At 45.6% G+C, this 70,205-nt stretch overlaps 1 protein-coding gene across 1 annotated transcript; it reads left to right on the top strand.

The window, feature by feature from the left end:
* Positions 1-9,488: 9,488 nt before the first annotated feature.
* On the top strand, positions 9,489-55,460 carry LOC140905756 (uncharacterized). Its single transcript, XM_073329172.1, has 4 exons — positions 9,489-9,590; positions 11,694-11,818; positions 23,739-25,784; positions 51,679-55,460. The coding sequence occupies exons 2-4, from the start codon at positions 11,719-11,721 to the stop codon at positions 52,641-52,643; spliced, it is 3,111 nt and encodes a 1,036-aa protein (XP_073185273.1). The 5' UTR covers positions 9,489-9,590; positions 11,694-11,718; the 3' UTR covers positions 52,644-55,460.
* Positions 55,461-70,205: the final 14,745 nt, after the last annotated feature.

Here is a 70,205-nt window from a genome sequence, read left to right as displayed (position 1 = left end):
AATGTGTTGCACTGTAGGAAAACTCTGCAACCCACCCTGTATCCTCACTGTGATGGTGCTGTTCATGGGACTCAGGCGGCCCACAAAGAGCACATTGGTGGCACAATTAGCTCCTTTGGTGACCGTCTCTAGACTGCCTAGAGTTGGAGAAGCTGAACTACCATCTAATCTGAGAACTGGACTCTCCAGCTCTAGGCTGTGTCGTGTTGGCAGGAAAATACCCATGTGCACCTCTTCTGAGGACAAATCAGCCTCCAGGGCTGGCAAACTATTAAAACAAAACTTTGTAATTCTTAATTAGTTAAATGGACTGTTCAAAGAAGGTGTTTTTATTCATTTTTGTCTGTTCGTTTTGAAGTTTGGCATGAAAAGTGGGTTTCAGAGGGAAAGTGTGCACACACACTCCAGCGTTGGTGCTGCTGGCTACAGAGAGGTAAGGCTTGGGGTGCACTCCCGGGGATCCCTGATCCCTGCTTGGGGTCCCTGATCCCTCCTGGGAGGCTGTGGGGAACTTTGGGAGCTGGCTTCTACTCCCCACCCTCTCAGTGCATGCTGCCTGGGCACCACTGCACACACAGCCCCAGGGAGGGTGGGCAGGAGCAAGGGACAGAAAGCTGAACAGGACCAAGAGACTGCCCTGCAGGGTGGGGAAGCAGCAGAGCTCCTGGCTGGGGGAGGGATGACCCCCAAACATCCTGGCAGCCGGGAGATGCCTCTCGTTTGTCAACTTTGGTCCTTGCTCCCAGCAAACTTTGCACAGCAGCGAGGAGGTGCCTCAGCTGCCACCACTGGATGCTGCAGGGAGGTTTGGGGGCTGGCTCCCGCTCTCTGCACTCAAAGTGCCTGGTGCCCAGGCACTTCTGCACACACAGCCCCAAGGAGGGCAGGGGGGGATGCACAGAGAAAAGTGGGGACCAAGCACATGCAGGGCTGGATTAACCTGTTGTGGGCCCAGCGCCAAACATATTTGTGGGCCCCCATGGGGGCAAAGGAGCATGGCATGGGGAGGTTGGTCCCCGGATCAAGGGGCCAGCCAGGGGCAATAGGGCATAGCCTGGTGGGGCCAGCCCCACTCCACCCAGCTCAATGCAAGGGTACTGCATACAAACCAGCAGTAGCCAGATGCACACTGGCCCACCCAGTCCTGAGCTGCCAGCCTGCCCCTTCCCCTTGGGGGTGGGCCCGTGCCATGCCACACAGCCCCCGACTCCCTATGCCCAGCATCCCCTGGAACTGCTATGCCCAGCAGCCCCCCACACAGACCCTCCACCACAAATGCACAGTGGCCTGCGCACCCCCACCCCTGCCCAGCACCTGCCCCATAGCTGCACCACTACTGTCCAATGCACTTTCCCACAGCCCAGTACCATAACTACACAGCACCCCACTCAGACCCCGCACTGCCCAGCATCCCAACACACAGACATCCCCCACCGCCGCCCAAGAGACCCTCCACTGGTCAGCAGCCCCCCACACGCACCTCCAGAGACCCACTCCCTCACACCCTGCCCCCAGCCACACTCACTGGCCCTGCTGGAAGGTGACGGAGTCTGCCAGGCTGAGCTGGCAGCATGGCCAGGGCCGGTCCAGTGCCAGGGCAGGGAATCATGCCCACCTTTTAGGAGTGGCGTGATTAGCCAGGTCAGGGTCTGCCAACACCCTGGCCGGACTCCCTCAGGACCCACTTGCCTGAAAATAGGATGACCACACGTCCCCATTTGGCTGGGACAGTTCCCTTTTTAAGCTCTGTTCCCGCCATCCTGACTTCTTTGACAAAAACAGGCATTTATCCCTGTCAAGGTTCCTTCCCCACTGTGAACTCTGGGGTACAGATGTGGGGACCTGCATGAAAGACCCCCTAAGCTTATTCTTACCAGCTTAGGTTAAAAACTTCCCCAAGATACAAACTTTGCCTTGTCCTTGAACCCTATGGTGCCACCACCAAGCGTGTTAAACAAAGAACAGGGGAAGAGCCCACTTGGAGATGTCTTCCCCCAAAATGTCCCCCCAGGCCCTACACCCCCTTTCCTGGGGAAGGCTTGATAAAACTCCTCACCAATTGGTACAGGTGAACACAGACCCAAACTCTTGGATCTTAAGAACAATGAAAACGCACTCAGGTTCTTAAAAGAAGAATATTAATTAAAGAAAAAGTAAAAGAATCCCCTCTGTAAAAATCAGGATGGTAAATACCTTACAGGGTAATCAGATTCAAAACATAGATATAAAGGGAAGGGTAACCAACTTTCTTTCCACAGTGCTATAAAATCCCTCTTGGCCAGAGGCAAAATCCTTTCACCTCTAAAGGGTTAAGAAGCTAGGATAACCCCGCTGGCACCTGACCAAAATGACCAATGAGGAGACAAGATACTTTCAAAGCTGGAGTGGGGACGGACAAAGGGTCTGTCTGTCTGGGTGATGCTTTTGCCGGGAACAGATCAGGAATGCAGCTCAGAACTCCTGTAAAAAGTTAGTAAGTAATCTAGCTAGAAATGTGTTAGATTTCTTTTGTTTAATGGCTGGTAAAATAGCTGTGCTGGATGGAATGTATATTCCTGTTTTTGTGTCTTTTTGTAACTTAAGGTTTTGCCTAGAGGGATTCTCTATGTTCTCTATGTTTTGAATCTATAGTAGACTCCCACCACGACATCACCCTTGTTGCTCACACTTCTAAACTTAATCCAGAGACTCTCAGGTTTTTCTGCAGTTTCATACCAGAGCTCTGAGCAGTCATACTGCTACCTTACATACAGTGCTACTCCCCCACCTTTTCTGCCCTGCCTGTCCTTCCTGAAAACTTTATATCCATCCATGACAGTACTCCAGTCATGTGAGTTATCCCACCAAGTCTCTGTTATTCCAATCACATCATAATTCCTTGACTGTGCCAGGACTTCCAGTTCTCCCTGCTTGTTTCCCAGGCTTCTTGCATTTGTGTATAGGCACTTAAGATAACTTGCTGATCGTCCTGCTTTCTCAGTATGAGGCAGGAGCCCTCCCCTCTTGTGCTCTCCTGCTCGTGCTTCCTCCCGGTATCCCACTTCCCCACTTACCTCAGGGCTTTGTTCTCCTTCCCCCGGTGAACCTAGTTTAAAGCCCTCCTCAGTGGGTTAGCCAGCCTGCTTGTGAAGATGCTCTTTGTTAGGTGGAGACCATCTCAGCCTAGCACTCCTTCTTCTTGGAACACCATCCTATGGTCAAAGAATCCAAAGCCTTCTCTCCGACACCACCTGCATAGTCATTCGTTGACTTTCATGATTCGACGGTCTCTACCTGGGCCTTTTCCTGCCACAGGGAGGATGGGCGAGAACACCACTTGCATTTCAAACTCATTTATTGGAGCCACATGGCCTGCAGTGATATGCTGCAGTGATATTGCTACAGTTTCAATCGATTCCCTGGTACTTCAGTTAGTCTTAATAGCCTGTAATTGCCAGGATCACCTCTGGATCCTTTTTTAAAAAAATGATGTCACATTAGCTATCTTCCAGTCATCTGGTATACAGGCTCATTTAAATGATAGGCTACATACCACTGTTAATAATTCTGCAATTTCACATTTGAGTTCTTTCAAAACTCTAGAGCGAGAACCATCTGGTCTGGTGACTTATTGTTTAATTTATCAATTTCTTCCAAAACCTCCTCTATTGACACCTCAATCTGGGACAGTTCCTCAGATTTCTCAAAAGAATGGCTCAGGTGTGGGAATCTCCCTCACATCCTCTGCAGTGAAGACCAATGCCAAAGAATTCATTTAGCTTCTCCACTTAGCATCTTGATCATCCAGTGGTCCAAATGATTGCTTCCTGCTTCTGATATACATAAAAGAAATGTTGCTGTTAGTTTGTGTTGTGCTAGTTGCTCTTCAAATTCTTTTTTGGCCTGCCTAATTATACTTTTACACATGACTTGTTAGAGTTTATGCTTCTACTGTATTTTGCTCAGCAGGATATGACTTCCAATTTTTAAAGGATGCCTTTTTGCCACTAACTACTTTTTACCTTGTTGTTTAGCCACCATGGCACTTTTTTTGTCTTCATTATGTTTTTTTTTAATTTGGGGTATACATTGAATTTGAGCCTCTATTATGGTGTTCCAAAGAGGATGGATCTAGACCGGGGTCGGCAAACTATGGCCCGCAGGCCACATCCAGCCCACAGGCCCGTCCTGTCCGGCCCCTGAGCTCCTGACTGGGGAGGCTCCTCCCACTTAATCATAGAATCATAGAATATCAGGCTTGGAAGGGACCTCAGGAGGTCATCTAGTCCAACCCCCTGCTCAAAGCAGGACCAATCCCCAATTAAATCATCCCAGCCAGGGCTTTGTCAAGCCTGACCTTAAAAACTTCTAAGGAAGGAGATTCTACCACTTCCCTAGGTAACGCATTCCAGTGTTTCACCACCCTCTTAGTGAAAAAGTTTTTCCTAATATCCAACCTAAATCTCCCCCACTGCAACTTGAGACCATTACTCCTTGTCCTGTCCTCTTCTACCACTGAGAATAGTCTAGAACCATCCTCTTTGGAACCCCCTTTCAGGTAGTTGAAAGCAGCTATCAAATCCCCCCTCATTCTTCTCTTCTGCAGACTAAACAATCCCAGTTCCCTCAGCCTCTCCTCATAAGTCATGTGTTCCAGACCCCTAATCATTTTTGTTGCCCTTCGCTGTACTCTCTCCAATTTTTCCACATCCTTCTTGTAGTGTGGGGCCCAAAACTGGACACAGTACTCCAGATGAGGCCTCACCAATGTCGAATAGAGGGGAATGATCACATCCCTCGATCTGCTGGCTATGCCCCTACTTGTACAACCCAAAAAGCCATTGGCTTTCTTGGCAACAAGGGCACACTGTTGACTCATATCCAGCTTCTCGTCCACTGTCACCCCTAGGTCCTTTTCCGCAGAACTGTTGCTTAGCCATTCGGTCCCTAGTCTGTAGCGGTGCATTGGGTTCTTCCGTCCTAAGTGCAGGACCCTGCACTTAACCTTGTTGAACCTCATCAGATTTCTTTTGGCCCAATCCTCCAATTTGTCTAGGTCCCTCTGTATCCTATCCCTCCCCTCCAGCGTATCTACCACTCCTCCTAGTTTAGTATCATCCGCAAATTTGCTGAGAGTGCAATCCACACCATCCTCCAGATCATTTATGAAGATATTGAACAAAACCAGCCCCAGGACCGACCCTTGGGGCACTCCACTTGATACCAGCTGCCAACTAGACATGGAGCCATTGATCACTACCCGTTGAGCCCGACAATCTAGCCAACTTTCAACCCACCTTATAGTGCATTCATCCAGCCCATACTTCTTTAACTTGCTGACAAGAATACTGTAGGAGACCGTGTCAAAAGCTTTGCTAAAGTCAAGAAACAATACATCCACTGCTTTCCCTTCATCCACAGAACCAGTAATCTCATCATAAAAGGCGATTAGATTAGTCAGGCATGACCTTCCCTTGGTGAATCCATGCTGGCTGTTCCTGATCACTTTCCTCTCATGTAAGTGCTTCAGGATTGATTCCTTGAGGACCTGCTCCATGATTTTTCCAGGGACTGAGGTGAGGCTGACTGGTCTGTAGTTCCCAGGATCCTCCTTCTTCCCTTTTCTAAAGATTGGCACTACATTAGTCTTTTTCCAGTCATCTGGGACTTCCCCCGTTCGCCACGAGTTTTCAAAGATAATGGCCAATGGCTCTGCAATCACAGCCGCCAATTCCTTTAGCACTCTCGGATGCAACGCGTCCGGCCCCATGGACTTGTGCACGTCCAGCTTTTCTAAATAGTCCCTAACCACCTCTTTCTCCACAGAGGGCTGGCCACCTACTCCCCATGCTGTGATGCCCAGCGCAGCAGTCTGGGAGCTGACCTTGTTAGTGAAGACAGAGGCAAAAAAAGCATTGAGTACATTAGCTTTTTCCACATCCTGTGTCACTAGGTTGCCTCCCTCATTCAGTAAGGGGCCCACACTTTCCTTGGCTTTCTTCTTGTTGCCAACATACCTGAAGAAACCCTTCTTGTTACTCTTAATATCTCTTGCTAGCTGCAGCTCCAGGTACGATTTGGCCCTCCTGATTTCATTCCTACATGCCCGAGCAATAATATTATACTCTTCCCTGGTCATTTGTCCAATCTTCCACTTCTTGTAAGCTTCTTTTTTATGTTTAAGATCCGCAAAGATTTCACCATTAAGCCAAGCTGGTCACCTGCCATATTTACTATTCTTTCGACACATCGGGATGGTTCGTCCCTGTCACCTCAATAGGGATTCCTTGAAATACATCCAGCTCTCCTGGACTCCTTTCCCCTTCATGTTAGTTCCCCAGGGGATCCTACCCATCCGTTCCCTGAGGGAGTCAAACCTTACCTTTCTTCCCTGTGTCAGGATCCTGAACTCAGACAACTCATGGTCACTGCCTCCCAGATTCCCATCCACTTTTGCTTCCCCCACTAATTCTTCCCGGTTTGTGAGCAGCAGGTCAAGAAAAGCTCCCCCCCTAGTTGGCTCCTCTAGCACTTGCGCAAGGAAATTGTCCCCTACGCTTTCCAAAAACTTCCTGGATTGTCTGTGCACCGCTGTATTGCTCTCCCAGCAGATATCAGGAAGATTAAAGTCGCCCATGAGAACCAGGGTGTGCAATCTAGTAGCTTCTGGGAGTTGCCGGAAGAAAGCCTCATCCACCTCATCCCCCTGGTCCGGTCGTCTATAGCAGACTCCCACCACGACATCACCCTTGTTGCTCACACTTCTAAACTTAATCCAGAGACACTCAGGTTTTTCTGCAGTTTCATACCGGAGCTCTGAGCAGTCATACTGCTCCCCACGGTAAACATCTGATGAAGTGAGCTGTAGCTCACGAAAGCTCATGCTCAAATAAATTGGTTAGTCTCTAAGGTGCCACAAGTACTCCTTTTCTTTTTGCGAATACAGACTAACACGGCTGTTCCTCTGAAACCTTACATACAGTGCTACTCCCCCACCTTTTCTGCCCTGCCTGTCCTTCCTGAACAGTTTATATCCATCCATGACAGTACTCCAGTCATGCGAGTTATCCCACCAAGTCTCTGTTGTTCCGATCACCTCATAATTCCTTGACTGTGCCAGGACCTCCGGTTCTCTCTGCTTGTTTCCAAGGCTTTGTGCATTTGTGTATAGGCACTTGAGATAACCTGCTGATCGCCCCTCATTCTCAGTATGAGGCAGGAGCCCTCCCCTCACAGACGTTCCTGCCTGTGCTTCCTCCCGGTATCCCACTTCCCCACTTACCTCAGGGCTTTGGTCTTGTTCCCCCGGTGAACCTAGTTTAAAGCCCTCCTCACTAGGTTAGCCAGCCTGCTCGCAAAGATGCTCTTCCGTCTTTTCGTTAGGTGGAGCCTGTCTCTGCCCAGCACTCCTCCTTCATGGAACACCATCCCATGGTCAAAGAATCCAAAGCCTTCTCTCCGATACTACCTGCATAGCCATTCGTTGACTTCCACGATTCGATGGTCCCTACCCAGGCCTTTTCCTTCCACGGGGAGGATGGACGAGAACACCACTTGTGCCTCAAACTCCTTTATCCTTCTTCCCAGAGCCACGTAGTCTGCAGTGATCCACTCAAGGTCATTCTTGGCAGTATCATTGGTGCCCACGAGGAGAAGCAGGAAGGGGTAGCGACCCGAGGGCTTGATGAGTCTCGGCAGTCTGTCCATCCATCCCCCGCTGTCCCCCACAGCCCCAGCGTGCCGCGCTGCCAGTGCCCTGGGAGGTGGGGCTGCGTGCTCTGGAAGATCAGCGCGGCAGCCTGTCTGGCTCCACACAGACACTCTTCTCTGAGTGGCATGGTAAGGGGGCCGGGGCCAGGGGGTTGGGTAAGGGGCAGAGGGTCTTGGGGGGCGATCAGCGGAGGGGGAACGGGGGCGTTGGAGTCCCAGGGGGCCTGTCAGGGGGTGGGGGTGTGGCTTGGGGTTGGGGCAGTCAGGGGACAAGGAGCAGGAGGCTTAGATAGGGGTGGGGTATTGGGGGGTTGGTTGGGGCAGGGGGTCTCTTGTGGGGGTAGTCAGGGGACAAGGAGCAGGGGGGTTGGATTGGTCAGGCGTTCTGAGGGGGGCAGTCAGGGGGCTGGAAGTGGGAGGGGTCAGATAGGGGGCAGGTCCAGGCTGTTTGGGGAGGCACAGCGTTCCCTAGCCAGCCCTCCATGCAATTTTGAACCCCAATGTGGCCCTCAAGCCAAAAAGTTTGCCCACCCCTGATCTAGGCTGTTCTCAGTGGTAGCAGATGACAGAAAGAGGAGTAATGGTCTCAAGTTGCAGTGGGGGAGGTTTAGGTTGGATATTAGGAAACACTATCTCACTAGGAGGGTGGTGAAGCACTGGAACGGGTTCCCTAGGGAGGTGGTAGAATCTCCTTCCTTAGAGGTTTTTAAGGCCCAGCTTGACAAAGCCCTGGCTGGGATGATTTAATTGGGGATTGGTCCTGCTTTGAGCAGGGGGTTGGACTAGATGACCTCCTGAGGTCCCTTCCAACCCTGATATTCTATGATTCTGTGAATACGTTTGTTAAGCTTGAAAGTTATATTGGCATAGCTATGTTGGTCAGAGGTGTAAAAAAACCTACACCTCTGAGTGACATATCTACATCAACATTACATTTTATTTTAAGGCAAACAAATCAAAAACCTTGCAGACTCTGTCCTCCCGGTCTGTGCAAGCCCTAAGTCCCTTTCCCAAGTCTTTCCCTCACACCAGTAACTACAGAAACCAAAGTTCCCTGGCTTTTATCGCAGAGTCTTAGCCGTAAAGGACCTTACACACACACCTTATGACCACTTGGTTTCTGGAGCCATTCCGATGTTTGGTGGCTCCAGCAGTAGTCCATTGAGAGCAATAACTCCTCGTGCATCCATGTTCTGAGGAATGGTGCACCCCCACCCCCTCCGTGTCCAGCTACCCTCTTTTATAAAAGTGAGCTAATTCAAGTCCAGCTCTTTCTCAGGTGCAGTGGACAGGGCTAATCAGTCAGCCAGCTAGCTGTGGCTGACCCTTATACCTTCACAAAGCCTCGTTTACTACCCAGGCTCATATCTGTGCTATACAGGCAGTTAAATAATTTCTTCTCTCTCTGCCTCTTGACAGCGGACACACCTTTGTGCTGAAGCTCTTCCCACACTCCAGTGTCAGTCAGGGTTCAATTAGAAGATTGTCTTTTTGATCTCTGCCAACATTGTTCAGTGAATCTCCTCTTTCTGCTGGGAAGCTGGATGTGTAACCCTACTAGTTTATGTGTAAGATGGTGATTTGGGGTTTGTACCTAGGCACATTCTACAGTGTGACCCTCTTCAAACAGGATTTTTGTCTCTAGATTTGCTCTTATCTCACTAGAGTCTGTGTCTCTGCAAAAGTGTCTGGTTTACGGTAGATGGGCCTCTGGTCTCTGGGATGGGAGTGGTCTATTGCTGACTGCATTTAAGAAATGCAGCATTCAGAGCTGATTTCACTTTCAGGTTTCATCTCATTCTCCGAGGAGATTCTGTGTGAAGCTGTTGGATAAAGTGGTGACATTTTGTGAACTCTCCTGTTTAATTTATGTTATTAGAGCCCGGGAATCCACCCTCCAGGTAAGGATTTAAGCAAATCTCTTTGTCAGAATGGAACGATATTGGCCTGTACAAACTTCAGAATTCTTTATTTGTTCTTTTTCTGGTGACACTTTTGTCTCCAGGGCTGTGTCTGAGCCTGTCAGCCTTGGAGATGAGCTGTTAAATGTAGTCTCAAGGGCTAGAGGGCAAGCAACTGGGGTTTGAATTTTGAATAGAAATCTACAGGGTAAGTGTCAGGTGCTGCCAAAGTGCTTTTTTTCTCAGTTGTAAAAATGATATTATTTAACTGAACCGGAGGGCGTGTATTGAGTGCTGGATGGGATACATTCTGGAAGCTTCTCTGTGTGGGGAGGGTCGGGATTCCTATGGGAGCAGTATTATTTATATAGCCCATTAAAATCCCATTTATTGTGTGTGTGTGGTTCATCCTGATGCCCTTTGTGTGTTAGGCTGAGCTCTGTGAGGGGGTGTTTAATCCTTGCACCAGGCAAGAAGTGGTCAATGAGCTGCTCTGGGATGGAGCAAACCCACCCCCAGCGCACCCACGAGCCATGTCAAGAGCGGAGTGGGAGTTCAAGATGGGGGTAGCCAAGCTCAGCGGTGAGCAGTTCTAGGAGGAGAGCTGGGTGCTGAGCTCTAAGCAAGAGACCTGGTGGAGAGCAGAGCCTATGCCCGGGCCTGAAGGTAGGGCTAAGTCTCCTGATGTGATGGGGATTGTACCATATTCCTCTGCTGGTGAAACAGCAGACACTGAGCTGGACTGCAGCCCATCCAAGGCCCTTCTGGAAAAGAGGCCAGTGGCCCAGCTGGGAGTGTCTGGATATTACCTTTTCTTTTGTTCGTTTTCCTGCTGCTAACTTGTCTGTATCCTGGGAACCTGCACAGGGTGAGCACCCAGAGGGCGGGAGGGCTGAGACTCTGTCCCCTTTGCAGTGCTACAGTTTTTCCCCACTAGAGAGGCCAGTTCCAGAATGGGTTTACAACCCCATCAACACACCAAGGGGCACTCTCAAGAGACCAGCACCCTCCCAAGCCCATTGTATTACTTTGACTGTCTCCAGATTCAATAAAGCAAGTCATATGTCTGCGTCTGCTCCTCTGCCATAAGAATATGGTTTACTCCAGCTCATTTGCTTTGATATGTCTTCAGTTAAGTGTTTAGTTTGTTTAGTTTTTCCCTGGTTGGTTTCTCTTTGTACGTGACGAGTCCTCTGTCTCTGCTGTGTTTTTGGTCAGAAATCCCTTTGTGCAGCTATTAAAGTAACTTGCCCTCTAGATACAGCTTTAGGAAATGGTTGATAGTTCATATGGGGTTATTTAATGCAGTGTTGTCAGCAATTTTACTCTACCCCCACTTCTGTATCTTAGCAGGATTTTATTGCACCATCCCTTGGTACCAGATACATTAAATTATTTTCAGTTGTGTACAGTATAGAAGGGGTCTGCATAGAGTCAGCTGTAGATCACCTAGGCCATTACAGACCAATCATACATTTTTATGGGGTGGTGACTATTCATACCATATTTAAGGTTATAACATGGTTACTGTTGAAATCCGAATTGTCACTCCTCCCTTCGGTCAACAGACATAGGTTTGAAAAACTGCTGTGCCAGTTCTGGGCCCAGCAGAGTCTGTGGGGCAAACTTGAAGTCACTTGCCCAGGGAGAAGCACTGACCCGTGGAGTGCTCTCATTACAGTTCCCCAGCTCTGCTTCCTCCCTTCGTTGAGGAAGGGCGAGAGGAGCACAAAGCACTGCTCTGCAAGAACTGTGGCTCCAGCTTACTTTCAAACCCTCAACATTTTTCACAGAACAGTTGTTGTTTTCTGGCCAGCCCTACTCAGTTAGATTTTGTGCAGTATGTTTGTTCTGTGATTTGTTTAAAAAGAGCATTTTTAAAATACGCTTAAAAATAGATAAATCCCATTGCCACAAGCAGTATATTGTGTAGCTGCCTCAGTTTCAGTACAATTGTTTGCTGATTAGAGAACAGAATTTTTCGTGTTTCTGTTATTAATGTGTAGCAAGTAGAAAATGAATAGGGGATAAAAGTCAAACAGGGAGAGCAGGAACAAGAGCAGATCACATCCTCAGTATAATAGTGTTACTGTTGTGTTTTAGGGTTGCCTGAACTTCTGTTGCCACCATGGCCTGTTCTGAAACTGCAGCAATTGAGATGCCAGCCCTGGGCCGCCCTCTCCGGCTGGGGATGCTGTACGACTGCCTCAGCGACAGTCTCATACCAGGTACAGTTAGAGCTGCACCAAACACCTCTTTATGGTAGCTCCCATCCATCCATCTTGCCAACTTACCCACACTGCAGGATCTTTATAACAGCAGATCCCAGATCACTTGTTAGTGCACTCAAAGTAAATCCTAATGTGTTCCCATTAACATCAGCCTCTTGTGTTAGAAGAGAAGGAAGCAAGGAGGCAGGACAGTACAGGCTGAGGTACATGGCTCTCTGCTTCCTCCCCCGCACAGCCCTATTTTCATCCTTAACGGCCCCTGTGCAAACCCACTTTCCTCTGTGCAATCCCAACCCAGCTCAGATCCCCCAATCCCAGTTCTTATACTGATCTCTGGCCTGATCCAACTCTGATCTCCCCCACCTTCAGCTCTGGTCCTTCCGGGTCCCGACCAGCTCACCTCAGGCGTCCATCCTGAACCAGCTTCATCACTGTCCCATGGACCAGCTCTGACCCACCCAGCAATCGCTTCATGTTATTAATACATGCTTATATTATTACTTTGATCTCCTTCTCTCTGTTTTGTCCAGATTATTATTATTATTTATTATTAATTAGTTTATATTAAGGTGTCATAAAAATAAAGGGAAGGGTAAACACCTTTAAAATCCCTCCTGGCCAGAGGAAAAGCCCTTTCACCTGTAAAAGGTTAAGAAGCTAGGATAACCTCTCTGGCACCTGACCAAAATGACCAATGAGGAGACAAGATACTTTCAAAAGCTGGGGGGAGGGAGAAACAAAGCCTCTCTCTCTCTGTCTGTGTGATGCTTTTGCCAGGGACAGAACAGGAATGGAGTCTTAGAACTTAGTAAGTAATCTAGATAGAGATGCGTTAGATTCTGATTTCTTTAAATGGCTGAGAAAAATAAGCTGTGCTGGAGGGAATGTGTATTCCTGTCTTTGTGTCTTTTTGTAACTTAAGGTTTTGCCTAGAGGGGTTCTCTATGTTTTGAATCTAATTACCCTGTAAGGTATTTACCATCCTGATTTTACAGGGGTGATTCTTTTTTACTTTTTTTCTTCTATTAAAGTTTTTCTTTTAAGAAACTGAATGCTTTTTCATTGTTCTTAAGATCCAAGGGTTTGGGTCTGTGTTCACCTCTGCAAATTGGTGAGGATTTTTATCAAGCCTTCCCCATGAAGAGGGGTGTAAGGTTTGGGAGGATTTTGGGGGGAAAGACGTTTCCAAACGGACGCTTTCCTAATAATAATACCGGTTAGACATTTGGTGGTGGCAGTGGAAGTCGAAGAGCAAAGGGTAAAATAGTTTGTACCTTGGGGAAGTTTTAACCTAAGCTGGTAAAAGTAAGCTTAGGAGGTTTTCATGCAGGTCCCCACATCTGTACCCTAGAGTTCAGAGTGGGGAAGGAACCTTGACATAAGGTATACCTTTTTAACAGTGAGAGTGATTAACTATTGAAAGAGTTTACCAAGGGTAATGCTGTGTTCTCCATCACTGGTTATTTTAAAAAAAGGATGAATTATTTTCATTGGTCTTCATGACTGAGGCTGTGAGGGAGATTCCAAAACCTGAGCCATTCTTTTTAGGTGATAGATCTGAGGAACTGTCCCAAATTGAGGTATCATTAGATGATGTTTTGGAACAAATTGATAAATTAAACAGTAATAAGTCACCAGGACCAGATGGTATTCACCCAAGAGTTCTGAAGGAACTCAAATGTGAAATTGCGGAAATGCTAACTGTAGTCTGTAATCTATCATTTAAATCAGCTTCTGTACCAGATGACTGGAGGATAGCTAATGTGACGCCATTTTTTAAAAAGGGCTCCAGAGGTGATCCCAACAATTACAGGCCTGTAAGACTGACTTCAGTACCAGGCAAACAGTTTGAAACTATAATAAAGAATAATATTGTCAGACATATAGATGAAAATAATTTGTTGAGGAAGAGTCAACATACTTTTGTAAAGGGAAATCATGCCTCACCAATCTACTAGAATTCTTTGAGGGGGGTCAACAAGCATGTGAACAAAGGGGATCCAGGGAATATAGTGTACTTAGATTTTCAGAAAGCCTTTGACAAGGTTCCTCACTAAAGGCTCTTCTGCAAAATAAGCTGACACAGGATAAGAGGGAAGGTACTCTCATGGATTCACACAATGCACAGTCAACCCTGTGGAACTCCTTGCCAGAGGATGTTGTGAAGGCCAAGACCATAACAGGGTTCAATAAAGAACTAGATAAATTCATGGAGGATAGGTCCATCAATGGCTACTACCCAGCATGGGCAGGAATGGTGTCCCAAGCCCCTGTTTGCCAGAAATTGAGAATGAGCGACAGGGGATGGATGGATCACCCAAAATTTTATCTCTTGCCTCACAATCCCGTCTATCTATCTGACCCTATCCCCATACACCCCATCTATCTATGTATCCATCAATGCCAATACACCCCCTCTATCTATCTTTCCATCTATCCCCATAAACTCTATCTATCTATCTATTGGTCCCCATACACCCCATCTATCTATCGGTCCCCATAAACCGCATCTATCTATCTTCCCACATATCCTCATACACCCCCTCTATCCATCTATCTATTTATCCCAATTCACCTCCTCTATCTATTTATCCCCATACACCCCATCTATCCCAATACACCAAATCTTTTCATCTATCCCATACACCCCATCAATCCGTCTATCCATCTATTCCCATACACCCCATCTATCCATCTATCCCCATACACCCCATCTATCTATCTATCTATCTATCTATCTATCTATCTATCTATCTATCTATCTATCTATCTATCTATCTATCTATCTATCCCCATACACCCCATCTATCCTCAAACCATCTATCTATCTATCCCCATACACCCCCTCTATCTATCTATCCCCATATACCCTCTCTATATCTAATCTTATCTATCTATCTACCTCCATACACTCCCTCTATCTAGCTTTCCATCTCTCCCAACACACCCCCTCTATCTATACCCGTACACCCCATCTATCCATCTATCCCAATACACCCCATCTATCCGCATGTACCCCCTCTTCTATCTATCCCCATACACAAATCTATTTATCTTTCCCCATGCGCCCCATCTATCTAATCTATCTATCTATCCCCATACACCTCCTCTATCTAGCTATCCATCTATTACCATAAACCCCATCTATCTATCTATCTCCGTATACAAGATCGATCTATCCATCTATTCCGATGTACCTCATCTAATCTATCTATCTATCTATTCCCATACACCCCCTCTATCTGTCTATCGATCTATCCCCATACAACCCCACTATCAGTCTATTCATCTATCCCTATACACCCTCTCTATCAATCTGTCTGTCTATCCATCTATCCCCATACAGCCCGTGTATGTATGTATCTATCTATCCCCATTCACCTCCTCTATCTATCTATCCTCATACACAAGATCGATCTATCCATCTATTCTGATTCACCTCATCTAATCTATCTATCTATCCGTCCATCTATTCCCGTACACAAGATCGATCTATCTATCTATTCCCATAAACCCCATCTATCTATTTATCCTCATGCACCACATTTATCCATCTAGTCCCATACACCACTCATCTATCTATCTAATCTACCTATCTATCTATCTACCCCCATACACTCCTTCTATCTCTTTCCATCTATCCCCATACACCCCCTATATCTACCTATCCCCCCCATGAATCTATCCATCTATCACTATATACCCTCTCTATCCATCTATTCCCATACACCCCTCCTATCTGTCTATCCCCATACACCCTTCTATCTAATCTAATCTATCTATCTATCTGTCTATCTAATTTGATATAAAAATGCCAGATTCTGTAGACACGGAATGATAGAGATGAATGGAGCAGTTCACACCTCTTCGAGCTGTTGTTTCAGGCTCTCTGGAGACTTGGGCAGGCATCCAGGCATTGGCTGATTTTTTGGTTCATGTTTTCCATGTTATGATCACAGCCATAAGGGCTAGGAACCTCCTCCCCTTCTTTCTTTTCATTCCCAAGCATCTTTGCAGACATAGGGAGCTATGCAGCATCACCATCCCTTCCTGTCCTTGGCTTGTTCCTCCATTAAGTCCAGCATTGTTACATCCCTAAATAATATGTTCTACAATTTAGTCAGTGATCAGCCTCTAGGTCAGACTGATGTTAATCATGATTGCATTACTTCTCTGGCATCCTATCCTCTGTTAGTGGAGCAGAAAATCTCCACCACCATAATCATTTTGATTTTAGCCAGTCCCACACCTTGGTTTCCCACTCTTCTCTCCTTCTAACTTCTTCATTTCTCTTAAAATCATTCCACTTTTTTATCTACCATCTCATCTCTACTGCCTCCAGCCTTTTGTTGATTTTTTTCATTTAATGCAGCTGCTTCTAGACCATGGAGTAATATTGTTACTACACTGGTTTGATAAATTTTCCCTTTGGTAGCAAACATAACTTTTACCAGTCCATAATTTCATCAATTTCTGTGCAGCACTTGTAGCTAAAACACATCTCTTTTTAACCCCATCCTCGATGGAACGATTAGCACTGATCAAACTTCCTAGGACACACAAGTTTCAAAAAAGAACTGATACATTGATGGAGGATAGGTCCATCAATGGCTATTAGCCAGGACGGTCAGGGGTGGTGTCCCTAGCCTCTGTTTGCCAGAAGCTGGGAATGGGTGACAGGGGATGGATCACTTGATGATTCCCTGTTCTGTTCATTCCCTCTGGGGCACCTGGCATTGGCCACTGTTGGAAGACAGGGTACTGGGCTAGATGGACCTTTGGTCTGACCCAGTATTGTTACCCAGTTTTCTTACCCAAAACTCTTGGTAACTTTCACTCTGTGAGAGGTAGTGTAAGGAAATAAATCAGGGGAGACGTGGCTGTCCGACTGATCGATGGCTGGCACAAACAGGACAACACAAGAGTGCTTTCACTTAAAGCTAAACTTTACTTAGTCTCAAGCACTTATACACACGTCCGCAACAGGTTAGTAAGATACCCCCAACCCTTGATAATTACCAAAGCTGAGTGTGGCTCTTGAGTGGCACAGCAGCAGGCTTCCGGTGGCCAAATCTTCAATCTGCTGGTGGGGACTGCAAGATGTATCCAGAGGGAGAGTCCAGAAGAGTCCAACTACTTCAAATTTCCCCCCCTTATTTATACATTATTAATAGAATGACATGTCCCTTAAAGAAAACTTGTTAAGCAAGGAGAAAAGGAGTACTTGTGGCACCTTAGAGACTCACAAATTTATTTGAGCATAAGCTTTTGTGAGCTACAGCTCACTTCATCAGATGCATTCCGTTTCAATGGTCAGCAAGAGGTTTCCTTCTGATCATTGATTAACCAGGTGTGGGTTTTTCCAGAGTTTGCAGCCTTGAGACCCTAATAGACAATCCTGGGGGCACATCCTGCTCTTCTAAAATCCATGTATCAGCAACTTTAACACAATTCTTATCTGGAAGGACGCAGGGTCAAGCTGCCCTTTCTGTGGCACCCAAAATCCTCTCCCCTCCTGCCTGGGTCAAGGTGAGGCTGCAGCATGCTCAATTTACAGCCCGCTGAGTTGGCTGCTTTTAGCAATAAGCCATAGTGGTTTTAGGCACTTTACTGGTTTGCTGACATCTCCCCATACAGTACGGCCAAACTTATGTGCTCATTCTACAAATTCATCGCTGCTAGATTTCAAAATTTTTATTGTCTCTTTTCCATGATGCAACCACTTTGTTATCTTGGGATTTATTGTTAGTCCCAAAGTATTATTATTACTTCAAATGTGTCTGTCAGTTATACAGTGCCATCTGCATAAAGCAAGAAGCTTAACCCTAGATCATCCAGTGCCACATCCTCCATGTCAATTAATGTTCTTAATGTCCAGTTTAAGAACATAAGGAAACATTATGATTTCTTGCCATGTTAAGACAGTGTAACCTATTTTCCTTTGAGAGTTACTGTGTTGCATGGTTGGACTATTAGAATTACGAGAGATATTTAATAACTGAAGGTTACAAACAAATGTGGAAATTAACTGTTATTTCTATAGAAATATTTAGCCTTAATACAAACTCTGTAAATTATGCCTAGAACTATGTTGGAGGAAGTCAGACTGGATGATCTAACTGCCCTTTATGGCCATAAATTCTATGAAACTTCACATGCCTCCAGACTTGATTCATAAGTCATTTTTCAACTGATTGATATATATCTCATCATATTGTTACAATTATATATAAAAATAAACACTTGGTAGTTTTTAAATCAAAGTGTCCTGATTTGAGAGTACTCTCCAAAGTAGAAGTTTTTCCAAAAAAGGAAACCAGCATTAAACTTAGTAAGCTAATGCTCTCTTAATGCAATCAAAAAGAGGTTAATCAATATGAATTTTCATATAAATGTTGGCTAAAGTAGTACTGAAAATGATTAAGTTATGCTGGAGGACATCTGTACCAAAACATTAAAAATTCTGCGCACAATATTTTAAAATATGGTATATTTTATTTGTCAAAATAACACAATATAACCACACCAGTTTCAATTACTTTGATAATTTATTTCAAAATACTTATCAGCAAGTATGTCTGTAACTATACAAACAAAAATTCAGCAACAGGTGGTTTTTTTGGTTTTGTTTTTATTTTACAAATATATTCTTTACTAGACATATTGCTACAGAACACTGAGTAATTCATTTAAGATACAATACAGACATGTATTTCCCACACCCCTGAGAAGCAGTGCAAAGGCTCAGGGGAGTCAGGGTTAACGGAAGTGCTGAGGGAGAGGGAAGGAGCATGGGAGTGATCCCGGAGGATTGCTGGGTGTGGGTGGAAGATGTGTGGAATGGCGGGGAGGGGGTTGGGGGAAGAGTGATTGTTAGAGTGTTAGGGAGCCTCCCCCATGCAGACCCTTGCTGACCCAGAGAGTCTCACATTCAGTTAGATCTTTCTGCCTCTGTTCCTGAGTGTCCCTGCACGCCCATTCCCATGAGGCCCTGCAGCCTCACTGTTTACCCATTTTCCAGATTGTTTATGAATATGTTGAACAGTACTGGTCACAGTACAGACCAGTGGAGGACACCACTATTTACCTCTCCCCATTCTGAAAATTGACCATTTATTCCTTACTTTTGTTTTCTATCTTTTAACCAATTACTGATCCTTGTGAGGTCCTTCTCTCTTATTCCATGACAACTTACTTTGCTTTAGAGCCTTTGGCGAGGTGGATCACCCTTATCCACATGCTTGTTGACCCCCTCAAAGAATTCTAGTAGATTGATGAGGCATGATTTCCATTTACAAAAAATATGTTGACTCTTCCCTAACAAATCTATGTGTCTGATAATTCTGTTCTTTAATATAGTTTCAAACAATTTGCCCATTACTGAAATGAGGCTTACTGGCCTGTAATTGCTGGGATCACCACTGGAGCCTTTTTTAAAAATTGGCATCACTTTACCTATCCTCCAGTCATCTGGTTCAGAATCTGATTTAAATGATAGGTTACAAACCACTGTTTCATAAGAACATAAGAATGGCCGAGCTGGGTCAAACCAAAGGTCCATCCAACCCAGTATCCTGTCTACCGACAGTGGTCAATGCCAGGTGCCCTGGAGTGAGTGAACCTACCAGGTAATGATCAACTGATCTCTCTCCTGCCATCCATCTACACCCTCTGACAAACAGAGGCTAGGGACACCATTCCTTATCCATCCTGGCTAATAGCCATTAATGGACTTAACCTCCATGAATGTATCCAGTTCTCTTTTAAACCTCCTCAGGCAAGGAGTTCCACAGGTTGACTGTGCACTGTATGAAGAAGAACTTTCTTTTATTTGTTTTAAACCTGCTGCCCATAAATTTCACTTGGTGGCTTCTAGTTCTTATATTATGGGAACAAGTAAATAACTTTTCCTTATTCACTTTCTCCACACCATTCATAATTTTATAGACCTCTATCATATCCCCCATTATTCTCCTTTCTTCCAAGCTGAAAAATTCTAGCCTCTTTAATCTCTTCTCATATGGGACCTGTTCCAAACCCCTAAACAGTTTGGTGGCACTTAGCACTTAGGAGGGGAGAGGAGAAGGGAGCCGCACACTCAGGGCAGGAGGTGGAGAAGAGGCGGGGCAGGGGTGGGGATTTGGGGAAGGGGTTGGAATGGGGGCGGGGAAGGGGTGGGAAGAGGTGGGAAGGGGCGGGGCCTCATGGAAGGGGTGGAGTGGGGGGAAGGGCCGGGGGCTGCAGGGTGGGGGGGTGTCAGTGATGCCGCCCTCAGGCCAATGTACTCGTCCTCATGTGGCCCTCCTGGTGATTTAAGTTTGAGACCCCTGCTTTAGTGACTTTTTCATTTTAATATAGTTTTTGTGCATGGAATAAAATTAGTCTATATTGGGATTTTACCAGGTGAATCAGTGTGATTTTCTATAGCTCGCTTTTCAATTGATCTATAATCCTAGTAATGCAATGCTAAAATTCAGTGTAGGTGTCTTGGTACAGTTCTTTCTCTTTAGTAGCAGCAATAGCTTGGCGTGGACACCTCAGTTGTTTTATCTTGTTAAATAGGAACTTCAAGCCCTACTTGAGGAAAAAAAATGTTTAGTTTTACATTTTTGTAAAAATTCATTTGGGGTGGGGAGGGATGTCTACTTTTGTTTCTTTTGGTATGCTAAAATTTCACTTTTTACTCTGTTTATTTAGGAAGTTTTAACAAGTTTAGAAATCCTTGCCATGTAAATAACAGAAACAAAACAAAACAATCATTACAACAGTTATCTTTTGTTTAAAGAAACATTATACAGGAATATAGTCATCACATCTTTCTGTTTAACACGGTGTTACCACATTACAGAATGAGCATCATTACAAAATGTACGTTGTTTCTAGTGATTTATTAAATTGAGTTAAATCTCTAGGTATTCTGTCAGGGTTCCCTCCCCACTCTGAACTTTAGGGTACACATGTGGGGTCCCGCATGAAAGACCCCCTAAGTTTATTTCTACCAGCTTAGGTTAAAACTTCCCCAAGGCACAAATTCTCCCTTGTACCTTGGATTAGGTAAATGCTGCCACCACAAAGTGATTTAATAAAGAATCAGGGAAAGGACCACTTGGAGTCCTAATTCCCCAAAATATCCCCCCAAGCCCTACACCCCCCCTTTCCTGGGGTGGCTTGAGAATAAACAAGATGAGCACAGACCAACCTTGGGTTTTTTAGGATACTAAAAAAACCAATTAGATTCTTAAAAAAAATCAGAACTTTATTATAAAGAAAAAAGGTAAAAGAAGCACCTCCGTGAAATTAGAATGGGAGATAATCCCACAGGGCAATTAGATTCAAAACACAGAGAATTTCCCTCTAGGCAAAACCTTAAAGTTACAAAAAGAAAAACCAGGAATACACCTTCCTTTCAGCACAGAGAAAATCACAAGCCAAAACAAAAGATAATCTAATGCATTTCCTTGCTAAATACTTACTAAGTAGTTGGAGTGCTTGCTTTCTTGTTCTGTCTCCGGGAAAAGCCACAAGGAACAGACAAAGCCTCCCCCCCACCCCGGGCCAGATTTGAAAGTATCTTGTCCCCTTATTGGTCCTTTTGGTCAGGTACCAGCCAGGTTATCTGAGCTTCTTAACCCTTTACAGGTAAGAGGTTTTTGTGCCTCTGGACAGGAGAGATTTTATAGCACTGTATACAGACAGGTGGTTACCCTTCCCTTTATATTTATGACATACTCATTTGACAGATCAGACATATCTATCAAATGTTAATATTCCAAAAAAATGGATATGTGTACTTTTTATTGGGGGGGGGGGGCAGGTAAATTTACTTTGTCTGAGTACTGAATGAAAGGTAACCAAATATCTAAGTATCTACCTGTCCTCTGTCTACTTTGCTGGCTATGTCATGGTCTGTTAATTTTTCCATAAACACAACCGCCCATATTTTTAGAACCATTCCTCAATGGTTGGGTTATTTTTTTTCCAATGAGAGGATACCAATAACTGAGCAGCTATTAGCAGATGAGATATTATTAGTTTCCTTCTGTATGACCATTTCTACTAGGAAGCCCCAAGAGGATTACCAGAGGATCATTTGTAAATAAATATCCAACAATTTGTGATATTTGGTTACTGATTACATCCCAGTACTCTGATGACTGGACATATCCACCATACATGCATAAAAATCTTTCATCACAATTTCTCCAACATTTATCCCCATTTAGTGTCTCTATATTTTTTAACCTGACTGGTGTGAGGTACCATTGAAACAGTATCTTATTTTTTTCTCTTTTGTTGTGCTACAAACTGCGGTTTCTCATCCTCTTTTCCAGATCAAATCCCATTCCTTTGGGATAATTTGTCTATCCACATTTTTTTCCCTGCATGTCATGTAGGGACACTTTTTTTTTGGGTCAGGAAAGCTGTCTGCAAAGATTGATAAATTAGTTATTTTTTTGTTTCTTAACTGACCAGATGCTATCACTTCTATTAAAGTTGGCTTTCTGTAACAGACAGGTTTTCTAGAAAGTTGAGAAACATTAATGCCTGACTTGAAAGTACTGCTACCAGGGGACAGTGGGCCAGTTAAAGTTAGTTTTAATCTCTAAATAAATTAGAACATTTCTTTATTGAATAACCAGCCAACTGTGTGTATTCCATTGCTTTCCCAAACTTTGAAGCCCTCTGGTTCTTGATTTGGGTTCAGATTGGGATTATTTGCATTGGGTATCATTGGTGAGAACTGATCCTATCTCTACTTCTATTCCAGACCCATTGAGTAACCTTTATTAAGGATGCGTGTCCATTTCTGGCAGGTGTGATTTATTTATTAATCCGTGGTAGCCTAACGATGTGTACACTGCCGCAATTTTCTCGTTCAATAAAGACCCAGTGTTTGGCTAGGTTAAAGGGCCCCCAGTCCACTACTGCTTTGAGCTGGCTGACTTGACAGTACCACAGAATATTTCAAACAGCTAGTCCACTCTGCTTAATAGGTCTGTGTAATGTATTTGGTCTCACTTTTGGTCTTTTCTTATTCCATATAAATTCTAACAACATCCTCTGTGTTCCTGCTTGGATTTTATCTGGAATAATCACAGAAAGTTTTTGAAAATAAGAAAAATATCCTTGGCAGAATATTCATTTGGACTGTGGCTATTCTCCCCCGCCAAGAAATTGCATACTCCCCCCACAACTCCAGGTCTTTTTTCATTTGCTGAAGTAGTCGTTAGACATTTAAATCACAGAGCTCTGTTGTTTTTAAAGGATGATACAGTAAATATAAAACACTACAATACTTTCATGACATGTACTATAGATGATGTGAAATAAAATCTCTCCTTTTAAATTGCCTCCGATGGTGTTTGAATTCTTCATGTGCTAACTACTGTTATACTCAGCACCCCAAACTCATTATAACCCTAATATGGTATTGATAGGTGGTCATAGAATCATAGACTATCAGGGTTGGAAGGGACCTCAGGAGGTCATTTAGTCCAACCCCCTGCTCAAAGCAGGACCAACCTCAACTAAGTCATCCCAGCCAGGGCTTTGTCAAGCCTGACCTTAAAAACCTCTAAGGAAGGAGATTCCACCACCTCCCTAGGTAACCCATTCCAGTGTTTCACCACCCTCCTAGTGAAAAAGTTTTTCCTCATATCCAACCTAAACCTCCCACACTGCATCTTGAGACCATTACTCCGTGTTCTGTCAAGGAGTTCTATTATTGGCCCTTAGACACAAAATATATGCTAAATAAAAGCCTCAGACCGACGGACAGACCTTCCAAGAGAGCACTGTCATTCGACACCTCTCACTGGTTGCATGTTACTTTAATATGAGACAATTAAATTAAATGAGAAGGATTTCATATCATATTAATCTGTCACTAACTGAGTGTTTGTGTGGAATTTCTCAGGTATCGCTTTATGGAACACCGATACCCTTAACAAACAAGTGGGGATGACGATGCAGCACAAGACTGAATTTCAGATCATTGCATCTGACACCATGGAAGATAAGGCCTCTGCTCTCAGTCTCTCAGGATCCCTGAAGGCAAGTTTCCTGGGAGGCCTAGTAGAAGTGAGTGGAGCAGCAGGATTTTTAAATGATACCAAGAAATCCAAAAATCAAGCCCGAGTTACTTTGAAATATTCAGCAACAACCAGGTTTGAGCAGCTGGCTATAAGCCATTCAGAGCGCCAGAATATCTCTTATCCTGCTGTATATGACCAAAAGAAAGCCACCCATGTGGTCACAGCTGTGCTGTATGGGGCTCAGGCTTTCTTTGTGTTTGATAGGGAAGTTTCTTCATCAGAGAGTATAGAAGAGATACAGGGAAACATGAAACGTATGATAGAAAAATTACCAAAAATTGCAGGAGGAGGAGAGGGGCCCGAGTACAAGAAAGCATCAAATGCTGAAGACTTCAGTTGCACATTCTATGGTGATTTTGCTCTTAAGAACAATCCACTTACTTATCTAGATGCCATGGAAACATACTCCACCCTCCCGAAGCTGCTGGGTGACCACTGGGATATGGCTGTACCAGTGAGAGCCTGGCTGTACCCATTGCAGCTGCTGGATTCCAAAGCTGCTAAGCTGGTGAGTGAGATCAGCAGCGTACTGATTTTTGATACTCAAATAGCCTTGGAGCAACTGACAGAACTGGACATGCGATGCAATGACATGATGAAAAATCCAATTGCCACAACCTTCCCTGAATTCAAAAAGAAAATCCAGCAATTCAGAGATCAGTGTCAGCAACACAGACAGACTTTCCAGAAACAACTAGCAGGAATCTTACCTGCTATCCGTGGCGGTGGAGCAGAGGAAGGAGTCCTGGTGGACATTTTAATAAGCAAAAATCAATCACTATTCAATACACAGAGACTCAATGAATTTCTGGATACAAAGGAGCGAGAGATGAATTTAGTGGATTCCTACCTTACTAGGCTACAGAATGTGGAAGTCATATCCTCTGAGAGTGAACTAGAAAAAATAGTACTCAGCCCTGAGCATGATTCTGTTGTGTCTTTCACACTTACTTCATTACACAACAAAGAACCATATTTATCAGATTTGAACTTCTGGCTTCGAAGAGAGTTTCTGGAGAAAATTCATGATTCAGCCTCAGCCAGTTCTCCCCATGAGAAATCAAACTCCAAACAGTGGTTTGAGGATGAAGAGATAAGAAGAAAAGTACAAAAAATCACAAAGTCCTTCTTAGACTTTACCAACGTCAATAAATCTCATGGAAACACCCAGTTCATTGTGGCCTCTGTTCCAGATGAGGACAATCCAGGAGCTTCAATTTACCTGTATGCAAATGGAGAGCTGGTCAGCACCAACTTTGAGCCCCCATCAAAACCTCTCCCTCCTCTGATTGATGGAATCAGACACAATTGTGCGCAGCTCACATTTAACCCATCAGACTTTGGAAGGGCTGCAATATCTGGCTATCTGGTAGAGTACAGAATTGTAGGGGAGGAGAACTGGACGGCTGTGAATGTAAATAACACACAAGAGCCATTCACAGTAACAGGGCTACGTCCAAACACCGAGTACCAGTTCCGATACGCGGCAGTGAGCAAACCAGGGCTCAGCGAAAGCAGTGACATGAGTCATACTGTGAAGACTCTTCCCCCTTCCAGCCCTCCTGGAAACCTGGCAATGGCTACTGTAGAAATATTTTCCATCACCCTCACCTGGCAGAGTCCAAGTGTCATTGAAGATGGAGTCAGTATAAGGGAGTATAAGGTAGAATATAAAGAGGAGGCTGGAGGTGAAAGAAATGAGCAGAAAGACAAATGGCTGGAACGGAGGACAGGAGACAGAATTGGATCTTGTAACATTGATGAACTGAAGCCTGAGACGCCCTACAGATTTCGAGTGTCAGCTGTGTGTGCGGACGGGGCTGTAAGTGACGCAAGTGAGGAGAGTTGCATCTCAACCCTAAAGAAAGGTAAACATAAATAAATCTGCCTATTTTCCCCTCAATTAAAGCCCTCTAGTGCCTGGAGCTACTGGATCAGGTAAGAGAATCCTTATCATGGGAATGAATCTAAAATATCCTGAGTGTATAATGCAGAATCAGCTTTGATTCAAATAAGGAATAAAATTACAAATAAATCTTAGCATCCACTTAAACACCCAAGCTGGTTCCTATGCATGGACTAGATGGGTTAGGTCAATGTTTCTCAATGACCAGTCCATGGACCGGTGCCAGTCTGTGGCAGCCTCCTTGCTGGTCCCTGAGATTTCCTTGACACAGTTTAGGAAGGCAGCACACTGGTCCCTGGTATCAAAAAGATTGAGAAACACTGGCTTAGGTGATCGATACCCCAGACCCAGATCACAGAGTGGATCAACATAAGAACGGCCATACTGGGTCAGATCAATGATACATCTAGCCCAGTATCCTGTCTTAGAATCATAGAATATCAGGGTTGGAAGGGACCTCAGGAGGTCATCTAGTCCAACACCCTGCTCAAAGCAGGAGCAATCGCCAACTAAATCATCCCAGCCAGGGCTTTGTCAAGCCTGACCTTAAAAACTTCTAACAAAGGAGATTCCACCACCTCCCTAGGTAACGCATTCCAGTGTTTCACCACCCTCCTAGTGAAAAAGATTTTCCTAATGTCCATCCTCTTTGGAACCCCCTTTCAGGTAGTTGAAAGTAGCTGTCAAATCCCCCCTCATTCTTCTCTTCCGTAGACTAAACAATCCCAGTTCCCTCAGCCTCTTCTCATAAGTCATGTGTTCCAGTCCCCTAAGAATCTTTGTTGCCCTCCGCTGGACTCTTTCCAATTTTTCCACATCCTTCTTGTAGTGTGGGGCCCAAAACTGGACACAGTACTCCAGATGAGGCCTCACCAATGTCGAATAGAGGGGAATGATCACGTCCGTCGATCTGCTGGCAATGCCCCTACTTATACATCCCAAATTGCCATTGGCCTTCTTGGCAACAAGGGCACACTATTGACTCATATCCAGCTTCTCGTCCACTGTAACCCCTAGGTCCTTTTCTGCAGAACTGCTGCCGAGCCATTCGGTCCCTAGTCTGTAGCGGTGCATGGGATTTTTCCGTCCTAAGTGCAGGACTCTGCACTTGTCCTTGTTGAACCTCATCAGATTTCTTTTGGCCCAATCCTCTAATTTGTCTAGGGCCCTCTGGATCCTATCCCTACCTTCCAGCGTATCTACCTCTCCTCCCAGTTTAGTGTCATCTGCAAACTTGCTGAGGGTGCAATCCACACCATCCTCCAGATCATTTATGAAGATATTGAACAAAACCGGCTCCAGGACCGACCCTTGGGGCACTCCACTTGATGCCAGCTGCCAACTAGACATGGAGCCATTGATCACTACCCGTTGAGCCCGACAATCTAGCCAACTTTCAACCCACCTTATAGTCCATTCATCCAGCCCATACTTCTTTAACTTGCTGGCAAGAACGCTGTGGAAGACAGTGTCAAAAGCTTTGCTAAAGTCAAGGAACAACACATCTACTGCTTTCCCCTCATCCACAGAGTCAGTTATCTCATCACAGAAGGCAATTAGATTAGTCAGGCATGACTTGCCCTTGGTGAATCCATGCTGACTGTTCCTGATCAATTTCCTCTCCTCTAAGTACTTCAGAATTGATTCCTTGAGGACCTGCTCCATGATTTTTCCAGGAACTGAGGTGAGGCTGACTGGCCTGTAGTTCCCAGGACCCTCCTTCTTCCCTTTTTAAAAGATGGGCACTACATTAGCCTTTTTCCAGTCATCCAGGACTTCCCCCGATCGCCATGAAATTTTCAAAGATAATGGCCAATGGCTCTGCAATCACATCTGCCAATTCCTTTAGCACTCTCGGATGCAGCGTATCCGGCCCCATGGACTTGTGCTCGTCCAGCTTTTCTAAATAGTCCCGAACCACCTCTTTCTCCACAGAGGGCTGGTCACCTCCTCCCCATGCTGTGCTGCCCAGTGCAGTAGTCTGGGAGATGACCTTGTTTGTGAAGACAGAGGCAAAAAAAGCATTGAGTACATTAGCTTTTTCCACATCTTCTGTCACTAGGTTGCCTCTCTCATTCAGTAAGGGGCCCACACTTTTCTTGACTTTCTTCTTGTTGCCAACATACCTGAAGAAACCCTTCTTGTTACTCTTAACATCTCTTGCTAGCTGCAACTACAGGTGTGATTTGGCCTCCCTGATTTCACTCCTGCATGCCCGACCAATATCTTTATACTCTTCCCTGGTCATTTGTCCAATCTTCCACTTCTTGTAAGTTTCTTTTTTGTGTTTAAGATCAGCAAGGATTTCACTGTTAAGCCAAGCTGGTCGCCTGCCATATTAACTATTCTTTCTACACATCAGGATGGTTTGTCCCTGTAACCTCAATAAGGATTCTTTAAAATACAGCCGGCTCTCCTGGACTCCTTTCCCCCTCATGTTATTCTCCCAGGGGATCCTGCCCATCAATTCCCTGAGTGAGTCAAAGTCTGCTTTTCTGAAGTCCAGGATCCGTATTCTGCTGCTCTCCTTTCTTCCCTGTGTCAGGATCCTGAACTCAACCATCTCATGGTCACTGCCTCCCAGGTTCCCATCCACTTTTGCTTCCCCTACTAATTCTTCCCGGTTTGTGAACAGCAGGTCAAGAAGAGCTCTGCCCCTAGTTGGTTCCTCCAGTACTTGCACCAGGAAATTGTCCCCTACACTTTCCAAAAACTTCCTGGATTGTCTGTGCACTGCTGTATTGCTCTCTGCAGATATCAGGGTGATTGAAGTCTCCCATGAGAACCAGGGCCTGCGATCTAGTAACTTCCATGAGTTGCCGGAAGAAAGCCTCATCCACCTCATCCCCCTGGTCCGGTGGTCTATAGCAGACTCGCACCACGACGTCACCATTGTTGCTCACACTTTTAAACTTAATCCAGAGACTCTCAGGTTTTTCCGCAGTTTCATACTTGAGCTCTGAGCAGTCATACTGCTTCCTTACATACAGTGCAACTCCCCCACCTTTTCTGCCCTGCCTGTCCTTCCTGAACAGTTTATATCCATCCATGACAGTACTCCAGTCATGTGAGTTATCCCACCAAGTCTCTGTTATTCCAATCACAACATAATTCCTTGACTGTGCTAGGACTTCCAGTTCTCCCTGCTTGTTTCCCAGCCTTCTTGCATTTGTGTATAGGCACTTGAGATAACTCGCTGTTTGTCCCGCTTTCTCAGTATGAGGCAGGAGCCCTTCCCTCTCGCGCACTCCTGCTCGTGCTTCCTCCCGATATCCCACTTCTTCACTTATCTCAGGGCTTTGGTCTCCTTCCACCGATGAACCTAGTTTAAAGCCGAATGGCTAGGCAGCAGTTCTGCGGAAAAGGACCTAGGGGTGACAGTGGACGAGAAGCTGGATATGAGTCAGCAGTGTGCCCTTGTTGCCAAGAAGGCCAATGGCATTTTGGGATGTATAAGTAGGGGCATAGCGAGCAGATCGAGGGACGTGATCGTTCCCCTCTATTCGACATTGGTGAGGCCTCATCTGGAGTACTGTGTCCAGTTTTGGGCCCCACACTACAAGAAGGATGTGGATAAATTGGAGAGAGTCCAGCGAAGGGCAACAAAAATGATTAGGGGTCTAGAACACATGACTTATGAGGAGAGGCTGAGGGAGCTGGGATTGTTTAGCCTGCAGAAGAGAAGAATGAGGGGGGATTTGATAGCTGCTTTCAACTACCTGAAAGGGGGTTCCAAAGAGGATCGCTCTAGACTGTTCTCAATGGTAGCAGATGACAGAACGAGGAGTAATGGTCTCAAGTTGCAGTGGGGGAGGTTTAGATTGGATATTAGGAAAAACTTTTTCACTAAGAGGGTGGTGAAATACTGGAATGCGTTACCTAGGGAGGTGGTAGAATCTCCTTCCTTAGAGGTTTTTAAGGTCAGGCTTGACAAAGCCCTGGCTGGGATGATTTAACTGGAAATTGGTCCTGCTTTGAGCAGGGGGTTGGACTAGATGACCTTCTGGGGTCCCTTCCAACCCTGATATTCTATGATTCTATGATTCTAAGCCCTCCTCATTATGGTTAGCCAGCCTGCTTGCGAAGATGCTCTTCCCTCTCTTCGTTAGGTGGAGCCCGTCTCTGCCTAGCACTCCTCCTTTTTGGAACACCATCCCATGGTCAAAGAATCCAAAGCCTTCTCTCCCACACCACCTGCGTAGCCATTCGTTGACTTCCACGATTTGACGGTCTCTACCCAGGCCTTTTCTTTCCACAGGGAGGATGGATGAGAAGATCACTTGCGCCTCAAACTCCTTTATCCTTCTTCCCAGAGCCACCTAGTCTGCAGTGATCTGCTCAAGGTCATTCTTGGCAGTATCATTGGTGCCCACGTGGAGAAGCAGGAAGGGGTAGCGATCCGAGGGCTTGATGAGTCTCGGCAGTCTCTCCGTCGCATCGTGAATCCTAGCTCCTGGCAAGCAGCAGACTTCTTGGTTTTCCCTGTCAGGGCGGCAGATAGATGACTCAGTCTCCCTGAGGAGAGAGTCCCCGACCACCACCACCCACCTCCTTCTCTTGGGAGTGGTGATCGTGGAACCCCCATCCCTAGGACAGTGGATCTCATGCCTTCCAATCGGCGGAGTCTCCTTCTGCTCCCTTCCCTCAGATGTATCATCTAGTCCACTCTCCGCATTAGTACCTGTGGAGAGAACATGAAAACTGTTACTTACCTGTATCTGCGTTGCCGGTACATGGACGCTCCCCTTTCTTCTTCTGGAGGTCACATGCTGCCAAATTTCTTCACCGTCCTCCTGTCCCCGCAGTGCAGCTTGCTCTGAATCTTCAGAACGTTGTGTCCGTAGAAGCATATCCTGACGTCTGTCCAGGAAATCTTCAGTTTCTCTTATGCAACGCAGGGTCGATACCTGTTGCTCCAGACCTTGAATCTTCTCTTCCAATATGGAGACCAGCTTGCACTTTGTACAGACAAAGTCGCTTCTGTCCTGTGGAAGAAAGACAAACATGGCACATCCACTGGAGGTCGCAACAGCTGAACACTCCCCATCCATATTACCTTCCTTCTACGAGCTTCCTCAGGAGTTGTAGTAACTACTCAGAGAAGCCGGCAAGATGTCAGCCTCAGTGGGCTCTCCCCAGGCAAACTCCCAGGCAAACTCCCTCTGTTAGCCTCTCTGCTGTTCGCTGCTCAGCTGGTTCACAGCTGACAGGCTTTTTATACAGTCAGGCCCACTCAAGGCTCATCTGGAACAAAGCACTCCCAATTCACACTTTTCAAACAACCAATCAAGCACACGGTCAAACTGTCCCCACAACAGACACTCAGGTATTCACCAACACAGCCTCCCTAATGCAGCCCTTAGCATACCTCCTCTCAGGCAGATCCCAGGCAAACTCCCTCTCTGCTGTTCGCCGCTCAGCTGGTTCTATATACTGTACATTGAAATGTAAGTACAATATTTATAATTATATGGTAAAAATGAGAACATAAGCAAATTTTAAAGTAATCTTGTGCTGTGAAACTTCTGTATTTTTATTTCTGATTTTGTAGGCAAATAGTTATTAAGTGAGGGGAAACTTGGGGGTAGGCAAAACAAATCAGGCACCTGAAATGAGTACAGTAATCTGGAAAGGTTACAGTGGCCAATACCAGGTGCCCCAGAGGGAATGAACAGGTCAGGGAATCATCAAGTGATCCATCCATAGAATTCTATGATTCTATGATTCATCCACTCCCAGCTTCTGGCAAACAGAGGTTAGGGACACTCAGAGCATGGGGTTGCATCCTTGATCATCTTGGCTAATAACCATTGATGGACCTATCCTCCATGAATTTATCTGGAACCCAGTTATTTGGAACCCAGTTATAGTTTTGGCAACGATTTCCACAGGTTAACTGTTCATTCTGTGAAGGAGTACTTCCTTTTGTTTGTTTTAAACTGGTTGCCTATCATTTAATCAGGTGATCCCTGGTTCTTGTGTTCTGTGAAGAAGTAAATAACACTTACTTCCTTATTCACTTTCTCCACATCATTCATGATTGTATAGACCTCTGTCCTATGCCCCCTTAGCTGTCTTTTTTCCAAGCTGAAAAGTCCCAGTCTTTTTAGTCTCTCCTCATACCAAAGCTGTTCCATTCCCCTAATCATTTTTGTTGCCCTTCTCTGTACTTTTTCCTGCCCCAGTTTATCTTTTTTGAAATGGGTGACCAGAACTGTATGCAGTATTCAAGATGTGGGCATGCCATGGATTTACATAGTGTCTCTGTGATATTTACTGTTTTATTATCTATTCCTTTCCTAGTGGTTCCTAACATTGTTAGTTTTTTTGACTGCCGATGCACATTGAGTGGCTGTTTTCAGAGAACTATCCACAATGACTGCAAAGTCTCTTTCTTGAGTAACAGTTAATTTAGACCAGTGGCTATCAACCTTTCCAGATTACTGTACTCATTTCAGGTGCCTGATTTGTCTTGCCTACCCCCAAGTTTCTCCTCACTTAAAAACTATTTGCTTACAAAATCAGAAATAAAAATACAGACGTGTCACAGCACACAATTACTTTAAAATTTGCTTATGTTCCATTTTTACCATATAATTATAAAATAAATCAATTGGAATATAAATACTGTACTTACATTTCAATGTATAGTATATAGAATTATAGAATATCAGTGCTGGAAGGGACCTCAGGAGGTCACCTAGTCCAACCCCCCGCTCAAAGCAGGACCAATCCCCAACTAAATAGAGCAGTATAAACAAGATGTATGAAATTTTAGTCTGTACTGACTTTATTACTGCATTTTATGTAGCCTGTTGGAAAACTAGGCAAATATCAAGATGAGGTTAAGTACCACCTGGAAGATTTCTGTGTACCCCCCAAAGTAAACATACCCCTAATTGAGAACCACTGATTTACACCACAGCATTTTCTATATATATTGTTACGAATTACACCTGAGAGGACACGCACACAACTGCTGCGAATTATACCTGGTAGGACACGCACACAAATGCTACTGATTACACCTGGTAGGACACGCACACAAATGCTGCGAATTATACCTGATAGGTCACGCACAGTTCGAATCTAGGCTGAGGCACATAAACAAAGTCCACAACTGCAGAGTTCCCAAAAGACACTAAGTTTATTACGCTCGAGCGTGGTGCCCCCCTGCTAGCCAGGAGGGGACCCTGAATGCAGATTATACAAAGGTTATATACTTTTTAGCAAAGCATGTTGCCCTCGTGCATCGGAAACCTTAGCCAATAAACAAACCCTTTTCTTATCTACCACCTATCCCTGCTTGGTGCATTCCTCGTGCTAAACCAGTATGTTAATTACACAGCATGGTCCTAAAGCCATGCATCAGTAACTTTTATTATCAGGATGGGAGGCCTCACATCAAAGGCCAAGAGATAGGGAGTTAGAGACTGACAAAAAACAGATACTGGGAGTCAAGGCAGGCTGGAGACAAGGAGGAGGATTTTCACAGGGATTCAGTATCTAAGGATCACTCCTCCTGGTGTATAATGTGCTTGCTTTTAGACAATGGTGGGCCCCAAACCAAAATGGAATCACATGTGCTAACTTTTCCTTAACAATATTTGGGATTGTTTTCCAATGTGCATTACTTTGCATTTATCAACACTGAATTTAATCTGCCATTTTGTTGCCCAGTCACCCAGTTTTGTAAGACCTCTTTGTAACTCTTCACAGTCTGCTTTGGACGTAACTGTCTTGAGTAATTTTGTACCATCTGCCGCATTTGCCTACTCACTGTTTACCCCTTTTCCCACAACATTTATGAATATGTTGAACAGCACTGGACCCAGTATAGATCCCTGATGTACCCTGCCATTTACCTCTTTCCATTATGAAAACAGACCATTTATTCCTACCCTCTGTTTCCTGTCTTTTAACCAGTTACTGATCCATGAGAGGACCCTCCCTCTTATCCCATGATTGCGTACTTTGCTTAAGATCCTTTAGTGAGGGACCTTGTCAAAAGCTTTCTGAAAGTCCAAATACACTATATTCACTGGATCACCCTTGTCCACATATTTGTTGACCCTCTAAAAAATTCTAATAGATTGGTGATGCATGATTTCCTTTTACAAAAGTCATGTTGACTCTTCCTCAACAAATTGTATTAGTTTGTATGTCTGATAATTCTATTCTTTACAATTTGCCTGACACTGAAGTTAGGCTTACCAGCCTGTAATTGCCAGGTTCGCCTCTGGAGCCATTTTGAAAAATTGCCATTACATTAGCTATGTGCCAGTCATCTAGTACAGAGGCTGATTTAAGGTTAAATACCACAGTTCTGCAATTTCAAAATCGAGTTCCTTCAGAACTTGTAGATGAATATTATCTGGTCCTGGTGACTTATTACTGTTTAATTTATCATTTTTTTTCAAAAACCTCCTCTATTGACACCTCAGTCTGGGACAGTTCCTCAGACATGTCACCTAAAAAGAATGGCTCAGGTCTGAGAATTTCCCTCACATCCTCTGCAGTGAAGACTGATAAAAAGAATTAATTTAGCTTCTCTGCAATGGCCTTGTCTTCATTAAGTGCTCATTTTGTAAATCGACCAGCCAGTAGCCCCGCTATTTGTTTGGCAGACTTCCTGCTTCTGATATGCTTAAACCTTTTTTTGTTGTTACTTTTTGTTTCTTTACTAGTTGCTTTTCAGATCCGTTAATGTGGAATTCCAAAACTTTCCGGAGGAGCACCCACAACCATCACTCCTGTATATTTTTCTTTCAGCTCCCAATGATCTCCCCACATCTTCCCCACTGATGTTTGTCTAGCTTCAGGGATGAGTCAGGTGGCAGTCCCAGGTATGTGGAGTAGGGCTAGGGGACAAGCCCAGGAAGTTCCTTGGCACAACACTCTGTGTTTCTGGGAAATGTTTAGAACACAAAACCAAGCCCTGTTCCAAGAATGCTTTGGCTGAGCCAGTTTTACCTCTCTCCACACCCACCCCCATTGTCCCTGGCACCAAAGCAACTAAATAGAATCTAATCTTGGCGGCTGTGATTGCAGAGCCATTGGCCATTATCTTTGAAAACTCGTGGCGAACCGGGGAAGTCCCGGATGACTGGAAAAAGGCTAATGTAGTGCCAATCTTTAAAAAAGGGAAGAAGGAGGATCCTGGGAACTACAGGCCAGTCAGCCTCACCTCAGTCCCTGGAAAAATCATGGAGCAGGTCCTCAAAGAATCAATCCTGAAGCACTTGCATGAGAGGAAAGTGATCAGGAACAGCCAGCATGGATTCACCAAGGGAAGGTCATGTCTGACTAATCTAATTGCCTTTTATGATGAGATTACTGGTTCTGTGGATGAAGGGAAAGCAGTGGATGTATTGTTTCTTGACTTTAGCAAAGCTTTTGACACGGTCTCCCACAGTATTCTTGTCAGCAAGTTAAGGAAGTATGGGCTGGATGAATGCACTATAAGGTGGGTAGAAAGCTGGCTAGATTGTCGGGCTCAAAGGGTAGTGATCAATGGCTCCATGTCTAGTTGGCAGCCAGTATCAAGTGGAGTGCCCCAAGGGTCGGTCCTGGGGCCGGTTTTGTTCAATATCTTCATAAATGGTCTGGAGGATGGTGTGGATTGCACTCTCAGCAAATTTGCGGATGATACTAAACTGGGAGGAGTGGTAGATACGCTGGAGGGGAGGGATAGGATACAGAAGGACCTAAACAAATTGGAGGATTGGGCCAAAAGAAATCTGATGAGGTTCAATAAGGATAAGTGCAGGGTCCTGCACTTAGGATGGAAGAATCCAATGCACCGCTACAGACTAGGGACTGAATGGCTAGGCAACAGTTCTGCGGAAAAGGACCTAGGGGTGACAGTGGATGAGAAGCTGGATATGAGTCAGCAGTGTGCCCTTGTTGCCAAGAAGGCCAATGGCATTTTGGGATGTATAAGTAGGGGCATAGCGAGCAGATCGAGGGACGTGATCGTTCCCCTCTATTCGACATTGGTGAGGCCTCATCTGGAGTACTGTGTCCAGTTTTGGGCCCCACACTACAAGAAGGATGTGGATAAATTGGAGAGAGTCCAGCGAAGGGCAACAAAAATGATTAGGGGTCTAGAACACATGACTTATGAGGAGAGGCTGAGGGAGCTGGGATTGTTTAGCCTGCAGAAGAGAAGAATGAGGGGGGATTTGATAGCTGCTTTCAACTACCTGAAAGGGGGTTCCAGAGAGGATGGCTCTAGACTGTTCTCAATGGTAGCAGATGACAGAACGAGGAGTAATGGTCTCAAGTTGCAGTGGGGGAGGTTTAGATTGGATATTAGGAAAAACTTTTTCACTAAGAGGGTGGTGAAACACTGGAATGCGTTACCTAGGGAGGTGGTAGAATCTCCTTCCTTAGAGGTTTTTAAGGTCAGTCTTGACAAAGCCCTGGCTGGGATGATTTAACTGGGAATTGGTCCTGCTTCGAGCAGGGGGTTGGACTAGATGACCTTCAGGGGTCCCTTCCAACCCTGATATTCTATGATTCTATGATTCTAAGGCAACAGGCTGTGCATACACAGCCGCTAGGAAAGGGTCTGAGTTGAAGTGACATTGAAATGATGTTCAAGAGGAAAAACCTTTCAGGAGACAACAGCATCAGCAGCAATGGGGAGGAGGCTTGAAAGGAGATGAAAACAAGGCCCAGGTTGTGGACTGAGAGTAGTAGAATTGCCCACAGGGCTAGAAAATCAGGGAGAAGTGAAATATTGAGCATACAGAAGCTAATATTAAAGAAAATAGTCCATAATCCAAGAGAGTATTTTCCTCCTGAGGCTACTGCTCTCCCTCACTCTGGCTCTGCTTCACAAGGGCAATAATACTCATGGAATCCATTCCTTCTTCAGAGACAGACAGTTCTGTGATATGGGGCCTGACCTTGCCCAAAAGGTGGGGAGACAGGAAAGCTGGCTGCACTGCCCTTTCTCCTTCCAGGGTGTCTGCAGCAGCACCATGAATTGATCGAATCCAGGGGTTCTCAAACTTCATTGCACTGTGACTCCTTCTGGCAACAACAAAAATTACTACACACACCAGGGAGGGGGGCCCGAAGCCTGAGCCCACCCCAGCCCCACTGCTCTGGGTGGGGGAGGGGAGCAAATCCTGAGTCCCATCTCACTGGGTGAGGGAGTGGGGGTCTGTAACCTGAGCCCCACCACTGGGGCATGAAGCCCTTGGGATTTGGCTTTGTCCCTGGGTGGTGGGGCTCAGACTTCATCTTTCTCCCTGGGTCTCAGCAAATCTAATGCCAGGCTTGGCAACCCTATTAAAATGGAGTTGTGACTCACTTTGGGGTCCCAACCTACAGTTTGAGAACTGCTGATCTAATCCAATATGTCATTATGAAAAATACTAGCTGAGGTCAGAAAGTCTGACCTCCTTTTCCCTCCCCAGGGAAGTTTGGCTCTAGGGGCCTTGCCTCTCTGGTGGTGTCTGGGCCCATTTCCCTGCCATTATGTGTGTGTTGGGATATGGGGAGCCTCTACCTCTCTATGAGGGTCTGACTCCTCCTGCTCCCCTCACATGAGCTGGGATCTGTGGTGGGCTTCCCTTCTTGGGTTATCTCCACCATTCACCCTGTCACCCCTTCATGTAGGAGCGAGAATGTGGAGGTACCTTGAATCTCTTGGAGGGTCTGAGACTTTCTCCCTGCCCCCCACATATGTCTGTCTGTCCCTTTGAAGGGGTCTGAGTCCCTGTGTGTGTGTGTGTCTGGGATCTGGAGGAGCCCATCTCTATTAAGGGGGTCAGAGCCCTTCTCCCTTTCCCCCATGTGATCCATGGTCCTGGAGGACCTGGCCCTCTGAAAGTGTGTGAGCCTCTCCCTCTCTCCCCCCCCCACCCCATGAGCAGGCATTTGAATAAGTCCTGCCCCTATTGGAGGGGAGCTGAGAACAGGCATGTTTGGTGTATATCACAGCCTCTTAACCCCTGACACTTAAAAAAAAACAAAACAGAACCAGAACAACCCCAACCCAGCAAGCTGGGAAAACTAAAGATCTGGGCACCTCTAAGAGGCAATACTGCCCCTGTAGCAAGCACTGAGTCTGTGTATAGCAAAAGAAAATTTTTATTAAAAAAGGAACTCAGCATTCACTTGGGAAAACACCACAATCATGATTTAAAAGCATGAAACCCTAAGTGAATACTCACCTCCAGTACGTTGGGCAGTGTCCTTTGCCTCAGTTTCCCACCTTACAGTGTGAAAGTCCAACAAATAACTGTCCCTTTTACATGCCCCTCCCCTTTCCCTCTCCTCCACCCGACTCAAAGTTGGTTGTCCTTGGTCACGAAGGTGCAGAGCTCAGAGGTGCATTTGCCTGGGCCCACCTCCCCTCCCTGAAATGGGAGGTGGGTGTTGACCAATGCCTCCACTGCTGCCACCACTCATCTCTGCTGCTGTTCACGGCTGCAGCTCGTGGTTCACTGCCACTTCTGCGCTGTCATGTTCTGAGACTCTCCCGCTTAGCCCGGCTCTTAGTGATTTTAGCAGGTGGTGGGGAACCTCTCTGCTACTGGGCTGCTTCACTGTCTTTTACTGCAACACTGTCCCCAGACCAGACCTAAGGCTTAGCTCCTCCTAATTGACATCTTCAACGATGTCAGCTCTAGTAACCACTGAACAGAAACAAGTGCTCTCAGGTGAATCCAATCAGCCCTGTCAACACTGCACAGGGGAGGGTCAAATGGTGTCTAGGACTCTTCAGGCAAAACTCACTCCATCAGGTAGGAACACCTCCCCCCCCCGCCCTTCATTGGGATTTGGCATCTCTACCCCCTGCTTAGCAAGTGAGCTTCAGTTTAGGTGACCCCCTCAATCAGGGCATGTTAAGTAGTTGATGCATTACCCTTGCATGCAATGCTAAAGTGAATAGTAACCCAATACCAGCCAAAATTGATCACTGAAGCACTGTAGGTGTGTCTATTAGTGAGACAAGGTGGGGGAGGTGATATCTTTTATTGGACCAACTTCTGTTGGTGACAGATACCAGCTTTTGAGCCACACAGAGCCCTTCTTCAGGTCTGGGAAATGTACTCAGAGTGTCACAGCTGATTCAACAAAAATAACAACATAACCTACTCCAATAAAAGACATTTCCTCATCCATTTTGTGTCTCTGATATCCTGGGACCAACATGGCTACAACAACACTGTGTCCATGGGTGTGTCTATGACAGGGGAGAGCTCATTTGAATCACAGAATCATAGAAGATTAGAGTTGGAAGAGACCTCAGGAGGTCATCTAGTCCAATCCCCTGCTCAAAGCAGGACCAGCCCCAACTAAATCATCCCAGACAGGGCTTTGTCAAGCTGGGCTTTAAAAACCTCTAAGGATGGAGATTCCACCACCTCCCTAGGTAACCCATTCCAGTGCTTCACTACCCTCCTAGTGAAATAGTGTTTCCTAATATCCAACCTAGACCTCCCCCACTGCAACTTGAGACCATTAATCCTTTTTCTGTCATCTACCACCACTGAGGACAGCTGAGCTCCATCCTCTTTGGAACCCCCCTTCAGGTAGTCAAAGGCTGCTATCAAATCCCCCCTCACTCTTCTCTTCTGCAGATTAAATAGCCCCAGTTCCCTCAGCCTCTCCTCGTAAGCCATGTTCCCCAGCCAGCTAATCATTTTTGTTGCCCTCCGCTGGACTCTCTCTGATTTGTCCACATCCCTTCTGTAGTGGGGGAAGCAAAATTGAACACAGTACTCCAGATATGGCCTCACCAGTGCCGAATAGAGGGGAATAATCACTTCCCTTGATCTGCTGGCAATGCTCCTACTAATGCAGCCCAATATGCCATAGACCTTCTTGGCAACAAGGGACATTCTAGACTCATATCCAGCTTCTCATCCACTGTAATCCCCAGGTCCTTTTCTGCAGAATTGCTGCTTAGCCAGTCGGACCCCAGCCTGTAGCAGTCCATGGGATTCTTCCTTCCTAAGTGCAGGACTCTGCACCTGTCCTTGTTGAACCTCGTCAGATTTCTTTTGGCCCAATCCTCCAATTTGTCTAGGTCACTCTGGACCCTATCCCTATCCTCCAGTGTATCTACCTCTCCCCCCATCTTAGTGTCATCTGCGAACTTACTGAGGTGCAATTCATTCCATCGTCCAGATCATTAATGAAGATGTTGAACAAAATCAGCCCCAGGACCAACCCCTGGGCCACTCCGCTTGATACCAGCTGCCAACTAGACATCAAGCTGTTGATCACTACCCATTGAGCTTGACAATCTAGGCAGATTTCTATCCACCTTATAGGCCATTTATCCAATCCATACTTTTTTATCTTGATGGCAAGAATACTGTGGGAGATCATATCAAAAGCTTTGCTAAAGTCAAGATATATCACATCCACTGCTTTCCCCATATCCACAGAGCCAATTATCTCATCATAGAAGGCAATCAGGTTGGTCAGGCATGACTTGCCCTTGGTGAATCCATGTTGACTGTTCCTGATCACCTTCCTCTCCTCCAAGTGCTTCAAAATGGATTCCTTGAGGAACTGCTCTATGATTTTGTTGGGGACTGAAGTGAGGCTGACCGGTGTGTAGTTCCCTGGGTTCTCCTTCTTCCCTTTTTTAAAAATGGGCACTGTATTTCCCTTTTTCCAATCATCCTGGACCTCCCCCGATCACCATGAATTTTCAAAGATAATGGCCAATGGCTCTGCAATCACATCAGCCAATTCCCTAAACACCCTTGCATTCATTAGATCTGGACCCATGGACTTGTGCATGTCCAGCTTTTCTAAATAGTCCTTAACCTGTTCTTTCATCACTGACGGCTGCTCATCTCATCCCCATACTGTGTTTCCCAGTGCAGCAGTCTGGGAGCTGATTCTGTCTGTGAAGACCGAGGCAATAAAGGCATTGAGTATTTCATCTTTTTCAACATCATCTGTCAGTATGTCACCTCCCCCATTCAGTGTCTGAGTTAATGATTTCAGATTGTCAAAATAACAGGCTCAATTAAAAGTATTTAATCTAAGATTATTAATCTGAGATTAGTACACCACTACAGAATACAGAAATAGACACATTACCACCTTTTGTTAGCAGACTGAGAACTGGATATGTGTCTTTCCCGCATCTGGAAGAGACACGCAATTTTCATTCCCCCAACCTAAGTTTTCATATCATTATCATTATATGGAGTTTCAGACAAAGGAAAGTTGCCAAGAATAGGCTCCCAGAAACATATGTTGTGATGTCATTTCGATACAGTCTCACTTTACCTGACTCATGTGAAGGCATGATTATTTACAGGTGAGAGCACTAACAATTCTCCAAACTAATATCTCTCTGAGGTTTGTTCTTACCCCACAATAATTCTTCCATGTTGATTTCCCCCATTGAAAACATATGGCAAACAATAATCTCTTATTAGTTCCCCAAGTCTATGTATGCTTATGTCAGCATTTTATATATTGTGACGGGGCAAGGTCAGAGAGCTATAGAAAAGTAGTGGGAGATAGATATATTAGCTCCAGGCTAAACAAATCCCTGGTACCAGGATACGTTAAATGGCAGCTGCTCCAAGTCAATTAAGACACCTGGGGCCAATTAAGAACTTTCCAGAAGGCAGGGAAAATGCTAGTTTGATTGGGACACCTGAAGCCAATCAGGAGCTGGTTAAAGGCCTCCCAGTTAGTCAGGAGCTGTGGGAGGAAGTTGCGCTGTTGGAAAGACTGAGCAGTACACATCATATCAGGCGAAAGGAAGGAGGCCCTGAGGTAAGGGTGAAGTGGAGCTTGAGGAAGCGGGGCCTGCTGTGGGGGAAGTAGTCCAGGGAATTGTATGTGTCATGTTTCTAAAAGGTCAGCTACCATAACTGATGCTATTAGGGTCCCTGGGCTGGAGCCTGGAGTAGAGGGTGGGCCTGGGCTCCCCTCTTTGCCCCCCCCCCCAGATTAATCACTGAGTGTGGGAGACAACAGAGACTGAGCAAGGGAGGATAGCTTCTCCTCACCTCCCTCACTGGCTTATGATGAAAATGGCTCTAGAGAGAGAGAAGGGTTACGTGGAGGGTTACAGTGAGTCTCTGAGGCTAGCGAAATCCGCCAGGAAACGCGGGACCCATGTAGACAAGGACAGAGCTTTGTCACAATATATATATGTTCAGGAGATCTTTTCCAAGAATATCTGGAGTTTTAAAGACATGAAGGCATCCCAGTTATTAAATACAGCATAATGAATAAATTCCTAAATAAGGTTACTTATTGGTCAACAGACCAGTGTTCTAGGCCTTAGAATTCAGACACTCTTTGTTGAAGATAAAGATTCTAAAGAATAGTTAATGTATATATGAATCAAATATACAGAAAGAAAGAACTAAAAGTATTACTGTTTACGAACAATAACTCCATTCCCAAATGTCCAAAGTCATTATGCAGAGCCCTCATGGCCATGAGTGTGCACTTTTTTGGTAGTACTAGATGTGTTCATTGATTTTGTAAAGGATCTGCTCTGATTTGGTGCAGCACTCCCTGAATCAGTTTTAGTTTGCTCCATTCTCTCAATGGTAATTTACCCTCAGTGGTAGATGGAATAATCACAGCTTGACCCTCATTTTCAGCAAGCAGTGTTTCACGAACATCCTTATTTTACAGTGGGGCTTCTTGCCAGTCAACAGCATTGAGCCTAGGCAATGGAGATTGGTCCAATACAATGTAATTCACCATGGCTAATGGCATACTTTCAGGGGACAGCCCCAGAGAAACACAACCATGGAGACTCATGCACCTCTGACTCTTGATGACCTAGTGCAAATAGCTCTCACTCCACCTATAGGATTCACAGCAATTTCTGATGTCTGTGGATGCTGGGGCAATGTATCCACATCTCTATTATTTCTCCCTGATTGGTACTGAATGCTGAACTCATAGCTAGGCAAGGTGGCCTGTAGCATCCAGCTTAGCACTTGTTAACATGTAAGTCTATGAATTGTTGTCTGTCCACATTTGAAACTGAGCACATACAAGTAGTTTTGAAACGTCTCAGTGACAGCCCATTTCAAGGCCAAGAACTCCTGCTAGTGAATGGGGTAGTGAGTCTTGCTATCACAGAGTCTGCTTCTGCCAAAGACCACAGGTTAACTTTTACTTTCAACTTCCTGGTATAAGTCTGCTCCCAAGCCCTCCAAACTGGCATCAGCTGCCTGAGTCAGCAAAGATGAGGACTGGAGCATGAGCTAGGCAATTAATGATTTATTGAGAAGCTTTTCCTCACATCTCTCATCCCATCGGGGTCCAAAGGCTTCTAAGGGGCCATAATGTCACTGCTCAGGATGGCCTTACCTTTGGTCCTAGAGTTACTCTTGCTGGACAGGTATCTCCTGGTGAGATCAATCAGAGGCTTTGCAATGGTAGCATACTTCTTCACAAATAGTGATAGTAGCCACTAAATCCTAGAAAGGTCCTGAGCTCTCTGTAATTATGTGGCTGTGGTCAGGTAGTGAGTTTTTCTATTTTATCTGGATCAATACTCATGCCTGCACGGGACACAATGTGACCCATGGATTTGACCTGCAGAACTGGCATTTATCAACTGAAAGTTGCAGTCCATAGGCTTACAGCTGTTCTAGCAATTTATGAAGTCTGTCTTCATGTTCCTCCAAGGTTCTTCCAAACACAATCAGGTCATCCAAATAAACAAAGACTTGCAGTAAGTTCATGTCTCCCACAACTATCTCCATAAGACATTGAAACGTGGCAGGGACTCCAGAAATTAATTGGGGCATGCATTCACACTGATGGAAACCTAATGGGCTGATGAAGGCTGTCTTCTCCCTATCTTCTGCTCCCAGCAGAATCTGGTAGTATCCACTTAGAAGATTCAACACTAGGAACTACTGTCTCACCAGCAAACAGTCCAAGGCCTCTTGTACTTGAGGCATGGTGTGCTGGTCAACTACAGTACACCTATTTAGAGTGCAGTAGTCAAAACACATCTGGATTTTCCCACTCTTCTAACAGATGCCACAATGGGGGAGGAATATGGGTTTCAGGCATATGATCACGGTAAGCTCCTGATGATGATGCTGCACATTCTCCATTTCTGAGAGAGCAATCTTCCTAGATCTCTCCCAGAAGGGTTATGGAGTCTTGTAGTCTGATGTTGTGTTCCACTCCCTTTGCACATCCTACGCATGCGTGAAAATACTTGGATTTTTTCCCAAAGTTCCTTCCTTCCATGATCCTTCCACTCCTCAGACAATGGGGAATCTCCAAAGTCAAACTTTGTCAGGTCTATTGGTGGACCCTCAGCTTCACATTGAGTCTCACAATGGTTTCAGGCTCAAAGAGGTCTGCTATCTTCAGTCCATATTTCACAACAACATCATGGCTTGTTTCGTTAGCAATCAGTATAATCACCTTTTCCTGGGCTTCAGCAGGTAGGGTTATGACTCCACTGAGAACCAGCACTCCTTCAGGGAGCCCTCCCTTAGCCAGCTGCTCTACCATTGCTAATATCCCTTTCCTGCCTTTTAGACAGGTACTCATAGCAAGCACTTCTCTCTCCATCACTGCAGAGACTACTAACAGAGTTGTGGCCCTGTACTTCAACACTCTCATTGATAGCTCAGACCTTTCCTTTTTAGGGTTCTTGGTTTTTCTATAGGCTGAAGCACAAAGCGTATGGATCCTCAGGATGCTTCGGTATTGGTCCCCTGCTGACTGGTTGCAGTACTCATAGGGTACCTTGAAGAGACTGGAGTTGATCCCTGTCATAAATATAAAGGGAAGGGTAAACCCCTTTAAAATCCCTCCTGGCCAGAGGAAAAATCCTCTCACCTGTAAAGGGTTAAGAAGCTAAATGTAACCTCGCTGGCACCTGACCAAAATGACCAATGAGGAGACAAGATACTTTCAAAAGCTAGGAGGAGGGAGAAAAACAAAGGGTCTGTGTCTTTCTGTGTGAGGCTTTTGCCGGAGACAGAACAGGAATGGAGTCTTAGAACTTAGTAAGTAATCTAGCTAGGTATGTGTTAGATTATGATTTCTTTAAATGGCTGAGAAAATAGCTGTGCTGAATAGAATGAATATTCCTGTCTGTGTGTCTTTTTTGTAACTTAAGGTTTTGCCTAGAGGGATTCTCTATGTTTGAATCTAATTACCCTGTAAGGTATTCACCATCCTGATTTTACAGAGGTGATTCTTTTCTTTTTACTTCTATTAAGTCGTCTTGTAAGGAGACTGAAGCTTTTTCATTGTTCTAAGATCCAAGGGTTTGGGTCTGTGGTCACCTATGCAAATTGGTGAGGATTTTTACCAAACCTAACCCAGGAAGTGGGGTGCAAAGGTTGGGAGGATTTTGGGGGGAAAGACGTGTCCAAACTCTGTTTTTTCAGGAACCCAGATAAAGTTTGGTGGTGGCAGTGAAAATCCAAGGGCAAAGTGTAAAATAATTTGTACCTTGGGGAAGTTTTAACCTAAGCTGGTAAAAGTAAGCTTAGGAGGTTTTCATGCAGGTCCCCACATCTGTACCCTAGAGTTCAGAGTGGGGAAGGAACCTTGACAATCCCTATCAGCACAAACACATAAGAATCTCCTTTAGGGTTGGGGCATATCAGTGCAGTGGTGTCCACATCTTGTCTTACTTTGGCAACATCTTCTGAACATTCCAGGTGCACTGTCACGTACCCTTGGCAGGGGTATTCATATATGCTGAGGCCACACAGACCAGGGCCAGTCAGTGGCAGTATAGGCAGGTGCCTAAGCATCTGTTGGTAGAAGGACTGAAATATAATAGTCACCTGAGATCCACTGTCGAGCAATGCCTTACATTCTGTCCCTTTAATCCTCACCTCTGCTCAAGGCCCTATCAGGCCTGCTGTTATCCCAGCTAGGCAGCCTTTTCCAGGGAAGCCTTCAAGTCGTGTGGACCTGGGTGGCCCCATTCCCAAGCCCCTTTGGCAGTTCCTCATCTCCTAACTGGTCCTCAGCTTTCCATATACTAAGGAGGGATTTTCTTCATTATGACACTTGGCAGCTCCATGTCCATCCTGGCCACACTGGACTATGGTTCTGATATTCAGTTCCTCTTACAATTTGAGCCAGTTTGGTCAGCTCCATCTGCTCAGCAGTTACCCCTCTTGCTCCCCTCTTGACAGCTTTCTGAAGCAGTTTCTCCAGCCTCTGTATGTAGGCTGAGGTCTTCTCGCCCCTTTGTTGATGGCAAGAATGGCAGAGCCTGCCCAAAAGGGGGGGGGGGGCAGGGCTCCCTACCCCTCCTCTTCCACCCGAGTCCCTGCCCTTGCCAAGCCAAAAGCCGGAGTAGGCCGGGAACCACAGGTTCTCCACCTGCCTGGGATGGGGGACTGTCATAAATATAAAGGGAAGGGTAAACCCCTTTAAAATCCCTCCTGGCCAGAGGAAAAATCCTCTCACCTGTAAAGGGTTAAGAAGCTAAAGGTAACCTCGCTGGCACCTGACCAAAATGACCAATGAGGAGACAAGATACTTTCAAAAGCTGGGAGGAGGGAGAGAAACAAAGGGTCTGTGTGTCTGTCTATATGCTGTTTTTGTTGGCGATAGACCAGGAATGGAGTCTTAGAACTTTTAGTAAGTAATCTAGCTAGGTATGTGTTCGATTATGATTTCTTTAAATGGCTGAGAAAAGAATTGTGCTGAATAGAATAACTATTTCTGTCTGTGTATCTTTTTTGTAACTTAAGGTTTTGCCTAGAGGGATTCTCTATGTTTTGAATCTAATTACCCTGTAAGGTATCTACCATCCTGATTTTACAGAGGGGATTTCTTTACTTCTATTTACTCCTATTTCTATTAAAAGTCTTCTTGTAAGAAAACTGAATGCTTTTTCATTGTTCTCAGATCCAAGGGTTTGGGTCTGTGGTCACCTATGCAAATTGGTGAGGCTTTTTATCCAACATTTCCCAAGAAAGGGGGGGTGCAAGTGTTGGGAGGATTGTTCATTGTTCTTAAGATCCAAGGGTCTGGGCCTGTAGTCACCTAGGTAAATTGGTGAGGCTTTTTACCAAACCTTGTCCAGGAAGTGGGGTGAAGGTTTTGGGAAGTATTTGAGGGGAAAGACGTTTCCAAACAGCTCTTCCCCAGTAACCAGTATTTGTTTGGTGGTGGTAGCAGCCAATCCAAGGACAAAGGGTGGAATATTTTGTACCTTGGGGAAGTTTTGACCTAAGCTGGTAAAGATAATCTTAGGAGGTTTTCATGCAGGTCCCCACATCTGTACCCTAGCGTTCAGAGTGGGGGAGGAACCTTGACAGGGACCAAGAGCATTCCCCCGCCCATGTCCCCACCCTGCAGACCTCCCAACCAAGGGCAGGTGGAGGGTCCATGGTGCAGTGCCCCACAGCTGCCAGGGATCCCCGCCCGGGCTCCAGCTGCTGTCCTGGCCAGGGGAGTGGGGTCTTCATGGGGGAGAGAAGTGACGTGGCAGGGCCTTTCTGAGGAAGTAAGCATGAGAGCTGGGGTATGGTGTAATTCTCAGATACGTTCATTTCTCAGTTTGTGAGCAGAGAAGCTTTGCCAAATGTAATTGCATGATGCCCAAAGTGGGCGATGGCAGCTCAGGTTGATACACTGCTGTTAGAGGGCTTTCTCTGAACCCCTTTCCCTGGTTCTTGTCATGCAGACAGAAAGCAGAAGACAAGAAGTCTGAAGTGCCAAGAAGTCTGAAGTGCAGGCAATGCAATGTTTACTGGGGATAGTTCCAAGCAAACATATCCATAGCTCTACATGCCGGCAGAGTCTGTTTCCCAGGGTTCCATTCCCAGCTCTGACACCGCAGAGTGTTTACCCCATGTCCCCTTCCCAGCTCTGACACCACAGAGCCTTTGTCCATGTCTCTGTTACCCATTCCCCAGTCTCTATTCCCACTTCCTCCTTCTTAGCAGCCCCAAATATACATGAAGTGCACGCCCCTACTCACACACCTTACCACTTATGGTCATGCTCCGTTTCGGAGGGCCGTGAGTCTGGGGTCTTCATCCCACTTCTTTTGTATCCCGTTGGGGGAGGGGGTAAGGAATGAGGTTTTGCTCTGGCCAACGCCAGGCTTTTCTTTGGCTTTTAGTGTTTCTTATGCCTCCACCCTGAGCCCTCCTTGCCCATCCTAATTCGTTGCTTGATATAGGAGTTGGGGGAGTCTTAAAATGTGAGCTTGTATATTATTCTCCCACCATGCCCAGTAATATTTTAACTGTTCTTATCTGTTCCCAATATACTAACAAACCCATCTGGCCAGGCTAGGGTTGCTAACTCGTTTGGATCAGATGGACTGGATGCTATTGCCACAAATATCATCCGGTCCAACCAAGTTAGCAACCCTAGGCTAGGCCAAAGCAACATACAAAGTGTCTTTGTTCTCACATATTAGTATAATATATACGAGTATCAAAAAGTCAAACTCAAAATTCTATCTGCGGCTGACAAACAAGCCTACATATTAACAATTGCTATTTCATGCATTCTTTATGTCTGCATTCTAATCATTTTGCAATAATTGCATTTTAAAAAAATCAAATATTTCAGTCAAAGTGTGATCCAGGAAAGAAAACTGAAGGAGAAAAGGGTAAGAAAATGACATTTCTCCTCTGCTGTCCTTATTTCTGCAGGAATTATCAGCTCAGATTTTTCTGAAATGAAATTGAGAGCATCACTAGCATTGGGAGTTTGATCCATGCTCCAGAAATTTTTCCTCTCACTCAGCAGGTTTGGACAGGGCTCAATAGTACCCACTCCCGAGGTTGGCTTCTTTGTTCAGCAGCAAGGGCAGATGCAATTGCTTTAAAAACAAGAGAAGAAGTTGCTAGGTCACCTGGCTGGGTGCTGTGGGATTCTAACCAGGATTGGTCGAAAAGTTTCCATCAAAGCTGGGTTCTTGATGAAAAAATTGGGTTTTCTACTAAACAAAACTTTTTATGCGAAGTCCATGGCAAATTTGGACTTTTCATCAGAAAACCAAAAAGTTGTTGTCTTTTGGCCAATGGATTTAGGCTGAATACTCTCTTGTTTTTTATGAACATTTGAAATTTTCTGTCCAAAAAAAAAAAAATTTTTCTGACCAGCTCTACTTCTGACAGTACTGATGGGATTTTGGTGTTTGGGTTAAAGAAACATATTTACATTTTAGATACAATACTGTTTGAAATGTCTTTGCATGTGCAGATAAATGTTTGATACTGTTGGTGTGTGTTCAGCCGCCTCTTCAAATCTTTGCCAATGCACCTTAGTCCTGACCTGCAATAGACCCTGGTGTTTCGGTCCCGGTTTTCTCCTGAATGAAGACTAACAATCAAGCCAAATCATGCAGTGGTTTTGTGATGTGGGAAATTGTTTTCTATGTTCAAGGAGGAACCAACATAGGTTTACTGAAGAGCAGTCCTTATACTGGAAATGATCATAGTTCACACTGTACTTGGCTAAACATTTTCTCACTCAATCCCACGCCTTTGAGGGTTGCAGTCACTCCCACAAATGCCTTCAAAAAAACCCCCAAATTTTAAATAATTCTTTTCCAGTTTTCTCAGTGTTTTCCTAATTCTCCATATCCTGTCCCTGCATTTCTTCTGAGTTTGCAAAGAGACTTTTCCCAAGCTGCACTGCCAGCTCCACAGACAATCTCGGCTTCCTGGCATGGTAGGAATGATGAGCTGTGGCATACTCCATCTCTGCAACAATCTTGCTGGTCTGAGGGCAGTCATGCTGATGTGGACACAGGTTCGGTGGGACTCTGCAACTCCTCCCTGACCAAGAGTGAGGGGGTCACTTGTGGGCAGGCCAGCTGCTCCCATGCAACTTAGCTCCCTTCCTCCAATGAGCCTTCCACTGATCCTACTCCCCATTTCTCCCCCATTCAGGGGCCAGGGCAGTTACTGCTGACCCAGTGCAGCCCAACACCACAGGGAGAGGGGACCTGGAAGGGGAGTTTTAATGAAAAAAACCCCTCTATTCGACATTGGTGAGGCCTCATCTGGAGTACTGTGTCCAGTTTTGGGCCCCACACTTCAAGAAGGATGTGGATAAATTGGAGAGAGTCCAGCGAAGGGCAACAAAAATGATTAGGGGACTGGAACACATGAGTTATGAGGAGAGGCTGAGGGAGCTGGGCTTGTTTAGCCTGCAGAAGAGAAGAATGAGGGGGGATTTGATAGCTGCTTTCAACTACCTGAAAGGGGGTTCCAAAGAGGATGGCTCTAGACTGTTCTCAATGGTAGCAGATGACAGAACGAGGAGTAATGGTCTCAAGTTGCAGTGGGAGAGGTTTAGATTGGATATTAGGAAAAACTTTTTCACTAAGAGGGTGGTGAAACACTGGAATGCGTTACCTAGGGAGGAGGTAGAATCTCCTTCCTTAGAGGTTTTTAAGGTCAGGCTTGACAAAGCCCTGGCTGGGATGATTTAACTGGGAATTGGTCCTGCTTTGAGCAGGGGGTTGGACTAGATGACCTTCTGGGGTCCCTTCCAACCCTGATATTCTATGATTCTAAATCACCAAGGGCCATTTTCTCTTCCTCCCAGGCCAGTTTCTCTAGGTGGCTGTTCTTCACCCTGACAGGCCCACCCTCCCCAGCTGACAGCTCCACTTAGCACCTGTCAGCCAGAGCGGCTTTCCCTGGGCTGCTCACCCATTCAGTGTCCTGGGCTGTTACCCAGATGATGAATAGCCTTACTGGCTGAAACAGTTGGGAAGGCGCTATTTCCCCTGGTATAAGTCCCCCCTAGCTGAGTGCCATGCCGACTCCATGCAAGGGGAAGAGCCAGGGGGATGCTGTGGCCATTGCCGAGAGAGGGCTCCTCTCTAGGATCCCATTGCTCCTCTGCTGCTGTGCAGACCGGCTACCCATGGAGGTCCTAAGGGCTCCATGCCACGGAGAAGGTGGGATTTGGCTCTAAAGCCAGGCAATGCAGCTCTATTGCATTTATTTCCCTGGGTGTGTTAATCAGCTCCCCTAACTAAGAGTGTCAAGAGCTGCTATTGTGGGCATGGTGCATGTTCTCCATCTACTTTTACTGTCTGTACCTCTTCTACAGTGTTTTCTTCCTGTCCTGCCCTCTTTTCCTTCACTGTTTTCCCTCCTCACTCCTGTTTTTCTTCTCCTGCTCCACAGGCTTCACTCTTTTCCCCTTTCATCCATCTGTCCCAATTATTTGTCCCATTTCCCTTTTCATCTTTTTTTAATTCCGTTCTTTATCTCCCTAGTCTCCTTCCTTTCTCTTTTTACCTCATTACCCCAAAAATAAAACAGAGGGGCTGATTTGTAGAGGTGCTGAGCACCCAAAACTCCAGCTGAAGTCAGGGGGAGCTGGGCGTGCTCCACTTCTCTGGAAGTCAGGTCCAAGTTAAACTCCTTGGGCATCTTCTGGCAACTAGGGGACCCATTCTCTAGTCTGCCCTGGCTCTTTCTGCTGCTCCCACATTGCTGGGCTGGCTCCTGGTGACTGCTGCTCCTTTCTGCATGTAGTAGAGGCTGGACAGGGAGCTAATGAGACCTGGTGGCAACACTGCACCATGAGCAGTGATTCCAAAACAGAACAGTAAGGATCCAGATTAGCATCCCTCCCAGAAACAACACCTGCTCCCTGTGCTGGCCCCTCCAGCCCAAAGCCTGCTGTGTGCTTAGAACTCACTCAAATCTGAACCGAGGCCTCCAAAGGTGACCGGCTGTCAGTGCTAACCACCCACTTTGCTGCTCTGCTCCAACATGCAAAATGTTTCCATGCCAATTAACTAAGGCCTTACAACAGATATAATTACAGAAAGGGAAATTCCCCCAAACTCACACATTGTTACTTTATTATCTTTACCATGACATTGTCAAACTTACTTCTTCCAGGCCCAAGAGCTGCCAGACATTACATTGAGAAATCCGAACTAAGGATTGTTCTTGTTGGCAAAACTGGAGCTGGGAAAAGTGCAACGGGAAACACCATCCTCGGTGAGAAATTATTTGAGTCTAAAATCACAGCACAATCAGTAACAGACAAATGTACTGTCAGGAAAAGAGATTGGAACGGCAGGGACATTGCAGTCATTGATACTCCTGGTCTTTTTGACACAAAAGTTCCTTTAGAAAAAACTATGAAAGAAATAGGGCGTTGTGTTGTAGTCTCCTCCCCAGGACCCCATGCTATAGTTCTGGTGATGCAGCTGGGTCGTTTCACTGAAGAAGAGAAAAAAACAATTAAAAGAATACAAGACATTTTTGGGGAAAAAGCTTTGGAGTACATGATCTTCTTGTTCACCAGAAAAGATGACTTAGGTGACGTGACTTTAGATGAATATTTAAAAGCTTTGGATGACAAAGATCTTCAGAAGTTGATGGAAAAGTGCGGGAATCGATGCTGCACTTTCAATAACAAAGCAAAAGGACAGGACCAGGAAGCCCAGATTTCAGAGCTAATTACAATAACTGATAAAATGGTGCAAATGAAAGGAGGCTTACATTATACTAATAACATCTATAAATATGCTCACATGAAACTTCAAGAAAAAATCATGCTACTCAGAGAAAGCTGTAAGGAAGAGATGGAAAGAAAAGAAAGCGAGCATGATGAGGAATGTAAAAATATAGATAAGGAACTAAAGAAGGAAGGCTCACATGATGAAATCACTTTGAAACAAAAGACCCAACAGAAGGAGGCCCTAGGACAAAAACTGGAAAAAGATTTAGAGAAAATAAATAACCACTACCAGGAAGAGCTACGTAAATTCAGGGAACAAGCTGACGATGCTTCTATAATAGAAGCCATTTTATTAGAATTCAGGCATATATTTTCAAAAATCAAAAGCTGGTTTTAATAACGATTGACTTACTATAATTTCTCCTTCTCTTGTCACTTTGCCAGTTTTTCAATAGTCATAAATTAAATTTCAGTGCTTTGTAACCATTTAACCTCCTAATTTTTTTCTGCATTGAAATTTATATTTGTATCAGCTTCATAGTCAGGCTTATACTTTCATACCCTACAGCAGATGCATACAAAGCATGAGTAAATGAAGCTATTAGCTTTTGTTCTTTCTTAACATTAGGTGGTGGTTCCAGCTACAGTTATTTGATCTCTTCTGAACTATGAGTTGGAATAACCTTGGGTTGATATAAGATATTAATTGTGACTACTATTGTTGACAATATGGTTGTAAATGTAGATGTTAATTCTGTTCAGGAATCACTTACTGAAATCAATCTGTTCATAAAAATAACCATTCATAAGCATTCACTCATCAGTTTGGATGAACAGTTCTCAGCTCATTGGTTGTTCACAAGCAGTTCATTCAGACTTGTCAGTATTCAGTATTTGTAATTATGACTGGCCACCCAAGTCACATGATATTGTTTATGCTTCTGGATTAAAATTTTGTAAACAAGAGAATAATCAGTGATGCATGATGTGGATTTTCCGATCAATAATCTGAAAATTCATGAAACCTTCAAGGTTTGCAAATATTTTTTCACATTCAAATCAGCACTTCTATTCACTAAACTATTTGTGACTAAATGCTTTAAAAATATTCACAGTTCTACCACATCTACCTATAGATATAGCCTACCTATAATTATGTAATGTACTTCTATATTTTCCTGTTTCAGCTTCTGATTTGCTGTGAAATGTCATGTGATAATTTCCATTAATTATAAATGATGTTATAAAAATAAATTCTATTTACATTTAAGCATATGTCAGCACTTGGGGTTATAGAATTTGATGACATTATGTAGTTTTATGCTGAATTTTAAGACACATTAACCCAGGTATCATTTCTGTAGCCAATTAGTTAATTTTCTCTTCCATGTATCATTGTGCTATGTCATGTTATGATCAATTTATATGCTATTTCATATACAATCAATGTATGCTAAATAGATTAAAGTTGTAGGATTACAGAGGTATACGGCTGATAAGTATTTACAAGTAATGAATGTGTACTAGGTATATAAATAAAACATGACTGAAATGCATGGCCTACTGGCTGAGACTTGTAAGTTTTCATCTTAACCACACTAGGCCATACACTTAAGAATCCTTGACATGAGTGGTTGACCAATGAATAACCCTATGCCCCAAAGGTCCCAAGATTACTGTTAAGATGTGCCAATAGGTGATTGCAATAGATCGCAATGTATTGTCCGAGACTATGAGAGACATGATTGTAACATCTTTGAATGTCTCTCTTGATCACAGGGTACGTGTCATGCATAGATGCTAATGAGAATAAGAGGAACTACAAACAACCTATGAAAAATGGGGACCCCAATATTTATGAGATGTAAAAGTACAGATAAGGGAAAGAGGACTGACACCTTCATACATATGCATAAGGTGTTAGGTGCAGTTAGAATTGCAATATATAAAGGGTTCCCTGGTTAAGTAAAAGTGGGAACACCCACGGGAAAAATCCCAGCAGGAACTATCCCTCGACTGATGATCAGTTGGTGAGAAGGTCGTCGGACCCTAGAATATTTTTCAGGATGTGAGTCTCATTACAGTTATAATTATTCAGTAGGTTTTTGTAGGCTTTCTATATGCATGTTGTGACGTTGCACCCCATATGTTTTATTGAAATGTGCTGATGAGTGTGAATATGACGTAACTGGAATATGCTTTATGCACAAGGTCTCTTGTAAGGTATCATTACAAATCTTATAATCTACTGAGTGTGTTCATCCTATTTGTTTGCATGCATTATTTCTATGTCTGGAGTTAGGAGAATAAGATATAAACTTGTATTACTGAAGTAAACATATTAAGTGGAAGCCGTTAAGGGTGCTTCAGAATCAATTAACTGTAAATGGCTCTGTTTACTTGCAAACCTTCCTGTGTACATGTGGGCCAGCTCGGGAAGAATGGAGGCTGGGGTCTCACAGGACATTTGGCCATGGCACATGGTACTGGAATCCATCTTAAATCTGGTACTTTTCCATTTAGAAGGAGGGGTGGGGACCCAGACAGACAAAAGATTCCAACCTTGTACCAAAGCTATAAAAGGGTGGGGGGGCAGGACAAAAGGGGCCAGTCATGAGAGAGCCCCTGCTTACCACCTAAGATATCTGCTGGAACTAACAAGGACTGTACCAGGGGAAAAGATTGGGCCCAGACTAGGAAGGAGTCTAGTCTGTGAAAGAAGCTTATTGGAACATCTCTGAGGGTGAGATACTACCTGTAATCAGTTTCTTAACGTATTAGGCTTAGACTTGTGTGTTTTTTGCTTTATTTTGCTTTGTGACTTACTTTGCTCTGTCTGTTATTACTTGAAATCACATAAATCCTACTTTTTATACGTAATAAAATCAATTTTGTTTATTAGTAAACCCAGAGTAAGTGATTAATACCTGGAGGAAGAAAGTGCTATGCATATCTCTCTGTCTGTGTTATAGAGGGCAAACAATTCATTAATTTACCCTGTATAAGCTTTATACAGAGTAAAATGGATTTATTTGGAGTTTGCCTCCCATTGGGAGCTGGGTGTCTGGGTGCTGGAGACAGATAACCTGCTGAGCTGTTTTTAGTTAAAGTCTGCAGTTTTGGGGGTGTGATCCGGACCCTGGGTCTGTGTTGCAGCAGGATAGCATGTCTGGATCAACAAGGCAGGATTCTGGAAGTCCCAGCCTGGCATACAAAATGGGCTCAGAGGTATTTTCAGCACATCACATGACAGTCTCAAGGGGGTCTCTGTGACTGAATCCATCACACATGGATAATTGTAATTTTACTTATCATTTTAATAAAACTTGTAGTACATATAAGACTTTGTACTTGTGATTGTGTCTGTGGCCATTATCCTTAGACTTGAGAGCCTCCACATTTGATAAAAACTCCAGAGGGAATTTTACTCTGAAGTGGAAACTGTAGCAACCAGAGCCAAACAACATCACTAAATTCACTTTAAATAAAGTAAAAGGCGACATTTACTATGGATCAGTTATTGCCTCCTTATAGTTAAAATTAGTATTTGCTTTCTTTTATAAATGAGTGAAGGGATCCTCCCTTCTACTACAGCCCTTGGACACTTCTGTGGGAGCACACAGGGTCATAAAGTCCTCTTTGGGGGGCTCAAGGAGAATTCTTCTTTGAGTGTTTGTCCACACAGACCCCACTAGGTGTGTGTGTGCCTCATGTGCACGAGTCCAGAATCTTTTGACTAGCCATGTCCACTAGCCATGTGCATAAACCTTTCCTTCCTACCCCCTGGGGCAGTGAAATTGAGCTACCATAGTGTCCCACTGCTTCCCTGTAGCTTCCTTCGAACAGTTTTGGAGTGTTAAGAAATTAAGTGCCTGGATACTTTTGAAAATCCATCTTGATACCTGTCTGCATCTATAATCACCTAAAGACCTTCAAAAATCTGGCCACAAGGGCCTCAGTCATTCACCTGCATGTCCACCAATGTAATATATGCCATCATGTGCCAGCAATGCCCCTCTGCTATGTACATCGGCCAAACTGGACAGTCCCTACCTAAAAGGATAAATGGACACAAATCAGATATTAGGAATGGCAATATACAAAAACCTGTAGGAGAACACTTCAATCTCCCTGGACACACAATAACAGATTTAAAGGTAGCCATCCCGCAGTAAAAAAACTTTAGGTCCAGACTTCAAAGAGAAACTGCTGAGCTTCAGTTCATTTGCAAATTTGACACTATCCGCTCAGGGTTAAACAAAGACTCTGAATGGCTGGCCAACTACAAAAGCAGTTTCTCCTTCCTTGGTGTTCACACCTCCTCTACTAGAAAAGGGCCTCATCCTCCCAGATTGAACTAATCTCGTTATCCCTAGCCTGATTCTCGCTTGCATATTTATACCTGCCTCTGGAAATTTCCACTACATGCATCCGACGAAGTGGGTATTCACCCACGAAAGCTTATGCTCCAATACATCTGTTAGTCTATAAAGTGCCACAGGACTCTTTGCCGCTTGTCCTGCAGAAAAGGATCTGGGGATTACAGTGGATGAGAAGCTGGATGTGAGTCAGCAGTGTGCCCTTGTTGCCAAGAAGGCTAACGGCATTTTGGGCTGTATAAGTAGGAGCATTGACAGCAGATTGAGGGAAGTGATTATTCCCCTCTATTCGGCACTGGTGAGGTCACATCTGGAATATTGTATCTAGGTTTGGGCCCCCCACTACAGAAAGGGTGTGGACAAATTGGAGAGAGTCCAGCAGAGGGCAACAAAAATGATTAGCTGGCTGGGGAACATGACTTACGAGGAGAGGCTGAGGGAACTGGGCTTATTTAGTCTGCAGAAGAGAAGAGTGAGGAGGGATTTCATAGTAGCCTTCAACTACCTGAAGGGGGGTTCCAAAGAGGATGGATTCAGGCTGTTCTCAGTGGTGGCAGATGACAGAACAAGGAGCAATGGTCTCAAGTTACAGTGGGGGAGGTCAAGGTTGGATATTAGAAAACACTATTTCAGTAGGAGCGTGGTGAAGCACTGGAATGCGTTACCTAGGGAGGTGGAGGAATCTCCATCCTTGGCTGTTTTTAAGGCCCGACTTGACAAAGCCCTGTCTGGGATAATTTAGTTGGTGTTGGTCCTGCTTTGAGCAGGTGATTGGACTAGATGACCTCCTGAGGTCTCTTCCAACCCTAATCTTCTATGATTCTACGATCAAAGTCTCTGAGGCCTCACAATGCTGCATGGTGCAATGCCAAAATACCTCTATAAATCTGGCCACAGTGCATAAACCCCTGAGCAGAGGCACAAAGAGGGAAACAGTGGTCTTAGGTGAATACTAGGCACAAGGCAAAACAAGAGAGCCAGTAGTGGGTAGAGGCAGTCCGCAAGCATAGTCCTTTGTGCAGGTTCGGTGGATAGGGGGGGTGAGTGGTAGTATCTTATTTATGCTCATTGTATTATCATTGATATGCCCTCTCTTGAACATGGTCTTAGAAATGTTGGGCTGGAAGGGATCTTGAGAGATCATCTAGTGCATTCCCCCATGTTGGGAAAGGACCAAGTAAGCCTAGACCTTCTGTGATGGGTGTAGCAGGACCTTTGAGGCCCCCTGCTGGAGACCTCGGGGTTCCTAACACATCCTGTCCCAGGAAAGGAGCAATGAAGGTGAGTCCTCCAGACCTGCCTAGAATGGCTGCTTCCCTGGAGCCTATCAGAGCACAGCAAACTCAGTTAAAAGGAATTGCTGGGCCTGAGCAGGTCAGTTCCTGCCTAGGATCAGAAGGGATAAGACAGAAGGAATCTCCAGGCAAAGAGGACAGGGGAGAAACTCTGCGCAAACTGGGAACAGACACAGAATCCAAGGACCGTAATCCCTAAAGTAATGGGTAAAGATTGTGGGACAGAATGGGCAGCAGCCCAGGGAATGCAGCACCAGCAGCTGTTAAAGAAAGCAGCATGTGGCTGCTATTTGTAAGGTCCCTGGTTTGGGATCCGGAGTAGTGGGCGCCCACTGGCCCTGAGGAGGGAACACGTTTTGTTTTGGAGCATACCAGGGCAGGCATGGACTTATAGGTAGTCCGGAAGACTATGAGGACTTAGTCCAGAGACAGGGCTAAAGACATTAACAAAGGCACAGCTTCCTGTCAACTTCCATGGGCCACTTCCTACTCCAGTCTGCATCCCATCTAGCTGCCACCCAATGGCTAAGGAATGTCACCTTTGGGGTTCCCAGCCCTTGTTCCTGCCACCCGGTGCTGTATCTCTCTGGCTTGCCAGCAGAAGACTAGGCTCATAGAATCATAGAATATCAGGGTTGGAAGGGACCCCTGAAGGTCATCTAGTCCAACCCCCTGCTCAAAGCAGGACCAATTCCCAGTTAAATCATCCCAGCCAGGGCTTTGTCAAGCCTGACCTTAAAAACCTCTAAGGAAGGAGATTCTACCACCTCCCTAGGTAACGCATTCCAGTGTTTCACCACCCTCTTGTGAAAAAGTTTTTCCTAATATCCAATCTAAACCTCCCCCACTGCAACTTGAGACCATTACTCCTCGTTCTGTCATCTGCTACCATTGAGAACAGTCTAGAGCCATCCTCTTTGGAACCCCCTTTCAGGTAGTTGAAAGCAGCTATCAAATCCCCCCTCATTCTTCTCTTCTGCAGGCTAAACAATCCCAGCTCCCTCAGCCTCTCCTCATAAGTCATGTGTTCCAGTCCCCTAATCATTTTTGTTGCCCTTCGCTGGACTCTCTCCAATTTATCCACATCCTTCCTGTAGTGTGGGGCCCAAAACTGGACACAGTACTCCAGATGAGGCCTCACCAATGTCGAATAGAGGGGAACGATCACGTCCCTCGATCTGCTCGCTATGCCCCTACTTATACATCCCAAAATGCCATTGGCCTTCTTGGCAACAAGGGCACACTGCTGACTCATATCCAGCTTCTCGTCCACTGTCACCCCTAGGTCCTTTTCCACAGAACTGCTGCCTAGCCATTCGGTCCCTAGTCTGTAGCTGTGCATTGGGTTCTTCCGTCTTAAGTGCAGGACCCTGCACTTATCCTTATTGAACCTCATCAGATTCCTTTTGGCCCAATCTTCCAATTGGTCTAGGTCCTTCTGTATCCTATCCCTCCCCTCCAGCATATCTACCACTCCTCCCAGTTTAGTATCATCCGCAAATTTGCTGAGAGTGCAATCCACACCATCCTCCAGATCATTTATGAAGATATTGAATAAAACCGGCCCCAGCACCGACCCTTGGGGCACTCCACTTGATACCGGCTGCCAACTAGACATGGAGCCATTGATCACTACCCGTTGAGCCCGACAATCTAGCCAGCTTTCTACCCACCTTATAGTGCATTCATCCAGCCCATACTTCCTTAACTTGCTGACAAGAATACTATGGGAGACCATGTCAAAAGCTTTGCTAAAGTCAAGAAACAATACATCCACTGCTTTCCCTTCATCCACAGAACCAGTAATCTCATCATAAAAGGCGATTAGATTAGTCAGGCATGACCTTCCCTTGGTGAATCCATGCTGGCTGTTCCTGATCACTTTCCTCTCATGCAAGTGCTTCAGGATTGATTCTTTGAGGACTTGCTCCATGATTTTTCCAGGGACTGAGGTGAGGCTGACTGGCCTGTAGTTCCCAGGATCTTCCTTCTTCCCTTTTTTAAAGATTGGCACTACATTAGCCTTTTTCCAGTCATCCGGGACTTCCCCGGTTCGCCACGAGTTTTCAAAGATAATGGCCAGTGGCTCTGCAATCACAGCCGCCAATTCCTTCAGCACTCTCGGATGCAACTCGTCCGGCCCCATGGACTTGTGCACGTCCAGCTTTTCTAAATAGTCCCTAACAACCTCTATCTCCACAGAGGGCTGGCCATCTGTTCCGCATTTTGTGATGCCCAGCGCAGCAGTCTGGGAGCTGACCTTGTTAGTGAAAACAGAGGCAAAAAAAGCATTGAGTACATTAGCTTTTTCCACATCCTCTGTCACTAGGTTGCCTCCCTCATTCAGTAAGGGGCCCACACATTCCTTGGCTTTCTTCTTGTTGCCAACATACCTGAAGAAACCCTTCTTGTTACTCTTGACATCTCTGGCTAGCTGCAGCTCCAGGTGCGATTTGGCCCTCCTGATAACATTCCTACATGCCCGAGCAATATTTTCATACTCTTCCCTGGTCATATGTCCAACCTTCCACGTCTTGTAAGCTTCTTTTTTATGTTTAAGATCCGCTAGGATTTCACCATTAAGCCAAGCTGGTCGCCTGCCATATTTACTATTCTTTCGACTCATCGGGATGGTTTGTCCCTGTAACCTCAACAGGGATTCCTTGAAATACAGCCAGCTCTCCTGGACTCCTTTCCCCTTCAAGTTAGTCCCCCAGGGGATCCTGGCCATCCGTTCCCTGAAGGAGTCGAAGTCTGCTTTCCTGAAGTCCAGGGTCCGTATCCTGCTGCTTACCTTTCTTCCCTGCGTCAGGATCCTGAACTCAACCAACTCATGGTCACTGCCTCCCAGATTCCCATCCACTTTTGCTTCCCCCACTAATTCTACCCGGTTTGTGAGCAGCAGGTCAAGAAAAGTGCCCTCCCTAGTTGGCTCCTCTAGCACTTGCGCCAGGAAATTGTCCCCTACGCTTTCCAAAATCTTCCTGGATTGTCTATGCACCGCTGTATAGTCTCCCAGCAGATATCAGGAAAATTAAAGTCACCCATGAGAATCAGGGCATGCGATCTAGTAGCTTCCGTGAGCTGCCGGAAGAAAGCCTCATCCACCTCATCCCCCTGGTCCGGTGGTCTATAGCAGACTCCCACCACTACATCACTCTTGTTGCACACACTTCTAAACTTAATCCAGAGACACTCAGGTTTTTCTGCAGTTTCGTACCAGAGCTCTGAGCAGTCATATTGCTCCCTTACATACAGGGCTACTCCCCCACCTTTTCTGCCCTGCCTGTCCTTCCTGAACAGTTTATAACCATCCATGACAGTACTCCAGTCATGTGAGTTATCCCACCAAGTCTCTGTTATTCCGATCACGTCATAGTTCCTTGACATCACCAGGACCTCCAGTTCTCCCTGCTTGTTTCCAAGGCTTTGTGCATTTGTATATAAGCACTTGAGATAACCTGTTGATCGCCCCTCATTGCCAGTATGAGGCAGGAGCCCTCCCCTCACAGACATTCCTGCCTGTGACATTCAGATCCAGTCCTCCCAGGAGCTCTCAGGGTATGTGCATCTCCCTGACTGATCAGGCCTAGACTGAGCTGAGTGGCTGGTTTTAAACCCCACTTCCAGTCTGAGCATGCTCAGCAAGGGCTAAGGGGTGTGGCCTCCTTAGCCCATAACTGTTCCTTAATCCCCTCCTGGCCAGTGAGGTGTCTATACATCCCATCTCATACACCCTCCTCCTGAGATCCCTTTTGGAGGCTTGGGGTGCCTTTTTGCAATTCTTCTCCCCCCGGTCTCTTGAAAAGGAATTGGCAGATGTGATTGCAGAGCGATTGGCCATTATCTTTAAAAATTCATGGCGATCCGGGGAAGTCCCGGAAGACTGGAAAAAGGCTAATGTAGTGCCAATCTTCAAAAAAGGGAAGAAGGAGGATCCTGGGAACTACAGGCCAGTCAGCCTCACCTCAGTCCCCAGAAAAATCATGGAGCAGGTCCTCAAGGAATCAATTCTGAAGCACTTAGATGAGAGGAAAGTGATCAGGAACAGTCAGCATGGATTCACCAAGGGAAAGTCATGCCTGACTAATCTAATTGCCTTCTATGATGAGATAACTGGTTCTGTGGATGAAGGGAAAGCAGTGGACGTGTTATTCCTTGACTTTAGCAAAGCTTTTGCCACTGTCTCCCACAGTATTCTTGTCAGCAAGTTAAAGAAGTATGGGCTGGATGGATGCACTACAAGGTGGGTAGAAAGTTGGCTAGATTGTCGGGCTCAGCGGGTAGTGATCAATGGCTCCATGTCTAGTTGGCAGCCAGTATCTAGTGGAGTGCCCCAAGGGTTAGTCCTGGGGCTGGTTTTGTTCAATATCTTCTTTAATGATCTGGAGGATGGTGTGGATTGCACCCTCAGCAAGTTTGCGGATGACACTAACCTGGGAGGAGTGGTAGATATGCTGGAGGGTAGGGACAGGATACAGAGGGACCTAAACAAATTGGAGGATTAGGCCAAAAGAAATCTGATGAGGTTCAACAAGGACAAGTGCAGAGTCCTGCACTTAGGACGGAAGAATCCCATGCACCGCTGCAGACTAGGGACTGAATGGCTAGGTAGCAGTTCTGCAGAAAAGGACCTAGGGGTGACAATGGACGAGAAGCTGGATATAAGTCAACAGTGTGCCCTTGTTGCCAAGAAGGCCAATGGCATTTTGGGCTGTATAAGTAGGGGCATTGCCAGCAGATCGAGGGACGTGATCGTGCCCCTCTATTTGACATTGGTGAGGCCTCATCTGGAGTACTGTGTCCAGTTTTGGGCCCCATGCTACAAAAAGGATTTGGAAAAATTGGAGAGAGTCCAGCGAAGGGCAACAAAAATTATCAGGGGTCTGGAACACATGACTTATGAGGAGAGGCTGAGGGAACTGGGATTGTTTAGTCTGCGGAAGAGAAGAATGAGGGGGGATTTGATAGCTGCTTTTAACTACCTGAAAGGTGGATCCAAAGAGGATGGATCTAGACTATTCTCAGTGATAGCAGATGACTGGACAAGGAGTAATGGTCTCAAGTTACAGTGTGGGAGATTTAGGTTGGATATTAGGAAAAACTTTTTCACTAGGAGGGTGGTGAAACACTGGAATGCGTTACCTAGGGAGGTGGTGGAATCTCCTTCCTTAAAAGTTTTTAAGGTCAGGCTTGACAAAGCCCTGGCTGGGATGATTTAGTTGGGGATTGGTCCTGCTCTGGGCAGGGGGTTGGACTAGATGACCTCCAGAGGTCTCTTCCAACTCTGATATTCTATGATTCTATGAAAAGAAATCCACTTTCTTATTGTCCTTCCTGGCCCGGTGAAGGATTCAAAACTATACAGCTCTAACGAGAGGTGCCATCTCATGATCCTGTGATTGGTATCCTTCACAGTGTTCAGCCAGCACAGCGGGGCATGGACCATCACTAGCTTGAAGGAGTTCCTCCACAGGTAACACCTCAGCACATCCACAGCCCATTTTACGGTTGGGGCTTCCTTCTTGATGACTGAATAGGAAATATCCTGTGGAAACATCTTCTGACTGAGGTATAGTATGGGGTGTTCCTCACCATTGATATTTTGAGAGAATATTCATAGCTAGTTGTTGTCTTTTCAGCAGTCCCAACAGATCCATCCTGATCCTTTTGAATGGCAACCTGATTATTGGGAGCGGGACTAGTGGGGCTTTTGGGTGTTTCTGGGTCCCCACACTCCATTTATCCACACTGGGATAGTCAATTTGGTAGCCCCCTTTTTTCCTGTCACTGGTGCCTGCCATCCATGCCTGCCCATAGGAATAATCCATAAATGGAAGGTCTTGGCAGAAACGGCCAACTGCCCACAGGAGAATCGGGCCTTTCAGGAGGCTCCCCCTCTCCCTTCTTGCCATCTGGGTTTGGTCAGGGGACTCCATTCTCATACTGGATGGCAGCCAGGAATTTTCGTATGCCCAGACCCCTATGCCCATGACCATATCCGGGCTGCTGTTGGGTCATGATTTGGGGCCTATGACCAGTCCCCCAGATGCACATCATCCCTGGTAGCCTTGCATACTCTGGAACATAATGCCCTTAATCTTCAGATTCCTGGGGAGGGTGGCCACTCCCAGGTTACCTTTGGTGGCTAAGAAGTCATCAGTCAGCTTGACAGCCTATGCTAATGTTCTCGGCCAGTGTCGCAGAACCCAGTTCCTACTTCCTGTGTGGAATATCTGAGTGTACTATTCCAGAGACACCTGTTCTGCTACCTGCTCCCCCATCTGCCTCTCTGGTTGCAACCACCACCACCAATGTTCTTTGAGGCACTGGGCTATCAAGGTTCCTCCCCCACTCTGAACTCTAGGGTACAGATGTGGGGACCTGCATGAAAAACCTCCTAAGCTTACTTTTACCAGCTTAGGTTAAAACTTCCCCAAGGTACAAATTAATTTTATCCTTTGTCCTTGGAATATCCACTGCCACCACCAAACTCTAACTGGGTTTACTGGGAAACGTAGTTTGGACACGTCTTTCCCCCCAAAATCCTCCCAACCCTTGCACCTCACTTCCTGGGAAAAGTTTGGTAAAAATCCTCACCAATCTGCATAGGTGACCACAGACCCAAACCCTTGGATCTGAGAACAATGAAAAAGCATTCAGTTTTCTTACAAGAAGACTTTTAATAGAAATAGAAGTAAAGGAATCACCCCTGTAAAATCAGGATGGTAGATACCTTACAGGGTAATTAGATTCAAAACACAGAGAATCCCTCTAGGCAAAACCTTAAGTTACAAAAAAGACACACAGACAGAAATTCAGCACAATTCTTTTCTCAGCCATTTAAAGAAATCATAATCTAACACATACCTAGCTAGATTACTTACTAAAAGTTCTAAGTCTCCATTCCTGGTCTATCCCCAGCAAAAGCAGCATATAGACAGACACACAGACCCTTTGTTTCTCTCCCTCCTCCCAGCTTTTGAAAGTATCTTGTCTCCTCATTGGTCATTTTGGTCAGGTGCCAGCGAGGTTACCTTTAGCTTCTTAACCCTTTACAGGTGAGAGGATTTTTCCTCTGGCCAGGAGGGATTTTAAAGGGGTTTACCCTTCCCTTTATATTTATGACAGGGCCATGGCCCAGGGTCAAGCACCCATGGGGAATCTTTCTTGGTGGAAATGTTGGTGGTGAGTTTCAGGTATGATGTCAAATGCGTCCAGGATAGAAACTTTAACCGTGGAGTAGTCCTGCGTCTCTTTAGGTTCAATGCCCTAATAAGTGATCTGGGCCAGGTCTGTCAGGTATAGGGCCAGTAAGATGGTCCAATGATCTCGTGACCATCCTGCTACTGTTATGACTCTCTCAAAGATGAATAAAAATGCCTCCGGGTCATTTCCAGAGCCCATCTTCGTCAACTTCAACAGGGGATTACTTGTAGCCATGGTATAGGGTATTTCTGACCCTGGGCTGATGCTGACCCCCTTTGGTTAGAGAGGGTGGCCATCTGTTGGACCAGCCATTGTTGTTGTTCGTCTTCTTGCACAGCCAACTCCCCTATGAGCTGCTGCTGTTGTTGGGCAGCCTGTGGTTGGTGGTGGATGGCCATCTGCTGGAACAACTGCCACTGTTGTAGCCGCTGTTGTGTCATTTGTCATTGCTGGCTGCCAGCCAGCCATTTCAGCAGCTTGTCCATCTCCATATCGCTTCCCTGCCCCAAGTACTCTTTTACCTTTGGGGGCTTTTCCCTCTTTTTTCTCTCCCTCTTCTCTTTTGTTCTTTCTTTTTCTTTTCCTAGGTCTTCCGGCAGACCTGGGTCACATTGCTCACATTCTCCACCAGTTGTGATTGGGGTTGGTGCAGGGGCTCCTGCCAAGTGGTCATAGTTCAATTCATGGCAGTTCTGCCTAGTGGCTCAATTCGGTGGGTGGCAGTCCCACCCAGTGGCAACATTTCAATGTGGCAGCAATCCCACCTAATGGCTATGGTCTCTATGGTGGCAATCCCACTTAGTAGTCACCGCTAAAGCAAGGATGGGACACCCAGGCTCACCCTATTCCACTGCATTCTGACCCAGGACCCTATGAGGTTGACTTGGCTGCTCACTGGGCTCCTTATGGTGTCCAGCCTCCCATCAGTTTCCCTGGGCCACCTCCTACTTCAATCTGCATCCCATCTAGCTGCTTTCTGACTCTGGGGAACATTGCCTTCAGGACTCCCAGCCCTCATTCCTGCTGCTAGGTGCAGAATCTCTCTAGCTCACCAGCTTGAGGCAGGCTCAGATCCAGGTCTCCCTGGGAGTTCCCAGGTTACATCCTCCGCTCTGTCTGGTCAAATCCAGACTGAGCTGCCTGGCTGGCTTTCAAACCCCACCTCCAGTCCAGGCATGCTCTGCAAGAGCTAAGGAGTGGAGCCTACTTAGTCCATAACTGTTCCTTAAACCGCTTCTGGCCAGTAAGGGGTCTATATACCCTGTCACAGATGAAGATCTACAACCTCCCTTGGAAGCCTATTCCAATTATTAACTATACTTATAGTTAGAAAGTTATTCCTAGTATCTAATCTAAATCTTCCTTGCTGGAGAGTAAACTGATTACTTGTTGTGCTGCCTTCAGTGGACTTGGAGAACAATTCATCATCTTGCTTTACATAACAGCCTTTTAATATATTTGAAAACTGTTAATCAGGTTCTCCCCTTAAGAGACCCAGATATCAATTTTCAAATATGTTAAAGTTTGTTATCAAAAGCCTGGTGATCAACAATTTAGCATGTGTAGGGGACAACCTTCTGATTCAAAAAGTTGAGGAAAAAACTAAGGGTCATCTATTTTGGATTTGGTTTTTACCAACAGGAATTAATTAGTTGTGGACATGAAGGTGGTCAGGAAATTGGGAGAAAGTGATCATGATCTGACAGAATTCAAGATCTTGTGGAAAGGAGGACATGAGCAAAACAAAGACACTGGACTTCAGAAAGGCAGATTTCAACCAACTCAGAGAAATAGCAGGCAAGGTCCCATGGAAAGGCCAGTTAGGAAGAAAAGGAGTAGAAGAGGGTAGACAGTTCCTAAAAAGATGTAATTCTGATTTCTGGAGGCTCAACATGGAACTATTGCAACACATAGGAAAGATAAGAAGAGTGACAGGAAGCCAATGTGGCTTCACAAACAGCTTTTTAGCTATCTAACATCCAAAAGGGCTATATACAGGAAATGGAAGGAGGGCCATGGCACCAAAGAAGTATATATGGGAATAGCACGAGCGTGTAGGGACAAAATCAGGAAAGCCAAGTCAAAGAATGAGTTACAGTTGGCAAGGAATGTTAGACAACAAGAAGGTGCTACAAATGTCAGGCAAAAAAGAAAGATCAAGGACAGTATGGTTCTGCTGCTCAGTGTGGAAGGTGAGTTGATAACAGAAGATGATAGAAAAGAAGCTGTTCACTGCCTACTTTGCTTCAGTCTTCTCACAAAAAATAAAATGTGACCAGACAACTAGTGAAGTTACCATAGACAAGTGGAAGGGATGCAGACTGGGATAAGTAAAGAACAAGTCAGATCTTCTGACCAATTTGAATGAATTGAAATCATAGAATGTCAGGGTTGGAAGGGACCTCAGGAGGTCATCTAGTCCAACCTCCTTCTCCAAGAAGGACCAATCCCCAACTAAATAATCCCAGCCAGGGCTTTGTCAAGCCTGACCTTAGAGGTTTTTAAAATTCCACCACCTCCCAAGGTAACCCATTCCAGTGCTTCACCACCCTCCAAGTGAAAAACTTTTTCCTAATATCCAACCTAAACCTCCCCCACTGCAACTTGAGACCATTACTCCTTGTTCTGAGAGCAGTCTAGATCCATCCTCTTTGGAACCCCCTTTCAGGTAGTTGAAAGCACCTATCCCCCCTCATTCTTCTCTTCTGCAGACTAAATAATCCCAGTTCCCTCAGCCTCTCCTCATAAATCATGTGCTCAATCCCCCTAATCATTTTTGTTGCCCTCCAGGGGACTCTTTCCAAATTTTCCACATCCTTCTTGCAGTGTGGGGCCCAAAACTGGACACAGTACTCCAGATGAGGCCTCACCAGTGCCGAATAGAGGGGAAAGATCACATCCCTCAATCTGCTGGCAATGCTCCTGCTTATACGCCCAAAATGCTGTTAGCCTTCTTGGTAACAAGGGCACAGTGTTGACTCATATCCAGCTTCTCGTCCACTGTAACCCCTAAGTCCTTTTCTGCAGAACTGCTGCCTAGCCTCTCAGTCCCTAGTCTGTAGCATGGGATTCTTCCGTCCTAAGTGCAGGACTCTGCACTTGTCCTTGTTGAACCTCATCAGATTTTTTTTTTGGCCCAATCTTCTAATTTGTCTAGGTTCCTCTGTATCCTATCCCTACACTCCAGCATATCTACCACTCCTCTCAGTTTAGTGTCACCTGCAAACTTGATGAGGGTGTAATCCATGCCATCCTCCAGATCATTAATGAAGATATTGAATAAAACCGTCCCCAGGACCGAGTCCTCTTGATACCGATACTCAACTAGACATGGAGCCATAGATCACTACCCATTGAGCCCACCGATTTAGCCAGCTTTCTATCCACCTTATAGTCCATTCATCCAGCCCATACTTCTTTAACTTGCTGCCAAGAATACTGTGGGAGACCATGTCAAAAGCTTTGCTAAAGTCAAGGAATAACTCCTCGCGCTGCCCCACCCCGCAGCTCACCTCCGCCTCCCTGGGCCTGAGCAGGAAGCCGCCACCTGCTTCTCAGCCCGCCCCGGCTTCCTGTGCAAACAGCTGATTCACGGGAAGCCGGGGGGGGTGGGGAAGCAGAGCGGGGTGGCGCGTTCAGGGGAGGAGGCGGAGGTGGAGCGGAGGTGAGCTGGGGCCGGGGGTGGGGCAGGGAGCTGCCAGTGGGTGCTCTGCACCCACCAAATTTTCCCCGTGGGTGCTCCAGCCCCGGAGCACCCAGGGAGTCAGCGCCTAAGGTGCCACTTTTGATATGATCAGTGGGGGGGCGGCCACTCCCCCGCTATCCCCCAGCTATGCTCCCCCACCCCTAGGAGTCCGAGGGACATGCGGGACGCTTCCTGGGAGCTGCCCCAGGTAAGCACCGCCGGGACTCCCCACCTCGCCCCCCCGGCACGTGCCTCTGGCTCTTAGGGGCGGGGTGGGCACCCACTACGGTGGCCCACGAGACCCTCCTGCCCGGTTCTGGGGGCAGTCAGGGGACAGGAGAGGGGGGTGGATGGGGCAGGGGTCTGGGGGAGTGGGGGTGGGCAACGACCCCCTCGTGGGGTGAGGAGGGAACCCGTTGTTAAGACTTTGGCAGCTCATCACGGGGCCTACGCTATACCACCCTCTATTACAGCTAGAAACTAGCAGGGTGACTTAAGAATCTGTTAGTGTTTCTCTTTGGTTGCTGCTGCTGCACAGGATGTTCTGCTACTGTTGCAGCTTCGCTTTCTCCTCCAGCAGCCGCTCTTCTAATTCCTTTCCAGCACCTTTCTCACTGGCTTCCAACTTCCCTCCTCCAGCAGCTGCTTGCCCACAATGCTCTGACTGACGTCTGCCTGCTAACCATCTGTCCTCTCGACTGTCCTGCCAGCTATTGACTTTTGTACTGTTTTTAGACCCATGATATCATCAGATCCTTACTGCACATGCTCACGTCCAGGCATCACCTCATTCGTAGCTACCAGAAGAAGCAGCCCCAAAGCAGAGCAGGCTGGAGCTGTTTGACCTCTCCCTGCCCATATACTGCACATAGAATCATAGAATAACAGAGTTGGAAGGGACCTCTGGAGGCCATCTAGTCCAACCCCCTGCCCAGAGCAGGACATGCTCATTGCTAAGCATTACCTCATTCTGCACAAGTTCACTTGCATGGGTTTTACCTCAGAGCCATGATTACCTCATCCAACCCTACTGTCCATGATCCAGATCTAATTTACTTCAAGGCCATACCTCATTTCACTCTCAGCTCGGGTCATGTGACCTACAACAGCTGGTGATAAGTGACCTGCAGCTTTCAGTTGGTGAAGTGACTCCTGCTTATTCAAGAGGGAAGCCAGGGACACAAAATGGAGGTTAAGAATACAAAATGGAGTTGGGGAATTTCTTCGGTATCACATTGGCTTAAATGACTTGCTCTCCAATGGATTCAGCTGTTCTGAGCTGCTCTTCCAGATGACTTGTGGTTCTGCTACTTTCTTCTCTGTGTGCAAACTGTTTCCTTTGCCAGGGACAATCATCCTAACCTCACTGGAGCTGAGGCTGTGGTTCCCAG

The sequence above is a fragment of the Lepidochelys kempii genome, chromosome 2, assembly GCF_965140265.1.
Source record: "Lepidochelys kempii isolate rLepKem1 chromosome 2, rLepKem1.hap2, whole genome shotgun sequence".
Lineage (NCBI taxonomy): Eukaryota > Metazoa > Chordata > Testudines > Cheloniidae > Lepidochelys > Lepidochelys kempii.
Note: the sequence above shows the minus strand (reverse complement) of the source record. Positions and strands in the feature narration are given on the sequence as shown.

Bases quoted from the DNA above. Each gene is read 5' to 3' on its own strand.
- LOC140905756 (XM_073329172.1), top strand. From the start codon at position 11,719: ATGGCCTGTTCTGAAACTGCAGCAATTGAGATGCCAGCCCTGGGCCGC. The intron at 11,819-23,738 runs GTACAGTTAGAG...GGAATTTCTCAG, and splicing joins CAGCGACAGTCTCATACCAG to GTATCGCTTTATGGAACACC. The intron at 25,785-51,678 runs GTAAACATAAAT...TACTTCTTCCAG, and splicing joins CATCTCAACCCTAAAGAAAG to GCCCAAGAGCTGCCAGACAT.